The sequence below is a fragment of the Dendrobates tinctorius genome, unplaced genomic scaffold (genome assembly GCF_039654945.1).
Source record: "Dendrobates tinctorius isolate UK_male_01 unplaced genomic scaffold, ASM3965494v1 ptg000032l, whole genome shotgun sequence".
Taxonomy (NCBI): Eukaryota; Metazoa; Chordata; class Amphibia; order Anura; family Dendrobatidae; genus Dendrobates; species Dendrobates tinctorius.
In genome coordinates, this window is record NW_027361700.1 from 30,409,850 (window position 1) to 30,481,938 (window position 72,089).

The window sequence follows — 72,089 nt, forward strand, 5'->3', positions numbered from 1 at the left end:
GTGGTTTGAGGTGGTACATTTCTCTTCTGATGGCATAGAAGGTTCTGCATGCTTTCCCTTTCAGGGTCTCTGCTGCTTGCTTGAGGCTCCCGGTTTGGCTTAGCTCCAGACCGAGGTAGGTATAGCTGCTTGTCTTCTCTAGCGTGGCACCATTTAGTGTGAGGGAGGAAGTGGAGGTTTCTTTAGAACTCCTCTTTTGAAACACCATGACTTTGGTCTTCTTTTGGTTGATGGGCAGCGCCCATGTGGTGCTGAATGTTTCCAGCACGGCCAAGCTATCTTGGAGGCCTCTCTCGGTTGGGGAAAGCAGCAGGAGGTCATCTGCATACAGCAGGATCTTCACCTCTCGGTCGTGTAGGCTGAGACCTGGGGCAGAGGAGGATTCCAGGGCCGCTGCCAGTCCATTTATGTAGATGTTAAATAGAGTTGGGCTCAGGCTGCAGCCCTGTCTTACCCCACGGCACTGCCGGAAGAAGGCCGTCCTCTTTCCATTCACCTTCACGCTGCACCGATTCTCAGTGTATGAGCTCTTGATGACGTCGTAGGTTCTGCCACCTATTCCGCTCTCCAGGAGTTTCAGGAACAGACCTGGGTGCCACACTGAGTCAAAGGCCTTCTTGAAGTCCACAAAACATGCAAATATTTTCCCCTGTTTTTTTCTATGGATGTGGGTCTTGATGAGGCTTTGCAGGGTGTAGATGTGATCCGTGGTGCGATGGTTTGGCATGAACCCAGCTTGGCTTCTGCTGAGGGTGTCCCGCTGGGTGAGGAAGGTGATGATCCTTTTGTTAATAATGCTGTTAAATAGTTTTCCCAGAACGCTGTTAACACATATTCCTCTGTAGTTTGCTGGATCATATCTGTCTCCATTCTTGTAGATGGGCGTTATGAGACCTTGATTCCAGCTTTTTGGGAAGTAGCCAGCACTCAGGATGTGGGTGAATAGTTTTGCCAGTGCTGCATGTATATCTGGGGAACTGAATTTGATCATCTCTGGCAGGATGCCGTCACTGCCCGCGGCCTTCTTGCATTTCATAAATTTGATACTGTCTTTTATTTCCATCACACTGATTGGTATGTCCAGAGGATTTTGGAAGTCTTTGATTGTCTCCTCCATGTCTCTGAGTTTAGTGGTTAGGTGTTTCTGTTCTGGGGTTAGGTCTTCTTCTGGTATGTTCTTGTAGAGGCCTTTGAAGTAGCTGTGCCAGATGTTGCCATTTTGGATGTGGAGGGTGCTCTGCTTGGGCTTTGTGCCGATATGATTCCAGGTCTCCCAGAATGAGTTGTCCTGGAGGGAGTCCTCAAGCTTCTGTAGTTCTTGGCAGATATGCCTCTGTTTTTTCTCCCTGAGAGTGCGTTTGTATTGCCTCTGTAGGATGTCATGGGCCGCTCTTAGGTCCCTGTTGTTTGGATCTCTGTGCTTTTGGTTTGAGGCTACCCTTAGGGAGTTGCGTAGTGACTTACATTCTTTGTCAAACCATTTTTGGCCTTGTTTATTTGTTGGTTTCTTGGGGTTGGTTCTTCTGATGCCTGCTAGCTCTGCCATGGTGTATAGGATGTTGTTAAAGTCATTCACTGCCCAGTTGACTCCTTGCTGGTTTGATGCGTAACTACTTGTGTTGAAATTTACAAGTAGCTCTTGGATCTCGGTTCTGTTAGTCATGTTGGTGTATTCAGTGGATAACTGTTTGGGCCACTTGTAGGATGGTGGCAGGTTGTGTAAACTGGTCAGGTGTGGCTTTTCTATGGGTTGTTTGTCCGTGGATCTCATGTACAGCAGTGTCTGGTTGTGGTCTGACAGGTGGGTTTCAGGGGTGACTATGAAGGCATTTATGTTTGCTGGGTCTATGTCCGTTATTGCGTAATCCACCACACTGCTGCCCAAGTGGGAGTTTAGTGTAAATCTCCCTAGTGAGTCCCCCCTGATGCGTCCATTCACTATATACAGCCCCAAGCTCCGGCACAGGTTCAGCAAGGTTCTGCCGCTTTTATTCACCACTCTGTCATAGCTGTTTCTTGCGGTCTGTACTGAGTCATTATAGAAGGATCCATCTCCCATTACATATGTGTTTCCGTCAGGTGACATGTAGTCCTTCTCTGTACCCGTCCTGGCATTGAGGTCTCCGCAGAGGAGCACTCTGCCCATGGACTGGAATTGGGCTGCCTCTCTCTGTATGACCTCATAGATGTCCGGCTTATAGTATGGGGATTCTGATGGAGGGATGTAGGCTGCGCAGAGGTAGATGTCCTGCTGAGAGGTGAGGATGGCGCTGCTTATCATCATCCAGATATGGCTTTCTCCTCTTTTTACTGCCTTGATGTGCTCTTTGATTTCCTCCTTGTACCATATTAGTATGCCCCCTGAACAACGGCCCTGTTTGATGTTCTTGTTTTTCTGGGCAGAGAGAGAAAATTCCCTGTATCCCATGGGTGTCAGGGATTCCTCCTCTGCCCGGGCCCAAGTCTCCAGAAGGATCTGGATGTCAATGTTCTTTAGCTTTTGCTTGAAGTCTGGGTCATTTGTCTTGGACCCAAAGGCTGAGGCATTCAGTCCTTGAATGTTCCAGCTGCTGATAACTAAGGATGTCATATTTGGTCGATATACCTTATAATGAAGAAAGATTTTCATAGGACGTAACACGTTCTTGTGGTGGGTTTGGGTGGCATATTTTAAGGGTGTCCCATGAGTTGGCTGCATAGTGTGCTGAGCAATGTCCTTATTTCAGCCATGTTGCTGTTCTCTGTTGCTCTGTGTTGCCATTGTGGGGCATGTGGTCTCCTGTGCCCTGTCTGTGGACTCTCATTGGGGATCGCTGTGTGTTGCCATTGTGGGGCATGTTGTCTCCTTTGCCCTCTCTCTGGATTCTCTCCAGGCATCGCTGTGGTTTGCCATCTGTTTGGTGGGCGTCTTGCTTGTAGTCTCGGAGGTCTGTTTAGAACCATGTCCTTTAGCTCTTTTGCTAGATTGCTGACCCCTTGTTTATTGAGGTATTTGTCGTCGTATAGGTGACGGAGCGTTATTCTGGGGTGGCTTGCCAGCTGTATATTTGGTGTTCAGGCGATACTGGCAGCCAGCTCTGAGTTGATTTGCTGGATTACCTCTTGGTTTATTTCTTTCCTTGGAAGCAGGGCAGACAGGATTATTTTGGTTCTGGGGAATTTTTGCTGGGCTGCTATTTCGAGTTTTGTTAGGTCCTGAGTGACTGTCTCTTGTTGGATATCGTTTGTGCCGGTGTGTAGTATGAGGTGAAGTATGGATTACTGATCACCTTCTCTGCTTGTGGGATTGTTGAACAGCGGATTTTTGTGACTTGTGCCCCTGGGAACAGTCTCTTAGTGTCCAGGTATTTTCCATTAGAGTCTATTATTAGGACGATGTCGGGATCGGTGTTCTATTTGGGTCATTTGCTGTTTGTGCATCGTTTGGTCCTTGGGTGATGGTTGTCTTTGACTGCTGTGGTGTTGGGGCTGTATTTTTGTTGCAGGGAATGAGGGCACAGTTTTCCTCTGTAGGATTGTTGGTTGCTCTGGTTTGCTGTATGGGAGTCTGCTGTATTTTTATTGCTGAGGTTGTTTCGGTCTGGTCGGGGCTGTCGCCGGTCTGTGATATGTCAGGCATCGGGGTAGTTGCTGCATGCGTGGGTTTTGGGGTGTTCATTATACTTTGAGGTGCTAAGTCCATGTTTTGTTGCAGATTTGATGATTTTAGCAGGGATATTTCTTCTTTGAGAGTTGAGTTTTCTTCCTGCAGTTTTTTAAGTGACATTTGCATTTCACACAAGTCTATTTTCAACCTCAACAGTTCTTCCTTCAGTTGTTCATTTGCATTTTTCTCACCTTGGCTTCTTTGTAAATCCTCTTTGAATTGAGAAAACTCACTTTCTAATCTGGACAGGCAGTCTCTGAGAATATCCATGGGGGGTTGTGATGTAGATTTGGTGGGTGCATAGCTTGGGACCCTGTCTGCTGTAATCTGAGATGGAATGGTTATGCCTCTTCTCAAGGCTTGTACCTGGGTCCTAATGTGACTGAATTGTTGTAAAAATTCCTCCAGTTTTTGTTTTGTTCCTTGCACCATGATAGTTCCATTATTATAAATGTTTATGGAGAGATTAAAAGTCTCGGGGTCCTCCTCATCCTGTACTCTAATTTGTTTGCCCCTGCTAATGCCCCGTGTTTTGACATTCTTGTAATGGTTTCTGAGAGTCTGGTCCCAGGCTTCATGGTGCCCTGAGTAGAATAACACATTTGTTTTTTCTCCCTGTTCATTAACGTCTATTAGTACTGTCTCTGGAGTTTTTTTGATGTTGGCCAGTTTTATTGCCTTACTGGCTGCCTTGGATCTAGCATTCTCAGGGAAGCTTATCACTAATGTAATCAGGCAGACAGCTACTCCTGTATGCAGCACATTTAATTGTAATACAACAGTGCCACCTAGTGCACACACAAATATCACACCGTGAAAATCCTGCATTTGTAGAACAGACCAAGTCACGTTAACTATTTTATTATGGAATTATACTTAATACGTTTTCAATAAAAATTTCTCCCTTTCATGATTCATAGGTCCGTGTAATGGAACTCAAGCCTGGACTGTGGACCTCCCAAAACATGACATAGGTCCACATCACTGCAGAGTGTGCCTGTAGGGCAGCACGGTGGCTCAGTTCCTATAAGCAGTGGCGTAGCGGGGGGGGTGGTCCGCCCCAGGCGGCACGTGTGTGGGGGCGGTGCAGCAGCAGCAGCAATTCCCCTCCTCTGTGGGAGAAGCGCGGAGCCTGGACTCACTGACTGTACATTTCCACCTTTCTATGACTGTCGTACGATTTCTGGTTTGTTTCTGTCTCTGGAGATTCTCTTACATCTGTCCACGAAGTCCACCGGGCGCACAATAGTGTCCACTCTGCGCATGTGTCAGCACAGCAGCAGCTCTGCTTTCCTAGGTTTTCTGTCCCGCCCTGGCACCGTAGCAGCTGCAGAGGCTCCGCCCTATTGATGCTCCCGAGAGGAGGAAAGAATATGGCGGTGCTGCTGCCCCGGCTGGGAGTGAGAGGAAAAGGGTAGGACAATGCTGCACGGGGTGAGGTGGGATACTGGGGAGCATGGTATGGGGGCGACTTGTGGGAGAGGCTGCTGGGTGCACCGCGGCCATTACCGGAGAATGCACCACCAACATCTCTACGGGAGAAGCCACAGATAGCTGTCACATGCCACATAGACATCACACAACAGGTGTCCTAATACAATAATCATCCCCATATACGTGTCCTCGTACATCCCCTGTGGCACCCCTGAGGCTCAGTCGCCACAGAGTACTGCACCTTCTCCTAAGGTGTGGTGCCCCACCATCCAGGTAAGTTGGAGGCTCCTGAGCACGCTCCAACACTCGCATCACACACAATAGAATAGTTCAGCAAAACCACATTGCGGCTCCTTGCTTAGAGAGAGGCAGAGCACCTTTGGTGGTTCCCTGCTTGGAACCCTAGACGTGCTGGGAGGTGGGTGGAGTTCAGAATATATATATGAGCGGGATGGTTTAGGATTACAGGTCAGTCTGACGGGAGGTCAGCGAGGAAGGAAGACACGCGGGAGGAGTGGGGATCCCTGGAAGAAGGGATGGAGGAAGGAGTGCTGCAGCTGCCTCAGTGATCTGAGCCAGCTGGCACGGGAAAGGAAAGAAGGAGAAGGACAGTGAACCGAAGCCTGAGCTTCCATAGAAGGGAAAAGACAAGTACGGAACGTAGGAGTAAAAGGGAACATAGAGGACGTGGGTTAGAGGAAGAACCCTGCCTAGAAGTTCTCAGGGCAAGGCCAGGGTCCGGTCCCCGAGGTTGTATGGACACTAATGGTTCTGCAGCAGACACCGGTGGAGTAGTGGGCTGTAAATGCACTACTCCCATCTAAGACTTGAGGGCACAACAGCAACACGGATAGAGAGCCGGGATTCAGGAGTAGAGAGTCCCCGAAGCAGGCTACAGCTGTCTGCCGTGCAAGTAGAGTTCTTGGGAACATCTGTCAGGAGGAACTCCAGTGTAACACAGTACTAGGAGATCTTCACACTTAAAGGCGCTATAGAGGAGATGTTCAGAAAAGGCACATAAGTTGGCGGAGTGTTGGAAGGGAGCATTCCATCTTGCCTGGAGGTTGACTGAGTCCCTGACCCGGAGGACACGGCACAGAAGCGGGCACTACAGACTGTGAGTAAAGCTTTGGAGCTACATGCCCTGGTGTCCTCCGCTCCTTCCTGCGTCCGTCCGCCTGGCACTGCTACATCCCCTGCGCCAAACACTACAACATCTAAGTCTCCTCACATCTACACTGCCCTGGGACTACAGCCCTGCCTGTGGAGGGCTATAACATCATTGCTGCACCACACCATCTGTCCCGGAGGATCTGACTGCAGCGTCGGCTTAACACCTACCTTGCCGAACACCACAGGTGGCGTCACCAACTATTCATCTAACTACATTCCACCATTCAACATCTTCCTATTACTTGGGCGCCCAGGGCCACGGTCCGGGTCACCGCCGCTGTGACATGTCCCACTGATACCGGCCCGGTACCGAGTGCCCCACGGCCCTGGGAGGGCGCGACCCACCCCACAAACCCCACCCATCCCCCATATACGTGACATCGTACATCCCCCCATATGTGTCCTCGTACATCCCCCCATATATACGTGTCCTCGTACATCCCCCCATATACACGTGTCCTTGTACATCCCCCATATATACGTGTCCTCGTACATCCATCCATATGTGTCCTCATACATCCCCATGTGTCCTCGTACATCCCCCATATATACGTGTCCTCGTACATCCCCCATATCCATATATACGTGTCCTCGTACATCCCCCATATATACGTGTCCTCGTACATCCCCCCATATATGTGTCCTCATACATCCCCCCCATATATCAACGACCAAAGGGGCGGCAAATTTTTCGACCGCCCCGGGTGCCACAAACAGTTGCTACGCCACTGCCTATAAGGCAGCATGGTGGGGTCCTGGGTTCAAATCCCACCCAGGACAACATCTGCAAGGAGTTTGTATGTTCCGGAGGAAACCTGTGTTTGCGTGGGTTTCCTCCGTGTTCTCCGGTTTCCTCCCACATTCCAAAGACATACTGATAGGGAATGTAGATTGTGAGCCCCATCGGGGACAGTGCCAATAATGTCTGTAAAGCGAGGTGGAAGCCCTGGTGCCTGGGAGAGTACAAAGAACCTCACCCAAAAACAGAAGAATAGTATTAGGCTCTGTTTGCACAGCATGTTGAGTACAGGCTTATAGTATGCACAGGGGAAGTCCGGGTGCACAAGTCAGACTTCTCCAATGGTCCTCATTAACTAGCGGATGTCGGGTTGGTATAATAAAGCATACTTGGTTCAATTTTCCTGGAGAAGAATGAAACAAATAAATTTACCTTGTGGTTTATTAGAAGTGTTAGAATAGTGTGCCAGAGTAACATTGACTCTCTGGGCCCACTGTTCTACTACAGTGGGTACGGAAAGTATTCAGACCCCTTTAAATTTTTCAGAACAACTCTGTGACCATTCTTGACTGGCCCAGTCAGAGCCCTGACCTAAACCCAATTGAGCATCTCTGGAGAGACCTGAAAATGGCTGTCCACCACCGTTCACCATCCAACCTGACGGAACTGGAGAGGATCTGCATGGAAGAATGGCAGAGGATCCCCAAATCCAGGTGTGAAAAACTTGTTGCATCATTCCCAAGAAGACTCATGGCTGTACTAGCTCAAAAGGTGCTTCTACTCAATACTGAGCAAAGGGTCTGAATACTTATGACCATGTGATATTTCAATTTTTCTTTTTTAATAAATTTGCAAAAATTTCTACATTTCTGTTTTTTTTTCCATCAAGATGGGGTGCAGAGTGTACATTAATGAGAAAAAAAATGAACTTTTTGATTTTACCAAACGGCTGCAATGAAACAAAGAGTGAAAAAATGTAAAGGGGTCTGAATACTTTGTGTACCCACTGTATATACTGTTATTACATTATGCTCATGCACAGACAAACCTCTGCTTCTATACATTAAACTGGGAAGTGGCTAACTGAATGATGAGATGCTTGTCTGTACATAGGGAATCAGGTGTATGGTGCCAACTACCGCTTATATGTGGGGTCTCCAGCACAAGGGCCCACAGGGGGATTATCCTGCTCCCCTGTGGGCCAGTCCGTGCCACACCATGGCATGCCACATAGTCGTAGAGTGGAGCCTTTCATCGAATGCATAATGTTGTTACCAGGGCTGTGGAGTCTGTAGGCCAAAGCTCTCACTCCTCAGTTTCCTCGACTCCGACTCTGACCCCACAGCACCGGTCACTACTGAGCATGTACATAAAGTGCAGCACAGATTCATCTCATCTACGACTCCACAGCACTGGTCACTACTGAGCATGTACAGAAAGTGCAGCACAGATTCATCTCATCTACATCTCCACAGCACTGGTCACTACTGAGCATGTACATAAAGTGCAGAACAGATTCATCTCATCTACATCTCCACAGCACTGGTCACTACTGAGCATGTACATAAAGTGCAGCACAGATTCATCTCATCTACATCTCCACAGCACTGGTCACTACTGAGCATGTACATAAAGTGCAGAACAGATTCATCTCATCTACATCTCCACAGCACTGGTCACTACTGAGCATGTACATAAAGTGCAGAACAGATTCATCTCATCTACATCTCCACAGCACTGGTCACTACTGAGCATGTACATAAAGTGCAGCACAGATTCATCTCATCTACGACTCCACAGCACTGGTCACTACTGAGCATGTACATAAAGTGCAGCACAGATTCATCTCATCTACGACCCCACAGCACTGGTCACTACTGAGCATGTACATAAAGTGCAGCACAGATTCATCTCATCTACGACCCCACAGCACTGATCACTACTGAGCATGTACATAAAGTGCAGCACAGATTCATCTCATCTACGACCCCACAGCACTGGTCACTACTGAGCATGTACATAAAGTGCAGCACAGATTCATCTCATCTACGACCCCACAGCACTGGTCACTACTGAGCATGTACATAAAGTGCAGCACAGATTCATCTCATCTGCGACCCCACAGCACTGGTCACTACTGAGCATGTACATAAAGTGCAGCACAGATTCATCTCATCTACGACCCCACAGCACTGGTCACTACTGAGCATGTACATAAAGTGCAGCACAGATTCATCTCATCTACGACTCCACAGCACTGGTCACTACTGAGCATGTACATAAAGTGCAGCACAGATTCATCTCATCTACGACCCCACAGCACTGGTCACTACTGAGCATGTACATAAAGTGCAGAACAGATTCATCTCATCTACATCTCCACAGCACTGGTCACTACTGAGCATGTACATAAAGTGCAGCACAGATTCATCTCATCTACGACTCCACAGCACTGGTCACTACTGAGCATGTACATAAAGTGCAGCACAGATTCATCTCATCTACGACCCCACAGCACTGGTCACTACTGAGCATGTACAGAAAGTGCAGCACAGATTCATCTCCGCTACATCTCCACAGCACTGGTCACTACTGAGCATGTACATAAAGTGCAGCACAGATTCATCTCATCTACGACCCCACAGCACTGGTCACTACTGAGCATGTACATAAAGTGCAGCACAGATTCATCTCATCTACGACTCCACAGCACTGATCACTACTGAGCATGTACATAAAGGGCAGCACAGATTCATCTCATCTACGACCCCACAGCACTGGTCACTACTGAGCATGTACATAAAGTGCAGCACAGATTCATCTCCGCTACATCTCCACAGCACTGGTCACTCCTGAGCATGTACATAAAGTGCAGCACAGATTCATCTCCGCTACATCTCCACAGCACTGGTCACTACTGAGCATGTACATAAAGTGCAGCACAGATTGCATGTATATAAAGTGCAGCACAGATTCATCTCATCTACATCTCCACAGCACTGGTCACTACTGAGCATGTACATAAAGTGCAGCACAGATTCATCTCACCTCCGACCCCACAGCACTGATCACTACTGAGCATGTACATAAAGTGCAGCACAGATTCATCTCCGCTACATCTCCACAGCACTGGTCACTCCTGAGCATGTACATAAAGTGCAGCACAGATTCATCTCCGCTACATCTCCACAGCACTGGTCACTCCTGAGCATGTACATAAAGTGCAGCACAGATTCATCTCATCTACGACCCCACAGCACTGGTCACTACTGAGCATGTACATAAAGTGCAGCACAGATTCATCTCATCTATGACCCCACAGTACTGGTCACTCCTGAGCATGTACATAAAGTGCAGCACAGATTCATCTCCGCTACATCTCCACAGCACTGGTCACTACTGAGCATGTACATAAAGTGCAGCACAGATTGCATGTATATAAAGTGCAGCACAGATTCATCTCATCTACATCTCCACAGCACTGGTCACTACTGAGCATGTACATAAAGTGCAGCACAGATTCATCTCACCTCCGACCCCACAGCACTGATCACTACTGAGCATGTACATAAAGTGCAGCACAGATTCATCTCCGCTACATCTCCACAGCACTGGTCACTCCTGAGCATGTACATAAAGTGCAGCACAGATTCATCTCATCTACGACTCCACAGCACTGGTCACTACTGAGCATGTACAGAAAGTGCAGCACAGATTCATCTCATCTACATCTCCACAGCACTGGTCACTACTGAGCATGTACATAAAGTGCAGAACAGATTCATCTCATCTACATCTCCACAGCACTGGTCACTACTGAGCATGTACATAAAGTGCAGAACAGATTCATCTCATCTACATCTCCACAGCACTGGTCACTACTGAGCATGTACATAAAGTGCAGCACAGATTCATCTCATCTACGACTCCACAGCACTGGTCACTACTGAGCATGTACATAAAGTGCAGCACAGATTCATCTCATCTACGACCCCACAGCACTGATCACTACTGAGCATGTACATAAAGTGCAGCACAGATTCATCTCATCTACGACCCCACAGCACTGGTCACTACTGAGCATGTACATAAAGTGCAGAACAGATTCATCTCATCTACATCTCCACAGCACTGGTCACTACTGAGCATGTACATAAAGTGCAGCACAGATTCATCTCATCTACGACTCCACAGCACTGGTCACTACTGAGCATGTACATAAAGTGCAGCACAGATTCATCTCATCTACGACCCCACAGCACTGGTCACTACTGAGCATGTACATAAAGTGCAGAACAGATTCATCTCATCTACATCTCCACAGCACTGGTCACTACTGAGCATGTACATAAAGTGCAGCACAGATTCATCTCATCTACGACTCCACAGCACTGGTCACTACTGAGCATGTACATAAAGTGCAGCACAGATTCATCTCATCTACGACCCCACAGCACTGGTCACTACTGAGCATGTACAGAAAGTGCAGCACAGATTCATCTCCGCTACATCTCCACAGCACTGGTCACTACTGAGCATGTACATAAAGTGCAGCACAGATTGCATGTATATAAAGTGCAGCACAGATTCATCTCATCTACATCTCCACAGCACTGGTCACTACTGAGCATGTACATAAAGTGCAGCACAGATTCATCTCACCTCCGACCCCACAGCACTGATCACTACTGAGCATGTACATAAAGTGCAGCACAGATTCATCTCCGCTACATCTCCACAGCACTGGTCACTCCTGAGCATGTACATAAAGTGCAGCACAGATTCATCTCCGCTACATCTCCACAGCACTGGTCACTCCTGAGCATGTACATAAAGTGCAGCACAGATTCATCTCATCTACGACCCCACAGCACTGGTCACTCCTGAGCATGTACATAAAGTGCAGCACAGATTCATCTCCGCTACATCTCCACAGCACTGGTCACTCCTGAGCATGTACATAAAGTGCAGCACAGATTCATCTCCGCTACATCTCCACAGCACTGGTCACTCCTGAGCATGTACATAAAGTGCAGCACAGATTCATCTCATCTACATCTCCACAGCACTGGTCACTACTGAGCATGTACATAAAGTGCAGCACAGATTCATCTCACCTCCGACCCCACAGCACTGATCACTACTGAGCATGTACATAAAGTGCAGCACAGATTCATCTCCGCTACATCTCCACAGCACTGGTCACTCCTGAGCATGTACATAAAGTGCAGCACAGATTCATCTCCGCTACATCTCCACAGCACTGGTCACTACTGAGCATGTACAGAAAGTGCAGCACAGATTCATCTCATCTATGACCCCACAGCACTGGTCACTACTGAGCATGTACATAAAGTGCAGCACAGATTCATCTCATCTACGACCCCACAGCACTGGTCACTACTGAGCATGTACATAAAGTGCAGCACAGATTCATCTCATCTACGACCCCACAGCACTGGTCACTCCTGAGCATGTACATAAAGTGCAGCACAGATTCATCTCCGCTACATCTCCACAGCACTGGTCACTCCTGAGCATGTACATAAAGTGCAGCACAGATTCATCTCCGCTACATCTCCACAGCACTGGTCACTACTGAGCATGTACATAAAGTGCAGCACAGATTCATCTCCACTGAAAGCAGAGATCGTTAGATCAGGAACAGGACAGACACTTATAGGACATTTCAGAACTTTCCCAAATTCTTATGGAAACATATACAGCATATACCGCATTGTACTACTGTGTCCAATGTGCTATATACTTTTGGAGTCGGTCCAATTTATACCGACTCTGACTCCACCAAAATGAACACCGACTGTGAATCCTGAACTCCGACTCCCCAGCCCTGGTTGTGATCAGACCCCGTAAATGGCAGATTTCTATTGGGAATGAAGTAAGTCTGTACCACCATCATAAGGGCATTTACTGGGCACCAGTATTGGGGCTTCATCGTGAGAACACTCATAGTACGGGCTCGTGCAGATGAGTGTATTTGCTGCCTGAGTGCAAACTGAAAAAACATCGGATCACACCCGGACCAATGTTATTCTATGGCGCCTTTAACATGTCCAATTTTTTGGGGGGACACAGACAGTCCAAGGAAATAAAAAATGCTACATACCCAAGTTTGATCTCATATTTGAAACACACTCAGCCACGCAAATCAGTGAATTGACGGAAACCACTAAACTGCACTCTGATGACATCTGAATGCAGTCCAATTTTCACGGACTGACAGATTGGAGAAGATGGAGAATTTTTTTTTCCATCTTCTCATCTGAGAAAATTTGATCACACTCTGATCAGAGTGTAATTTGCATAATCGGCCCGATTCTCTCAGATGAGAGAATGTCTGTGGACCACCTTTACAAACTTTCTCTGGATACCCCTGTACTTTTAAGAAGCAGATTGGACTGATAATAAAATACAATTCTGTATCCCGTCCCTTCAGATGCAGTCAGCAGAATGCTGGAGCATTCTGCCCCATAACTGCACCACCTAGTGGACAGTGAGGAACACTACATCTAAGTATTTTCCCATCATTTTCCTTCTTCTGTGCCAATCACTAATTGATGGACATGAATTAATTCCACTTTCCTAAATATGAGGTTCTTCAGAAAATGTAATGTGTAACAGGGTCTGTAGGAATGCGTCCTGAGAAATCGGTGGCAATAAGCCAAGATTTCTATACACAAGGCTAGGACACCTTTTCTGTCCATGAAAGCAAACCTGTCTTCATCCCTGGTGTGTGTAATACAGTTCTGGACTGTACCCCAGCTGCTGCAGAACCTCATAATGCACGCTGTAGCTGCTACAGATCTGGTGGAGCAGGATCTGCACCCAGCAGCTATATTACCACCCAGACAAGTGCAGAGTAATTACCACTGAGCAGGATAATCTTACAACATCCGAGCAGCAAAAACCGTCCCCACAGGCTTCACATTGACAGCCAGATTGCAGGCACGTGCCATGAGGATTTACAGAAGCACTGCAGGCTGCAGAAAGTGAAGAAAAGCCGGGGTAACAGTGTATAAAGTCTGTGCCCGGAGAAGTTCTGAGGGGCAGATGCCAGGCTTTGTGCATGTGGCACCATCATACACGTTATCACATGAGTGGCCTGGGAACGCAGAGTCATCACAGTAATTTAATAAAGTGTAAAGAAAAAATATATTGATTAAATCTATTTTTTTAAGCATTCATTGCACCCCTCTTCCCAGGAGTCACAAGTGGGTCCGTGCTAGATACGGATACGGTGCCCACATCCCCTTATACACAGTGTGCCAGCCTGGCTCTACATCAGCAGGTTTCAATGATTTGCTTCGCTGGTCCTTGATAGCAGAAAAATACAATAGACCTGTACAGTTTGACCCTTAAAGCACATCTGTCACCAGTTTCATACATTATTAAATAGATAGAGGTCTTAGACCTGAGGAGGCTGGAGCACTTACTTTGAGAATCCATATTAGATTGGCTGTAGAATCCTTTATGAAAGTTTAACTCTATCTCCGCCCACCAAGTCTGATTGACAGCTCCTCAGGGTCCCTGTTGCTGCTGAGATCTCACACTTCTCAGTACGAGCTGCAGCTGTCAGTAAGGTCGGGTGGGCAGAAACTGAATACACTTACACTCACGAGCTATTTTATTCCACAGCTAGACTTATGAAAAAGCGTACCTGCAAATGAGGATTACACAGCTATTCTGATGTTTTAAAAAAAACTACACCAGTCTCTTCATGGCCAAAAATGTACACAGTTTGTATTGTGACACCTGTGACTGATCCGCTTTAACATTCATGAGCGGCCAGGTGGGTCAAGTATACTGTTACTTTGTAATATCTTCTTAGGTGTGCACTATCCAAAGTGTGACGTCAGCATTGCGTCTAGCCCAGACCCTTCTCTGACTCCTAGGGGGCAGGATTATCACGCCCCCGAGCAGTCAGCAGCCCTGGCAGAAGACGTGTTTGGGAGATTATTCATCCATGGAAATCTATGGAGTGGCAGCTGTCGGACATAGATGGTCAGGAGGAACATGTGTCACACTCTATAACTATTAGTGACCCAGTCATCTACAATGTATTAAAGATCACACAGGGAATAGACAGCGATGTGGAGCAGAGACTTTATTGAATACATCACAATGTAGACTGAAGCTCTAGTTTTTGACCTCAGACACCTCTTGCAGACTAGTTGAGGACACCACTTTTCCATCTACCATTTCCTCGACAACTGTCCTCACCTTCTTGATTGTTGTGGTGCTGGAACTTTTGGATTGTTCCTTGCTGACAATTTTGACATCTGAAGAAAGACAAATTTAGGGTCAGAATGGGATGATGTTTCCCAAAGGGTGACAGCAGGATAATCATCCTTTCATGATTCATCAAGGGGTTGTCCAGGTTTGGGATGTTATAGTCTATGTGACTATAGACTTCTCCAATGGCGGAGGTGAAAGCAGGCAGTCACTTGACCGAAAGGATGCGCTTTGTATACATGTAATCACGTGCTGACTAGAAGTGTGCGTTTGCTCAAATCACTTGCGTTGAGCAAGGCCACGTACTTCTAGTCGAATGTGGCAGGGATTCACTTTATGGCCTTTTCACATGTTCAGTTTTTTACCTCAGTATTCGTAAGTCAAAACCAGGGGTGGGAAAAAATCCAGAAGTGGTGACGGGTTTCTATTATACTTTTCCTCTGACTGTTCCACTCCTGGCTTTGGCTTACAGATACTGAGGTAAAAAACTCACCAAATACTGATAGTGTGAACGTGGTCCAAGTGACCACTTTGGGGTTAGGAGTAGAGATACAGAACAGATTCATCTCATCTACATCTCCACAGCACTGGTCACTACTGAGCATGTACATAAAGTGCAGCACAGATTCATCTCATCTACGACTCCACAGCACTGGTCACTCCTGAGCATGTACATAAAGTGCAGCACAGATTCATCTCCGCTACATCTCCACAGCACTGGTCACTCCTGAGCATGTACATAAAGTGCAGCACAGATTCATCTCCGCTACATCTCCACAGCACTGGTCACTCCTGAGCATGTACATAAAGTGCAGCACAGATTCATCTCCGCTACATCTCCACAGCACTGGTCACTCCTGAGCATGTACATAAAGTGCAGCACAGATTCATCTCTGCTACATCTCCACAGCACTGGTCACTCCTGAGCATGTACATAAAGTGCAGCACAGATTCATCTCCGCTACATCTCCACAGCACTGGTCACTCCTGAGCATGTACATAAAGTGCAGCACAGATTCATCTCCGCTACATCTCCACAGCACTGGTCACTACTGAGCATGTACATAAAGTGCAGCACAGATTCATCTCCACTGAAAGCAGAGATCGTTAGATCAGGAACAGGACAGACACTTATAGGACATTTCAGAACTTTCCCAAATTCTTATGGAAACATATACAGCATATACCGCATTGTACTACTGTGTCCAATGTGCTATATACTTTTGGAGTCGGTCCAATTTATACCGACTCTGACTCCACCAAAATGAACACCGACTGTGAATCCTGAACTCCGACTCCCCAGCCCTGGTTGTGATCAGACCCCGTAAATGGCAGATTTCTATTGGGAATGAAGTAAGTCTGTACCACCATCATAAGGGCATTTACTGGGCACCAGTATTGGGGCTTCATCGTGAGAACACTCATAGTACGGGCTCGTGCAGACGAGTGTATTTGCTGCCTGAGTGCAAACTGAAAAAACATCGGATCACACCCGGACCAATGTTATTCTATGGGGCCTTTAACATGTCCAATTTTTTGGGGGGACACAGACAGTCCAAGGAAATAAAAAATGCTACATACCCAAGTTTGATCTCATATTTGAAACACACTCAGCCACGCAAATCAGTGAATTGACGGAAACCACTAAACTGCACTCTGATGACATCTGAATGCAGTCCAATTTTCACGGACTGACAGATTGGAGAAGATGGAGAATTTTTTTTTCCATCTTCTCATCTGAGAAAATTTGATCACACTCTGATCAGAGTGTAATTTGCATAATCGGCCCGATTCTCTCAGATGAGAGAATGTCTGTGGACCACCTTTACAAACTTTCTCTGGATACCCCTGTACTTTTAAGAAGCAGATTGGACTGATAATAAAATACAATTCTGTATCCCGTCCCTTCAGATGCAGTCAGCAGAATGCAGGAGCATTCTGCCCCATAACTGCACCACCTAGTGGACAGTGAGGAACACTACATCTAAGTATTTTCCCATCATTTTCCTTCTTCTGTGCCAATCACTAATTGATGGACATGAATTAATTCCACTTTCCTAAATATGAGGTTCTTCAGAAAATGTAATGTGTAACAGGGTCTGTAGGAATGCGTCCTGAGAAATCGGTGGCAATAAGCCAAGATTTCTATACACAAGGCTAGGACACCTTTTCTGTCCATGAAAGCAAACCTGTCTTCATCCCTGGTGTGTGTAATACAGTTCTGGACTGTACCCCAGCTGCTGCAGAACCTCATAATGCACGCTGTAGCTGCTACAGATCTGGTGGAGCAGGATCTGCACCCAGCAGCTATATTACCACCCAGACAAGTGCAGAGTAATTACCACTGAGCAGGATAATCTTACAACATCCGAGCAGCAAAAACCGTCCCCACAGGCTTCACATTGACAGCCAGATTGCAGGCACGTGCCATGAGGATTTACAGAAGCACTGCAGGCTGCAGAAAGTGAAGAAAAGCCGGGGTAACAGTGTATAAAGTCTGTGCCCGGAGAAGTCCTGAGGGGCAGATGCCAGGCTTTGTGCATGTGGCACCATCATACACGTTATCACATGAGTGGCCTGGGAGCGCAGAGTCATCACAGTAATTTAATAAAGTGTAAAGAAAAAATATATTGATTAAATCTATTTTTTTAAGCATTCATTGCACCCCTCTTCCCAGGAGTCACAAGTGGGTCCGTGCTAGATACGGATACGGTGCCCACATCCCCTTATACACAGTGTGCCAGCCTGGCTCTACATCAGCAGGTTTCAATGATTTGCTTCGCTGGTCCTTGATAGCAGAAAAATACAATAGACCTGTACAGTTTGACCCTTAAAGCACATCTGTCACCAGTTTCATACATTATTAAATAGATAGAGGTCTTAGACCTGAGGAGGCTGGAGCACTTACTTTGAGAATCCATATTAGATTGGCTGTAGAATCCTTTATGAAAGTTTAACTCTATCTCCGCCCACCAAGTCTGATTGACAGCTCCTCAGGGTCCCTGTTGCTGCTGAGATCTCACACTTCTCAGTACGAGCTGCAGCTGTCAGTAAGGTCGGGTGGGCAGAAACTGAATACACTTACACTCACGAGCTATTTTATTCCACAGCTAGACTTATGAAAAAGCGTACCTGCAAATGAGGATTACACAGCTATTCTGATGTTTTAAAAAAAACTACACCAGTCTCTTCATGGCCAAAAATGTACACAGTTTGTATTGTGACACCTGTGACTGATCCGCTTTAACATTCATGAGCGGCCAGGTGGGTCAAGTATACTGTTACTTTGTAATATCTTCTTAGGTGTGCACTATCCAAAGTGTGACGTCAGCATTGCGTCTAGCCCAGACCCTTCTCTGACTCCTAGGGGGCAGGATTATCACGCCCCCGAGCAGTCAGCAGCCCTGGCAGAAGACGTGTTTGGGAGATTATTCATCCATGGAAATCTATGGAGTGGCAGCTGTCGGACATAGATGGTCAGGAGGAACATGTGTCACACTCTATAACTATTAGTGACCCAGTCATCTACAATGTATTAAAGATCACACAGGGAATAGACAGCGATGTGGAGCAGAGACTTTATTGAATACATCACAATGTAGACTGAAGCTCTAGTTTTTGACCTCAGACACCTCTTGCAGACTAGTTGAGGACACCACTTTTCCATCTACCATTTCCTCGACAACTGTCCTCACCTTCTTGATTGTTGTGGTGCTGGAACTTTTGGATTGTTCCTTGCTGACAATTTTGACATCTGAAGAAAGACAAATTTAGGGTCAGAATGGGATGATGTTTCCCAAAGGGTGACAGCAGGATAATCATCCTTTCATGATTCATCAAGGGGTTGTCCAGGTTTGGGATGTTATAGTCTATGTGACTATAGACTTCTCCAATGGCGGAGGTGAAAGCAGGCAGTCACTTGACCGAAAGGATGCGCTTTGTATACATGTAATCACGTGCTGACTAGAAGTGTGCGTTTGCTCAAATCACTTGCGTTGAGCAAGGCCACGTACTTCTAGTCGAATGTGGCAGGGATTCACTTTATGGCCTTTTCACATGTTCAGTTTTTTACCTCAGTATTCGTAAGTCAAAACCAGGGGTGGGAAAAAATCCAGAAGTGGTGACGGGTTTCTATTATACTTTTCCTCTGACTGTTCCACTCCTGGCTTTGGCTTACAGATACTGAGGTAAAAAACTCACCAAATACTGATAGTGTGAACGTGGTCCAAGTGACCACTTTGGGGTTAGGAGTAGAGATACAGCTAAGTTGGATTAGTTGGGCCAACTCCACCATAGGCGATCTATGACATTCATATGGCCTGTTAGGACATCTCCAGGGGTTGTCACGATCGTCTCCTTTATGATATACACATCATTCTTCATGGCGGTGAATACTTACTTTTCTGTGTTTCCAATTGTGAAGAAGCTAAAATGCTTTAAAAAGAAAAACAAAGGGATCAATAATGATTATTTTGTGGCCATGTTGTAATATACAATTATAAACAAAATGTCAGTATTATTTCCACAATTGACTCAGGTCCTTAAAGGGAATCTGTCAGCAGGTTATTGTTATGTAATCCGAGAGCACCATAATGTGGGAGCAGAGACCCTGATTACAGAGATGTGTCACTTACTGGGCTGTGTGTTGCTGTATCAGAACAACCAATGTTTTAGCAGAAGAAGATAATCACTACAGGACAATTTGGCACATGCAGGTTAGTCCAACCTCACCCCCAACACTGATATCTGATCTCTGTCACTATTCAATGTACACAGAAAGCTGTGGTGTGCGTGGGGCTATGCACAGCTTGACAACTGCGCTCTGCTAGATCTGCAGCAGAGAAAACTGTGACTGTATTATAACGCTGCACCCAGTATTCTTAGTGATACATCACTGGAATAAGGGTCTCTGTCCCTACCTCGTGCTGCTGTCAGATTACAAAGCAAAAACCTGCTGACAGATTCCCGGTAATAACAGAAAGACACCGTGCTTGTCCTGACTCCTTACCTGATGTCCTCCCTGTCTAAGAGTCTCCTGTAGGTGGCAATTTCCTGCTCCAGTCTTGTCTTGATATTCAGCAGTCTCGTGTACTCCACCGAATGATTCTCATAGTCGGATCTTACTTGCTGGAGGTCGAGTTCAATTTGGGAAATCAGATTCTGAATTTGTGCAAGTTCTGCTCCGTATCGACCTTCTGTCTCAGCCAGTGTGCCCTCCAGAGCTCGTTTCTGGAATACAGAAAAAGAGACTCAATATTATAATCAGAACATAAGACCACAAGTGCCTTGAATTGAGGGGTTTGTGCCCTTTAAAGTTTTAGCGTTAACAAGTTTGTGACTCGTACTGTGCCCCTATCTTCCAGGCTTTGGATTGTTGATGGTCATAGGACCAATCACAGACAAAAAATGGAGGCTCCTGGAGCTAGTGTCATTTAGGGCATTGTTGGGGCTTTTAGCTTCTGAAAACCTACCAATGTAATTTGTCTAAATGAGACCTTTTAAAAGGGGTATCTGGTATAGAAAACCCATTTTTATATATCCTATTAAGGAGCTAATAGAATGTGATCACCTGCTGAGACTCCGCATTTCTTGGCCAGAGTAAAGAGAGGCAAACAAGCATCTCTGGCTGCCTTCTGTTAAACAGAAAGTGCATTGATTTGAATGAACAATATGTAATGCTAAATTTCTCCTGTGGAGGCGCTGCAGGGAAATCAAATCCTTACCAAGGTTCCCCGCAGAATACAACTGATTGCTGGGGGGAGCAGTAGAAAAATAAGGTTGGTTCTGCTTGATTTCATTGACTCTTCTAACAAGTATGAATTCATCATAGTAGAGAATCTCTATAATCACTAGAATCATATAGCATGGCAACTTAATAGTAACATGGTCTACCGCCCAGGCAGAAACCTCATGGACAGTTGTAAACATATGTATGAATTGAGACCTCCAGACTCACCATGTTCAGCAGAGATTGTAGCTCAAGCTCCAAGCTCTGGAACCTACGTTTCGATTCTGTGATCTCTGTCTTAGAAGACTCAAAATTGTGTTTGCATACGTCAACTTCTTTCCTGAGGCTTTCACTCTGTTGGAAAAATAAAAATCAGGAATCGGGGAGACTGAGGTTAAGTTTACTTTGAGGCTTCTGACATGTACATCTCTTTGTGAATTGAAAATCAACATACCTGTGTTCGGTACCAGGTCTCCACCTCCTGACGGTTCTTCTCCACCACCTCTTCATACTGCTGTCTCACTTCTGCAAGGATCTTGGACAAGTCAACTGGTGGAGCAGAGTCTAGCTCTACATTGACCTTTCCTCCAATCTGTCCCTTAACAACAGATAGTTCCTAAAAAAGAAGAAGTCATATAGAAGTACAACCATCTGTTTTCAGGCGCTTAGGTAGCGCTACTCAGAATTAGAGATGAGCAAATTTGTTCGGATTTGGTTCCGAATACGATCGGATTCGAATTTTGCTTTTGCAATATTTGTCGAACACAGCCGAACGTTATTAGAGTCAATGGGAGTAAAAATTACAGAATATGTTCGGAACCGATAATAAGACAAATATTCAGCACGAATAGTGCTCGAATATGTCAAAATCAGACTCGGGGACAAAATCGAAACAAATTCGCTCATCTCTACTAAGAATGAAAGAAAATGTCACACAAGAGTAACGACAAAAAAGCTGCTAAATATTATTAGTAAAAATTAAGGAAGGTTCATGGAAAGCATATCCTGAAAATGAGCTTGGATAGTAATACCTCCTCATGGTTCCTCTTTAGAAAGATCAGCTCCTCTTTCAGGCTTTCAATCTCCAGCTCCAGATCAGATCGGTTGATAGTCAGCTCATCAAGGGCCTTACGTAGTCCAGTTATATCACCATCTACTCCAACCCGAATGGCCAGTTCTGTGTCAAATCTAAAGGGCAGGCATTAGAAGAATTATCTAAAGGGCAGGCATTAGAAGAATTGTCCATCTTCATCAAACAACGGCCCCAATATGTGATAGTGTGCCATGTCTACTGGTCTAAAAGCATCACAGAAATGCATACACTAGTGCTTAAATTTTAGAAATCAGCTTCCTTCTTGACTTTTTAGCCCCTTCTTTCCATGCACCTGCCTCTGGAAGACCCCCATCCATTCTGAAAAAGAAACCCAGCTCATCTTCCTGCAGCTCAAGACAAGGGAGACTGAAAGCACAGTGAGGAGTCAGGTTACACCTCCTATTGTACTCTATGGAGAGGGGTGGAAAGCAAAGAAACCCTTTAATGTCTCTTACTTAATTTTGAAGTCATCAGCAGCCAGTTTTGCATTATCAATCTGCAGCATCAGCCTGGCATTATCAGTGGTGGCATTTAGGATCTAGGATTAAAGGAGGTTAAAATTGATAAACTAGCTTAAATAAGCCTAAAAAGTAATAAAAAAAATATAGTGCAATCTAATGAATGAAATCATAATAAATAATGCTATGCTAGTGCTGCCTTTGGTAGAACAACATGAAATCTATGAAGACACATTACTATATACGGTAAGTAAATTCCATATTACCTGAGCGCGTAACTTGCTAATGGTCTCATAAAATCCGCTTGGGTCAAATGCGCTGATGGCAGACTTTCTCTCATAGAACTCACGGATTTGAACTTCCAGGTCGTTGTTAACTTGTTCCAAAGAGCGAACCTGATAAACAGAAAGATAATGTTAAAAATATGGATAATAAATCCGAATATTATGGACAACTTAGATGTAGGCAACACCCAACATCAGCAGGGGACTCCCACCAATCATCTTATGCTGTACTTGCCCGTTCCAGATATGTAGCCAGACGGTCGTTCAAGTTGTTCATCGTTTCCTTGCTGTTGTTACCAAAGGAACCAGCATCAAGACCCCCGCTAAACATTGGGCCCCCCATACTGGCCATAGTGACACTTGCAGAGGACATCCTAATGCTACCAGCACCTCCTGCCACACTGCGTGCTCTCTGTATACCAGCACCACTAAATCGGCCAGACTGGGAGATGCTATGGCTGGAAAAACTCATGATTTTCTATCTTTTTGAGATACTGGACTTGTAGAGAATGTGCAGGAAAATGAGATGAATCACTGGCCCCTCTGCCTTGTCTTATATACCCAGTGAGGGGGATGGGAAACTTCTCAACAACACAGACAACCTGCATGACAACATGTACACAAAAGAACATTCCTGCAGTTATACGGGTGTGACGTGATGTCAAGATTCCCAGAAATTCCTGCAAAACGAGATTTTAATCCATCAAAACGTCAGAGTATTTGTAAAAGAAAATGGTTCCGAAGAGCAATCTGTAATGCAACTTTCATCCTGCGACAGAAAATCTAACACATTTGGAGACATTTGTCCCTCTGTGCCACAATTGCAGTATGTCACAGGTCACAATGCGACACCATCGGAGACCGTTACATCCAATTTTGCAATGTGTTGCTGCTGTTTCAGTGTCACATGACCCTTGGCTACATGGTGACTAGAGTTGAGCGAAACAGGTCGGCCAGATTCATATGGTAAAGTCGGGTTTCGCCAACCGAAACCCGACCACAGCGTGTAGTCGGCCATGCGGTCGGCAAAACGAGCGGCAAAGTCGGATTTCCCAGAATGCTTGCACGTGACTTTTTTTCAGCCACTGAGCAAGGACGTACACTGTGGGCAACGAGATGACATGTGCAGCGTCCGGGGAGAGAGAGAGTTTTCGCGCACTTTAAAAAAGCGGTCCGGCACTGTAGGTGTGTTTCCTGTCCTCCACTCCCTGCCGACTTTTCTTCCCCATCGACTAGCATTGGCTTTCGTGTTTCAGTCGGACCCCCGACTTTTCACGATAATCGGCCGATTTCGTTCGACTCGACTTTTGAAAAAGTCGGGTTTCATGAAACCCGACTCGACCCTAAAAAAGGCAAAGTCGCTCATCTCTAATGGCGACAATTTTAACACAGTTCATCCGATGTTGGAACACGTAGCCCTGTAATCATTTAATAAAATCATATTTGGATATTACCGGCCTGTCTGTCACACTCAACAGCGCTTATGTCACCCCTTTTTTATTTTAATTTTTAAGCTATTTATCTGATACCTGATGGTTCCTGCTCCAGAATTGGGACAAGCTGCAGCTGATACATCCCATATCTGGCTTTGCACATCCCTCCAAGGTGAGCGTACTACCATATGCCCTGTTGGCCCTCACCTTCTTCACTTTATGGCAGGGGTCACACGTGTGAGAAACTTGTGTGAGTCTATCGCCTCAATACCCGGCACTGCCGCCGACACTCGGGACCGGAATGTGCGGCTGCATGTCTTTCTATGCAGCTAAACGCTCCGGTCTGAACTGCCGGCGGCAGTGCCGGGTATTGAGGCGAGTTTCTCGCATTGCACTCGCAAGTGTGACCCCGGACTTTTAAGGATCTCTGCACTATGGAACGCCCTGCCTGTTTCTTCTTTTCGAAGGTTCAATGCACATTAGATAGCTGCAACGTTCATTCGGCAGACAACTCCCCTAGACACAAGAGCGCTCACCTGAGGGTTTTGTTTTCAAAGCGAGAGATAACAAAACTGCTTCGGAATCCACTGACAATGGCGTATCTTCTCTGAAAAGAAAAAGGATCAGTTTTGAAATTCCAAACCATCTGATCCTTACCTACCCTCTTCTTCAGTCTTATGAAATTGTCAGGTTTGGCTTTCATTTAATGTCTATGTGCACCTTGTGAATAAGTCCAGTGTGGGGTACTAAATAAAAAAAAAACTTATATTCACGTCCCAGAACGGTGGTACTGCATCCTTCATCAGGCCCCTGGCGCCAACACCCAATGGGAGTCATCACATGACTGCTGAAGCGAATCCTTGGCCGCTAAATGTTGCAGCCTTTACGCCTGAGCAGAAGAGCCCACCGTGGGTGGAATATTAAGACTGCAATGGTTACAATTTTGTCCCATTTTCTGCAGGAACATCTTGGGTTTTTTAAGCTAATGTAGTTGAGAAATTAAAATTTAGCATTTCTATAACTAAAGACACTTAGGCTGTGTGCACACACTGCGGATTGTCCTGCGGATTTATCCGCGCGGATTTGTCAAAAACCGCAGGTAAATCCGCAGGTCAAAAGACCTGCGGTTTATCTGCAGTTTTACTGCGGTTTAGCCTGCGGGTTTCCTCTTCAGTTTGACAGCTTCCATGGAGCAGATGCCAAAACGTAGCGGAATCCGCACAAAGAATTGACATGGTGCAGTCTTGAAACCGCAGCAAATCCGTGCGGAAAAATCTGGACTGTCTGCACAGCGGTTTTCATTTTGAATTGATTTTAAGGATACTGTACACCGCAGCAGAAACTGCTGTGGATCCGCAGGACCAAAACCGCTGCGGATCCGCAGTAGAATCTGCAGTGTGCACACAGCCTTAGTGGTCCGAGGCTTGAATGAGAGACTTTGAACATGTTTTTCTTTCTCGCACGTTTTTAACGTACTTATTCATAGTCTGGCATAGTTCCATGTTACAAGTAAATGCCTTAACCCCTTCACTACCTTGGGTTTTTCAGTATTTTTAGTTTTTTGTTCCTCTTTTTCCCCGAGCCACAGCTTTTTTATTTTTCCCTCAAAATGGCCATGAGAGGGCTTGTTTTTTGCTGAACAAGTTGTACTTTTGAATAACACCATTGGTTTTACCATATAGTGTACTGGAAAATATGGAAAAAATTCAAGATGCGGAGAAATTGCAAAAAAAAAAGTGCAATTCCACAATTGTTTGTTTTTGATTGTTTTTTTACCATTTTCCTTAAGGGAATCTGTCACCACATTTTTGCTCTATGATCTGCGGCCACCGCCATCAGGGGCTTATCTACAGCATTCTGTAATGCTGTAGATAAGCCCCTGATGTAACCTGAAAGATAAGAAAAATGAGTTAGATTATACTCACCCTGGTGTCCGGTCCGGGCCGATGGATGTCGCGGTCCGATCCGGGGCCTCCCATCTTCATACGGTGATGTCCTCCTTCTTACTTCTGCCGCGGCTCCTGCGCAGGCGTACTTTATCTGTCCTGTTGAGGGCAGAGTAAAGTACTGCAGTGCGCAGGCGCCAGACCTCTCTGACCTTTCCTGGTGCCTGTGCACTGCAGTACTTTACTCTGCCCTCAACAGGGCAAAAATAGTACGCCTGCGCAGGAGCCGCGGCAAAAGTTAGAAGGAGGATGTCATCGCTAGAGGATGGGAGGCGCCCGACCGGACTGCGACACCCACCACACCCGACCCCACCCCCCGGTGAGTATAATCTAACTTGTTTTTCTTATCTTTCAGGTTACACATCGGGGGGGGGGGGGCTTATCTACAGAATTACAGAATGCTGTAGATAAGCCCCTGATGGCAGTGCCGGCAACTGATAGAGCGAAAATGGGGTGACAGATTCCCTTTAAATACTAAAACTGACCTGCCATTGTGATTTTCTGTCTGTCATTGGATGTTAAGGGATTAATGTAGCTAAATGTAAAGTAATGGATCTAGGACAGAGTCATCCTATTGCTGCATATACACACATGGTCAAAATTGTTGGTTCTCCTCGTTTAATGCAAGAAAAACCACAATGATCACAGAATGAATCTGACAAAAGTAATAATAAATAAAAAATCTATGAAAATTAACAGATGAAAGTCAGACATTGCTTTTCAACCATGCTTGCACAGAATTTAAAAAAAAAAATAAAACTTATGATATAGGCCTGGACAGAAATGATGGTACCCCTGAAAACAGTGTGACAAAAGGGCCATGTTAAAGCAAGGTGTGACCACTAATTAGCATCACAGGTGTCTACAATCTTGGAGTTAGTGAGTGGGCCTGTATAGAGAGTTACAGATACTCACTGTGCTGTTTGGTGACATGGTGTGTATCACACTCAACATGGACCAGAGGAAGCAAAGGAAAGAGTTGTCTCAGGAGATTAGAAAGAAAATTATAGACAAACATGTTAAAGGTAAAAGTTATAAGACCATCTCCAAGCAGCTTGATGTTCCTGTGACTACAGTTGCACATATTATTCACAAATTTAAGCTACATGGGGCTGTAGCCAACCTCCCTGGACGTGGTCACAGGAGGAAAATTGATGACAAATCAAAGAGATGGATAATATGAATGATAACAAAACAGCCCAGAAAAACTTCTAAACAGATTTAGGCTGTGCACCCACGTAAGCGTTTTTTTCACATTTTTTTTACCGGCAAAAAATGCTTAAAAAATGCTTACAAGAAGCATCCCATTCATTTTAATGAATTTCGCACTTTTTATGCCTATTGATGCGCTTTTTTCCGCGAAAAAAACGCATCGCAGTAAAAAACGCAGCATGCTCATTAATTTCACGGAAAATCCGCATTTCTAACTATATTCTATGAGACTGGGGATGTTCCAGAAAAAAACGCATTAAAAACGTGCAAAAATCATGCAGAAAACGCACAGAAAAAAATGCGCGTTCCCTGGGAAGGAGTCCGGTTTTTAGTCAGGAATTTTCTGCATATGTGGGTACATAGCCTAAAGGTGAACTTCAAGCACAAGGAACATCAATGTCAGATTGCACCATCCATCGTTGTATGAGCCAAAGTGAACTTCATGGGAGACGACCAAGGAGGACACCATTGTTGAAAAAAAATCATAAAAAGCCAGACTGGAATTTGCCAAACTACATGTTGACAAGCCACAACGCTTGAAAGAATGTCCTATGGACAGATGAGACAAAAATGGAACTTTTTGGCAAGGCACATCTGCTCTATGTTCACAGATGGAAAAATGAAGCATTTCAAGAAAAGAACACTGTCCCTACTGTGAAACATGGATGAGGCTCTGTTATGTTTTGGGGCTGCTTTGTTGCATCTGGCACAGGGTGTCTAGAATCTGTGCAGGGTACAATGAAATCTCAAGACTATCAAGGGATTCTAGAGAGAAATGTGCTGCCCAGTGTCAGAAAGCTTGGTCTCAGATGCAGGTCATGTGTCTTACAACAGACCCAAAACACGCAGCTAAAAACACCCCAGAATGGCTAAGAGGAAAACAATGGACTATTCTGAAGTGACCTTCTATGAGCCCTGACCTAAATCCTATTGAGCATCTTTGGTAAAAGCTGAAACATGCCGTCAGGAAAAGGCAACCTTCAAACACGAGACAACTGGAGCAATTTACTCTTGAGGAGTGGGCCAAAATACCTGTCGATATATGCAGAAGTCTCATTGACAGTTACAGGAATCGCTTGATTGCAATGTTTGCTTCAAAAGGTTGTCCAAGAAAATATTAAGTTAAGGGTACCATCATTTCTGTCCAGGCCTATTTTGTGAGTTTTATTTTTTTTTAAATTCTGTGGAAGCATGGTTGAAAAGCAATGTCTGACTTTCATTTGTTCATTTTCATAGATTTTTGATATATTATTACTTTTTTCAGATTCAAGTTATTTCTGTCACCATTGTGGGTTTTTCTGTCATTAAACGAGGGGTACCAACAATTTTGACCACGTGTGTACAGTACATTAAATGGGAGGATACTACAGAACAGGAGAAGGACTTGGGTATTCTGGTTACAAGTAAGCTGAGCAGCAGTACTCAATGTCAAGCCGCAAAAGTAAACAAGATTTTAGGTATAAAAAGAGAGAGAAAATCCAGCAATCCCAATGTATTGTTACCCCTTTATAAATCACTGATAAGGCCACATCTAGAGTATGGGATCCAGTTTAGGGGTCCAAATTTTAAAAAGGATATTCAGAAGTTAGAGTCAGTTCAATAGAAGGCAACTAGATTATTACCAGGAATGGAAGGCCTCTCATATGATGAGAGGTTGGAAAAGTTGGACTTGTTCAGCTTAGAATAAAGACAACTCAAAGGAGATCTCATTTATATGTATAAATATAGGTGTGGTCAGTACAAAGGACTGGCACATGACTTATTCCTTCTAAAGACCGTACTAAGGACCAGGGGACACTCATTACGGGTGGAAGAAAGGTGATTCCGACAGCTAAATAGGAAAGAGTTCTTTAGGCCGGGGTCACACTGGCGAGGAATACGGCCGAGTGAGAGGCGCTAAAAGCACGCATTAGACATGGACAAATGATTCTCTATGGGATCCCTCACACCTGCCGTATATTTCTCATCCGTATTCTACGGTCCGTGCCAATCGCAGCATGCTGCGATTGTCAGCGTACTACGCCCATAGTACGCCAATGCAAGTCTATGGGTGCGCAAAAAATACGGATTACACACGGACCACACATGTGACTTGAGAGAAATACGCACCCGGTGTCTTTTAGCAAAGCCGGCAATTCAGTGCGCTATACAGTAAACTCACACTGACAGGTTTAATAAAGAAATAATAGATATATACACATTGCATATATATATATATGCATTCTATGTGTCTATATCTATTCTTTGGTTTCTGTTAGAAACCCTGTCATAGGGCTCCATTCTATGTCCATTTTGCAAGCGTGCGAGAAAATCTCGCCATACGGATTACATACGGATGCTGACATGCGCAAAATACGCGACCACACCTTGATTACGGATGACATACGGAGCACTATTTAGGGGTCATTCATCCGTATTACGCATGTAAACTACGGACCGTATTTTGCGTCGGTTAGTGTGACCCCGGCCTTACAGTTAGAGTAGTCAGACTGTGGAATGCAATACCACAAGAGGTATTAAAGTGAACCTGTCACCAGGTTTGGCCGATATAAGATATGGCCACTGCCTTTTAGGGCTTATCTGCAGCATTCTATAATGCTGTAGATAAGCCCCCGATCCAACCTGTTAGAGAAGAAAAATAACTTTTATTATACTCACCCAGGGGCAGTCTAGTCTTGCTTGCTTCATCGCTCCCCGACATCGCGCTCCTGCGCAGGTGTACTTATCTGCCCTATTGAGGGCAGTGGAAAGTACTGCAGTGTGCAGGCGCCGGGAAAGGTCAGAGAGGCCCAGCACTTGCGCACTGCAGTACTTTCCACTGCCCTCAAGAGTATATGTTGGCGCTATATAAAATAAAATAATAATTATTATTATTGATACAGTATGAGGAACAGGGAAGACTGGTGCTGCTGACACAATATGAGGAGCAGAGAAGATTGGGAAGATTGCGGACCCGCAGGGCCAGAAACGCTGCAGATCCGCAGCAGAATCCGCACCGTGTGCACACAGCCTTATTGTGGTATTATTGGTTCTGTACACATATAACAATTAGTGATGAGCGAGTGTGCTCATTACTTAAGTTTTCCAAGCATGCACAGGTGTTCTACGAGTATCTTGGATGTGCTCATAAATTATGTCTGAGTCCCCGTAGCTGCATGATTTGCGGCTGCTAGACAGCCTGAATACATGTGAGGAATGCCTGTTTGTTAGGGAAACCCCACGTTTTCAGGCTGTCTAGCAGTCGCAAATTATACAGCTATGGGGACTCAGTCATAATTTTCGAGCACATCCAAGATACTCTGAGAGCAACCGAGCATGCTCGGAAAACTCGAGTAACGAGTAACTCGCTCATCACTAATAACAATCCATAACGTCTAAGATTATATGTTCATGTTAATAAAGTATTGTGATATCTGACAATCATTCTATATGACTGCAGACTTCTGAATTCTCACAGCAAACGTACTTCACACTGTCAGGATTCTCTAGTACCAGCAAGAACTAATGCAACCTGTGATTTGCATACATGCAGTCATGTGCCAACTAGAAATGATGCATGGTCTTACTTAATACAAGTGAATTGAGCGAGGCCGAACACATGGAATGTGGCCAGAAATATGCAAATCACATACTTGTGGTTACTAGTGATGCGCGAATACTAAAATGCTCGGGTGCTCGTTGCTCGGGTTGAGCAAATTGGAATACTCGGGTACTCGGATAGAACAACGAGCCCAATGTAAGTCTATGGGAGACCCGAGCATTTTTACCTGGAGCCTGGGGTTGGGCCCACAAAGTTGGATGCTTTGCTGCCATGTGCTTGATCATGCTGGTAGTGGTAAGGCTGGTAGTTTTGCTACCACTGCTGATGCTGGCATGACAGGTGTTGCAAATGGCCTGTTTGGGGTTATTGGCAGAGTCTTTAAAAAAATAACCAGACTCGGGAAGACCTAACAGTTGGACTGGCAACTTCCATCATGTTGGTGTTACGGGGAACGGTTGCCCGCCTTCTGTCTGCAGCCACCACACTGCTTCTTCCTGCCTGAAGGGGTGCTACACCTCCCTCCCCCTGTGTGCTGCTGTCCTCGCTCTGCACTAAGGTCCAGCGAGAAGATGTAGGTGTTTTTGGTGGCTCAATTGTCACGACCTCGGCATGCACCATCACCATCACATCCACTTCCCTGTCCCTTGCCACGCAACTTGCCCATTGTAAATAGACTAGAATATTATACACGTTCACTACAAATGGCAGAATTGGGAGCAAACTTGTATGTGATACGTGTGCGGGAAAACCACACTTTAAACTATCTGGACTGTAGTTAAAAAGGTTTTTTTGGTTATCAAATTGGTGTCAATAAGCACAGTAGCAGACTGCAAAAACACTAGAATATGTAGGCCTAAAATGGCCAATTTTTTTGCACAGATATATGAGGCCTGGCACGGAGATACCACAGTTCAAAATGCTTAGCTACTTACCAGTAGCAGTGTTTTTCAGGAGCCCATGACAGCACCACGAGAGAGGGTTTCCCCTCTCTTGTGGTGCTGTCATGGCGACTGAATAACTATGTGGCCTGTTATTTTTATACATGCAAAATAGTGCTGTATATAACTAGAGTAACAGACAGGAAAACACTGGAATACCAGCCTAAAATGACCAAACTTGGACCACGCAGATACAGTCATATGTAAAAGTTTGGGCACCCCTATTAATGTTAACCTTTTTTCTTTATAACAATTTTGGTTTTTGCAACAGGTATTTCAGTTTCATATATCTAATAACTGATGGACTCAGTTATATTTCTGGATTCAAATGAGGTTTATTGTACTAACAGAAAATGTGCAATCTGCATTTAAACAAAATTTGACCGGTGCAAAAGTATGGGCACCCTTATCATTTTCTTGATTTGAACACTCCTAACTACTTTTTACTGACTTCCTGCAGCACTAAATTGGTTTTGTAACCTCATTGAGATTTGAACTTCATAGCCAGGTGTATCAAATCATGAGAAAAGGTATTTAAAGTGGCCACTTGCAAGTAGTTCTCCTATTTGATTCTCCTATGAAGAGTGGCATCATGGGCTCCTCAAAACAACTCTCAAATGATCTGAAAACAAAGATTATTCAACATAGCTTTTCAGGGGAAGGATACAAAAAGCTGTCTCAGAGATTTAACCAGTCAGTTTCCACTGTGAGGAACATAGTAAGGAAATGGAAGAACACAGGTACAGTTCTTGTTAAGCCCAGAAGTGGCAGGCCAAGAAAAATATCAGAAAGGCAGAGAAGAAGAATGGTGAGAACAGTCAAGGACAATCCACAGACCACCTCCAAAGACCTGCAGCATCATCTTGCTGCAGATGGTGTCACTGTGCATCGGTCAACAATACATCGCACTTTGCACAAGGAGAAGCTGTATGGGAGAGTGATGCGAAGAAGCCGTTTGTGGAAGCACGCCACAAACAGAGTCGCCTGAGGTATGCAAAAGCACATTTGGACAAGCCAGTTACATTTTGGAAGAAGGTCCTGTGAACTGATGAAACAAAGATTGAGTTGTTTGGTCATACAAAAAGGCGTTATGCATGCGCTGTATTGTTGACCGATGCACAGTGACACCATCTGCAGCAAGATGATGCTGCAGGTCTTTGGAGGTGGTCTGTGGATTGTCCTTGACTGTTCTCACCATTCTTCTCTGCCTTTCTGATATTTTTCTTGGCCTGCCACTTCTGGGCTTAACAAGAACTGTACCTGTGTTCTTCCATTTCCTTACTATGTTCCTCACAGTGGAAACTGACTGGTTAAATCTCTGAGACAACTTTTTGTATCCTTCCCCTGAAAAGCTATGTTGAATAATCTTTGTTTTCAGATCATTTGAGAGTTGTTTTGAGGAGCCCATGATGCCACTCTTCATAGGAGAATCAAATAGGAGAACTACTTGCAAGTGGCCACCTTAAATACCTTTTCTCATGATTTGATACACCTGGCTATGAAGTTCAAAGCTCAATGAGGTTACAAAACCAATTTAGTGCTTCAGGAAGTCAGTAAAAAGTAGTTAGGAGTGTTCAAATCAAGAAAATGATAAGGGTGCCCATACTTTTGCACCGGTCAAATTTTGTTTAAATGCAGATTGCACATTTTCTGTTAGTACAATAAACCTCATTTGAATCCAGAAATATAACTGAGTCCATCAGTTATTAGATATATATGAAACTGAAATACCTGTTGCACAAACCAAAATTGTTATAAAGAAAAAAGGTTAACATTAATAGGGGTGCCCAAACTTTTACATATGACTGTATATGAGTCCTGGCACTGGGATACTAAACTGCAAATATGTGGCCTGTTTTTTTTAAAAAATGCAAAATATTGCTGTGTATAACTAGAGTGACAGACAGGAAAACACTGGAATACCAGCCTAAAATGGCCAAACTTGGGACAACGCAGATATATGAGGCCTGGCGTGGAGATACCACACTGCCAAATATGTGGCCTGTATTTTTTTTAATGCAAAATAGTGCTGTATATAACTAGAGTAACAGACAGCAAAAAAAATGTAATGCAGGCCTAAAATGCCCAAATTTTTAGCACACGGATGTATGAGGCGTGTCACAGATATACCACTGTAAAATGTGTGGCCTGTATGTATTTTTGGGGGGGTCAGCAAAATGGTGTCAAGAAATTGTGTAAGACATTCCAAAAAATTTCTACTCTACCGTTAAGAATTGAAGGTCAGTCAGTCTGAAAAATTGAGAAAACTTTGAAAGTGTCCCCAAGTGCAGTGGCAAAAACCATCAAGCGCTACAAAGAACCTGGCTCACATGAGGACCGCCCCAGGAAAGGAAGACCAAGGGTCACCTCTTCTGCGGAGGATAAGTTCATCCGAGTCACCAGCCTCAGAAATCTCAGGTTAACAGCATCTCAAATTAGAGACCAGGTCAATGCCACACAGAGTTCTAGCAGCAGACACATTTCTAAAACAACTGTTAAGAGGAGACTTTGTGCAGCAGGCCTTCATGGTAAAATAGCTACTAGGAAACCACTGCTAAGGACAGGCAACAAGCAGAAGAGACTTTTTGGGCTAAAGAACACAAGGAATGGACATTAGACCAGTGGAAATCTGTGCTTTGGTCTGATGAGTCCAAATTTGAGATCTTTGGTTTCAACCACCGTGTCTTTGTGCGACGCAGAAAAGGTGAGCGGATGGACTCTACATGCCTGGTTCCCACCGTGAAGCATGGAGGAGGAGGTGTGATGGTGTGGGGGTGCTTTGCTGGTGACACTGTTGGGGATTTATTCAAAATTGAAGGCATACTGAACCAGCATGGCTACCACAGCATCTTGCAGCGGCATACTATTCCATCCGGTTTGCGTTTAGTTGGACCATCATTTATTTTTTCAACAGGACAATGACCCCAAACACACCACAAGGCTGTGTAAGGGCTATTTGACCAAGAAGGAGAGTGATGGAGTGCTACGCCAGATGACCTGGCCTCCACAGTCACCAGACCTGAACCCAATCGAGATGGTTTGGGGTGAGCTGGACCGCAGAGTGAAGGCAAAAGGGCCAACAAGTGCTAAGCATCTCTGGGAACTCCTTCAAGACTGTTGGAAGACCATTTCCGGTGATTACCTCTTGAAGCTCATCAAGAGAATGCCAAGAGTGTGCAAAGCAGTAATCAAAGCAAAAGGTGGCTACTTTGAAGAACCTAGAATATAAGACATATTTTCAGTTTTTTCACACTTTTTTGTTAATTATATAATTCCACGTGTTAATTCATAGTTTTGATGCCTTCAGAGTGAATCTACAATTTATTGTCATGAAAATAAAGAAAACTCTTTGAATGAGAAGGTGTGTCCAAACTTTTGCTCTGTACTGTATATACTCCAGAATTAGTCCTTAGAAGGACTGTTGGTTTAGCTGGATTTGAGTTGTTTAGGATGGTAGACCCCACACTGACTAATAAATCCCCAAATCTGACCCTATTTCGACAGCAGCTCTCCATACACTCTCTCAATCCGTAGCTGAATGCGCCGAGCAGGGCGGCGTCCTGTCTCTTATACCCCTGATGATGCTGTGCGGCCAGCCAATCACTGCACGACCACAACAAAGATGGCTGCGGCGTTTCAGTGCCTGGCAGACAATCCCTGCATCGTGATTGGGTCTCTAAAGACTGCCAAAAATGCTGGGTGGAGACCCGAGTTCCCGCCGAGTAATCCCAGAAATGCTCGGTGCTCGCCGAGTACTGTGATACTCTGGCGAGTAACAAGTAGTGGCGAGCACGTTCGCGCAGCACTAGTGGTTACATAACCGTCCACTCTTGCTGACAGCACGGGAAAGTCCTGAAGGCGTGCACAGTGTGTGCGCTGTGAGAATTCAGAAATCTGAGTAACTGCAGACTTTCAACACAAATCTGGACAACCCCTAATTTTAACATTAAACAGTATAGTATGAACAGTCTTAACTGTGTGTAAAATAATCACTGTCAGGATTTGGCTCTGCTTGCCGGTTCCAGCAGTGAGCACGTGATCACTCATATGCCATTTTCATACTTCCAGGTTTTCTCAGTGAAGCAGGGGCTGTAGCATTTCACTAAGCATTGAGAGAACAGTAAAAGCAGCTCATAGGCACGTGACTATGTATGCAAATCACATTTAAGTGGTTACATGACAACTACTCAAACAGTTTGAGCGGGGGAGGAGTGGGGGGTGCCAAATTGGATTATTTTCCTGAGTGCTGAAAAACCTAGATACACCTTTGTGTAATATAACAAATTGAAATATGAGACAGGTTTCCACAAGTCAGAAATGATTGTTTGGCTACTACCGACCCACCTTCTGGCCATGGGATGTCCAAGCTCATTCACACTGCACAAAATTAATTAAATCTTGTCTTACTTGCAAATCAGAGGACAACTTAAGGAAATTTACAGGTGGTAGCTTGATTTTAAGCATAATATTGAGGTGGACCCATAGTATCTGGCCTTACCATCCATACCCATACTAGGTAGCTGTCGGCCAAACAATCATTATTCTGACAACTATCTCCCCGATTTCTCCATGCACAGGAGTGTTCGGCTTGGTCTTTGTCCTATATGAGACTCCTCTGGAAGCAGTTATCTCCTGGAGAACAAATGGGTCGGACGTTGGAATTCTGACTTGCCAATCCTTCTCTACTCCAACCTCATATGTCAAGGGAGAGTCAAGAGGGTACAATATACAGACTGTTGGCTGATCCCAACTATATTGTACAGCTGAGTTTAGTCTTATATGTATAAAGGCCTTTAAGCAAATTTATCAGCAATTGGACAATGTGAGATCAGTGGGGACAGCACAATTTGTGGTCCCTTGACTGCATTACTGTACACATTCATTGACATTCATAAGTGTTATGGCTGTGTCAGGTACTTGGCTCAGCATTATTTACCACCGATGTGACCACCACTGGTGACAAATTGTGGGTAATAATTATAAATATGGTGGCCAAATGCACAAGATGATAAGTACAATCTTGTTAGGAACGGCGGAACGTGCTAAATAAAAAATATAAATAAAGTGCGTTCACCGCTCGGGGTCCACCGTGCAGTAGGGGAAATAACCGCTGCTAAGTGGTGGCAGAAGCAATATGGCGGTATTGTGCACAGGGTTAACCGTCACCCAAGTGCACAGAGCAATCTCTGTTAAATCACAGAGATGCCTATGAACATAAACAAAAGAGCTGAGCCTGTTAAGGTCGCAAGTACTCAGAGTAGTTACACACACGGTATAAGGTCACAGGAATAGCCAAAGATGGCGGCACACAGTCCTTCTAGACCTACTGTGTGTGTAGCGTCGCAGCCGCGAACGCTTAAATGGACTGCTACTGCAGCGCGGCGTAGGACACTGCCGCTGTACGACAATGCTAGACGCAAGCGCAATGTTGGACGCTAGCAGCTGTGGACAATGAAGCAGAGGCGCGCTGGTGCTGGTACTAAACTCAATCCATCACACAAGCGTAATATCAAAGGGTAGGGGTTTCAAATGAGTCATTCACCAGAATCATGCATTCATCGTCATTCATACAGCAGTAAGTATAGTCTATACTAGCGCATGGCGGAACAGCCATGCGCGCTTTTTATAGCAGCCGGGACCTTCCGGAAGCTTCCAGATCTCCGAGATGGACCAAAGAGATCTGGAGCGGGAACTGAGCACATGACTCCCGATCTCCAATGGGAGATCATCTCATGAGCATGCTCAGAAGGTAAATGGAAGGACTAAAGGCCCCTTTACATTTAGCGATGCACCAGCGATTCGACCCGGTCAGGATCGCTGATGCATCGCTAAATGATCACTAGTGAGCTGTCACACAGGCAGACCTCACAGCGATGCAGCAGTGACGTAGCGCACGATACTCACCTGTCACACACAGCGATCCTGACGTCCTCCCGCCCGCCTCCACGTGTCGCTCGTCGGCGCCAGCAGGAAGCGCCCGACGAGAAATGGAGCTGGACTTTCTCGCGCGATCAGCGATGGACAGCGGGGGAGCCGGTCGGAGGTAAGTATCACACATAGCGATATTGCTAGCGATATCGCTATAACGTCACAAAATCGGTGACGTTATAGCAATATCGCTAGCGATATCGCTATGTGTAAAACCCCCTTTAGCCTCTGGAGAGATTTGCTGCAAGGCAATCTCCTCTGCAGTAGATAAACAGCAGGAGACTTCAGAATGTGAGGGTCTGCATCCCTGCATAGCGACCGCAGAAACCTGACTCCTAACACAATCTTATAGAAACCAAAAAATAATGTATCCTGGAACATTGGCTTTTTACAGGACATTACAAAGGAATTTGGGGTGTTGTCCTTACATTCCTGAAATGAAACAGGTCAGACCATCCAAGCAAAACAATAAAGGTTTGAATGAGTCACCAGACCGTATATAATCAAGGGTCCAAGATAAAGAAGATGATGTCCAGGTAAGTGAAGGCTTCAGATAACAGGAACTGGTTGAACCTGAACGCCTCTCAGAGACATCTGAAGCATAGACATAAATAGGATAGCAGATTGGAATAATTTAGGGTACAGGAGTTTCATAACTAGAATCTCCCAATTGGGATCCCATTCTTGTTGCCCATTCATTTACATGGAATTGTGTAAGGTCGATGTTTAAGACAACCCTCTTCGATAGATCAGTGTTTGGTTTTGAATCTTTCATAAGACTGGCCATAGGCTTGTCTATAAAGGTTATCTGTAATATTATGTCCTTTTATTTCCACGAATGATCTCTTATTGACCAGAATTCACCACATTAAAAGCAAATCCTCCAGCCTTAACCAATAAGAACACATATTACATGAACTAGCCTTTGGAAAGCTTTCCCTCCTGTATGAGCCAAAGTAGGAAACCAATAAAAAAGACCGACTTTGACAGAATTGGTCAATATATTACATGGCTGGCTATTAATTTGAATGACTGAATCCTGCTGTGATGGTAGTGATAATTGTGGTACTTGCCTAAGTCATTCTTAGCATTCATGATATCCCACATAGGGGTTCGCTCACACCACTGTATCAATCGGACGAGTGTTATCCACTTTCGTATCGGATACACTAACCCATGTTATTCAATGGGGCAATGCAGATGGCTGCTTTTTTTTCACTAACAGAATCTGTCTGTGAAAAATATTGCAGCATGCAGTGATTAGACTCCTGAAGTTAGATGAGACTTACCCATTCAAGTCATTGGGTGCGAGAAAAAAAATTGGATGCCACAATATGGCATCCGATTTGTACTGATACATTGCAATTCTAGAACATAGGAAACTGTAAATGGTCCTGTAAATGGTTAATAAGTGCAACTGTAAAAAAAATGGATTGAATAAGGATGACGCGAGAAAAAATTTGTCCCACTTTTCTGGATGAGATTCTTTATTCTGTCGTGTGACCCTAGCCTAAATAGATCTTTGATGCTCTAACCTATACAAAATATACAGTATAAAAGCACACTGTTGTGAGGTAACCTAGGAAGGCTCTCTATGCCATAAGTAAGGGTGAGAAATATGGAACAAAGGCGATGATACAGCGGGCAGGACCCAAAAGACAGCATGTGGATCAGTGAAGATCAGGACAGTAAGTAAGCAGGAAACACCAGAAGACACTAAGCCAGGAAGTCAGATATACACAGAAATTTTAGATGTGTAGTCAGTCCATGACTTGCAGCAATCAGATGGACAACCGACGGACAACCGACATTGCGGTTTAACAAGGGTCCTACTAATTGATTCACTAATCTCCTATACAAACCTCCTCTTCCTCTCACTGTCGGGGTACCTCAGGGCTCAGTCCTTGGCCCCCTTCTCTTCTCTCTACACAGCCCCAATTGGACAGACCATCAGCAGATTTGGTTTCAGTATCACCTTTATGCCGATGACACACAACTATATACGTCATTCCCCGACCTTACCCCCGCTATACTACAGAACGCCAGTGACTGTCTGTCCGCAGTCTCCAACATCATGTCCGCTCTCTATCTGAAACTCAACCTCTCCAAAACTGAACTTCTTCTGCTCCCGCCGTCTACTAACCTCCCTAAATCTGACATTTCTCTCTCCGTGGGTGGCACCACAATAACACCCCGGCAGCAGGCACGCTCTCTGGGTGTTATGTTTGACAATCAAATCTCTCCTTCACATCCCATATACAATCTCTTGCCCGCTCTTGCCACTTACACCTAAAGAACATCTCTAAAATCCGCCCTTTTCTCACAATGAAAACAACAAAACCCTCACTGTAGCACTGATCCACTCCCGCCTGGATTACTGCAACGCTCTATTAATTGGCCTCCCCGTTACTCGACTATCCCCTCTCCAGTCCATACTTAATGCAGCAGCCAGGGTCATCTATCTGGCTAATCGGTACACGGACACGTCCGCTCTTCTCCAGTCCTTACATTGGCTGCCCATTCATTATAGGATCCAATTCAAAGTACTTGTTCTCACCCACAAAGCTCTCCACCGTGCAGCACCCCCCTACATCTCCTCCCTCATTTCTGTCTATCGGCCTAACCGACCACTGCGCTCTGCAAATGACTTTCGACTAACCTCTGCACTAATCTGTACCTCCCACTCCCGACTCCAAGACTTCTGCTGCGCTGCACCAATCCTCTGGAATGCTCTACCCCAAGAAATTATGACTACCCACAATTTGCATAGTTTCAGACGCTCTCTCAAAACACATTTGTTCAGAGCGGCCTATCACGTTCCCTAATCAAAGTCATTCTATGTGTAAGTGTGCGTGTGTAGCCCATTCACTATCTCCATCCATCCCTCACTCCCTCAAGATGGCTGGACCATCATTGTAAATACACCATTGTAAATACACACCTGTACTTTGTATCTCCCTCACCTCATTGTAGATTGTAAACTCTCACGAGCAGGGTCGTCTTATTTTGCTTTAATTATTGTATTGTTAACATTGTTACTTATGACTTGTGTTTTGAAACTGTTAAACTGTAATGCGCTGCGGAATATGTTGGCGCTATATAAAGATTGTTATTATTATTTATTATGGACTGTGAACTTGACTGTAGGTGATGTATTCAGTAGTCTCTTTTATAATACTTGTACTCAGTTCCAACCATTACTTACTTAACGACTTATCACACGAGTAAGCAGAGTGCTCAGCAGTTACCATCAGTGACATAGACTTGGACTGGAGTGTGCAGGGCACATGCTTGACTCTGGCTCCATTCAAACTCCTCTTGGCAGAGGACTTGAGGCTGAGAAGGTGTGTGAGTGTAATTGGTGGAGGTTCTTTGGAGAAATGCTTCTGAGTGGGAAACCCATCCAAGACATGATTGCTATGGCAACACTATAGTTGACCCCATCAAACCACAACATACTGTGAATCAGTGAATCAGGTTGACTTGTAATACCAGACACATTCCATGGCGTGGAGTGGCGCTGTTTTGCGGAAAAAAAAAAATAATCATGCACTGAACATGTAAACTATTAAATTCATTCATGCAAATGACCATCTTGTAGATTGCCACTAACTGCACTCTGTGAGGAGCGGATGGGGAGGTGGATGACGTTATTACGGTAAACAGGACAATGATCTCCTCTCCAGAGCACAAGTGGATCCCATTACCTTTGGTATGTAATTTAAAGGGTCTCCAAAAATCTCATTATGGTCCCATCCACCATTTATTTCATCAGTGGCCTTGCTCCTGAGCACCGACTACTTCTCATCTCTACTTACTAATAAACATCCAGCCCTCACCTACTCATCCTATTAACAGAGATTTAACCCTTCATTGTCTGCGACGTGGAAGATATTTCCTGCTCTATAATCTTGTTCCCCTTTTCCTATATGTATGGACAGATCTACTTACAGGTATAATCTTACTAAGTTAGGATTCCTCTTAAAGGGAAATTCTCAACTTAGCATTCATGGCATTTTCACAAGACATACAATAACTGTCTTTTTGTTGTGGGTCCCACATCTTACGTGAAGGATGGTTTCCTAAGGCTACTTTCACACATCAGTTTTTTGCCGTCAGGCAGGATCCGGCTATTTTTAGAAAAAACGGATCCGGCATAAATTTTGGAGAACTGTAGAAACGGATCCGTTTTTTTGCTGGATCTGTCTAGCAGGTTATATCTGTTTCCTGGGGGCTGGCCAATTGGATCTGAGCATGCGCAGACTTAAAAAAACGGATCCGGTGGCTGGATCCGTCTTTTTCTGGATCCGGCGCATTCCGGCGCCCATAGACTTTCATTGTAGCAAAAAGCTGGAGACAAAAAAACGTTACAGTAGCCGTTTTTTCCAGACGCCGGAATGAGACAAGTAGCCGGATCCGGCAAAAAACGGATGAAACGCAATGCCATCCGGCGCGATCCGGCGCTAATGCAAGTCGATGGGGAAAAACTGGATCCGGCATTTTGCCGGATCCGGTTTTACAAAAAAAAGCCGGATCGTGCCTGACGGCAAAAAACTGATGTGTGAAAGAGGCCTAACTTGCCGGGCCGCCATCTGCCGATGGAGAATTAATCATTGGAGAAGCAACTGAGCAAGCGGACACCTTACAAGGTTTGTTTGAGGAACACCTGCTCTTCCTATACATGTGTCTTGTAGAGATGGGACCCAGGTATCTCATATATGACATAAATGTCTAATAGTAAAACCTTTTAAAAGGATATTGCCTATCACTAACGGAAAATAACTACTATAGGGCCATGGTGTGAGGATTTCTGGTAATGAACTGACTCATCTGATTGCTGTACCTCTTTCACAATGATTACCTGCCACCTTCATTAAAGGGAATTGTGTCAAACAATGGTGTTCAGCAGCATGAAACCCCCATCAACCACTGACAATAAGTGGCAGAAGCTCTCAGCTGATCTGCAGATTCAGGTAAAGCGCTTTCCCCAGGTTGTGCTTTTCTCTGCAGCACAGGTTGTCTCATTTCTACTGCAGGCTTTACTGCCTGTACAGTATACAGTAATTATTATTCACCATTGATCCACCTCATGTTCGGAGGAAGGCCGATACGTCAATACTTTTTTATGTGGATCCTTCTGTTTTTTCTATTTGTGCAATATATTATTTCAGCATCGAAAAGCAGTGCCAAGTTCTATTTTTCTTCTTGTACATGGGTTGGAACCCTACTTGAGCACCCTATAAAAGAGGACCACATAAGCCTAATACAGACTGAATAAAGGAGTAGAAATCTTAATTTTCTATTATAGAACACTGTCTTTCTACAGAATTTGCCTGGAATTTTGCGTGTTGACTCTCCACTCTAGGAATGAAACGGGTCAGTGCAAGACAATAAGGGTAGAAAAGGAATCTGTGACCAGCCCCCACTAAGGGTCTTATTATAGATAAAGTTAATGTCCACCAGGTGGAGGGTTTAGATAACATGAACTGGATGAACCTGAACAACTCCTATCTAAATGATCTCAGAAGCATCTGAGGGCCAGGACAGGCACAACATAATAATTTATGTATAAGTTTTAACTTCCAGTCTCTGGGCTGCAGGGTGGAGGAGATTGTTTTGTAGACTTAGGGTGCTTTCACATTGCATTTAGTACACGCTCAGTTGTCCTGTCTGGCCACCCCGCAAAACAGGATTTGTACGTATGCGCCAATGGAGCCAAAGAGTATAACGTTGCCGGCAGAGCAAAAGTTCGCTCTGCCCTGCATCATTTTTGAGCGTGTAAGCCGAGCCACCGGTGGACACTGATGCCTGTCTCTGACTCTGTCCTACCTACACCTAAGTCTGGGCGCTTAACAGGCTAGGCTGCACAACACATGCGTACGAAGGGTAGGGGTTTCCAATGAGTCATTCACCAGAGACATTCATACATGTGTCCAATACTCACTCCTCATAGTCTGATAATGCAGTCTATACTAGCGGCCATGCAACTCTTTTATAGCAGCGTCCTTCCGGGACCTTCCTGACCTTCCTGATGGTCCAATCAGAGCTGGAGAAGGACCTGAGCATGTGACCTCCGATCTCCAATGAGAGATCGTCCCACGGGCATGCTCAGTGGACCGAAAGGAGGACTTAGTCCCTGGAGTAGCTCGCTGCTGACCAGCATGCGTTGCTATAGCTGGACAAGAGGTGGCAGCAGCAACCTAACCTACAGAGCTGGTCTGAGCAGAGCGCCTGGATCAACGAATCTGCTGAGTAGCCTCCTGTGCGGCTGGAGAGGAATGGGAGACTGCCGAATGCAAGGCTCGGGATTTCTGCTGTGCAGTGGCTGGAACCCGACGCCTATCACCTATGGCCCCATTGGCGCCTACATCCAAATCCTGGTGAGGTTCGGACAAATGCTACGACAGGACCACTGAGCATGTACTAAACACAATGAGAAAGCACTCTAATACAGCATTAGCATTCCTAGAGGTGAATGATTTAGGACTAGAGTTGGTGCGAATCGACTCACACAATCTGGTCCATCGGCTATGTCAGTATTTGTGGCTGCAGAACAGGAGCTGTGAGAACCTCTTTTTACTTCACAGCATTCATGGCGCTACTTTTAATTTGCCATCCAGTCAGTCAAAAGAAGAGTCATGTACGCCATCAGGTAAGATTCTGTCCTGCAGCCACAACTTACTGATGTGGCCGATGGACCAGGTTGAGGGAATCTAAGACAGATGGATGTCAATGTTACTGATTGGGTGCAGCCAGACTCCTCAAGGATCACATCGCAATCCTCGGACTGGCCATCTACTCTCCTGACATGAGCGTGACAGCATGTATTTCTATGCAGCTGTCACTCTTATGTCACTGTCACTCTAATGACCCCAGTGTGAGGGTTGCGATGTGTCCCTCAGGCATACGGCAGTCTCTATGAATCAGTGATACCAGAGCAGAAGGGTAGGCGGGATTATAGAAGGGGAAGGAGTGAATATTCATTTTCATATGCTTGACTTGCCGACACACAACTATAAATTTGTCCAGGGCTTATAGCAAAACAGTGGGGCTACATACAGACATAATCGTTCCATATCCTAAAAGTGCTGCCCAAGCCCTACTTCTGGATACTATTAGGATGCTACACAAAAATCACCTGACAGATTCCCTTTAAAGCTAGCGTTGTACACAACAGTGTAAATGACAAGATGTTTTGGAGCAGGGTGCATCAAATTCATAAAGAGGTACATGCATCTTCTCATTGGTGTGCACCTCCTAGTGCCTCTATAGTAAAAAACGCTGCCAACTATTGACGAATTTCATGGAAGTGCAATACCATGCCCTACTTCAGCTCCATCCATTTTGGCGGAGCTGCTAAAAGCTGTCGTAAAAACTTCAAAAGCTGCAGTTTTTTCACAATGACCAAACATTTTGTGACGTCTCAAAATTATTTACACCCATTTTATGACGTAAACATGTCAATGAAACAAGGCCAAAGTTTTAGAGGAGTTTGGAGGATTTGAGTTTCCACTCAGTGGGTATGTGCACACCTTTGTCCCGCCAGTAGAGCTGCAGAGTTTCCTAGGCGAAGCTGCTTCAAGAAAACGCCTGGCGGTTCTTTTTCATTAAGAGGCTTTACAGTAACATTTTGAGACTGCTTTACACATAACGCCCAACTTTTGAAGAAGGTAAAGAGGGACAAAGGCTGTGGCGCGTGCAGTGCGCTGCGGCAAGTTTTAGGCCATGCCCCGGCCACACCCATTTCACAACTTTTCACACATGTCCACGCCCCAACCACACCCATTTAGCACTGCTGATCACACTGACTGGTACTGAGGGCACAGTGGCTGGCATTATGGGCACAGTGGCTGGTACTGAGGAAAAGAAAGAAAGAACAGAGAGAGAAAAAAACAGAGAGAGAAAGAAAGAGGGGACGAGAGAAAGAACAAAGAGAAAGAAAGAAAGAAAGCGGGGAAGAGAGAAAGAACAAAGAGAAAGAAAGAAAGCGGGGAAGAGAGAAAGAACAAAGATAAAGAAAGAAAGAAAGAAAGAACAAAGAGAAAGAAAGAAAGAAAGAAAGAAAGAGGGGAAGAGAGAAAGAACAAAGAGAAAGAAAGAAAGAGGGGAAGAGAGAAATAACAAAGAGAAAGAAAGAAAGAAAGAAAGAAAGAAAGAAAGAAAGAAAGAAAAAAAGAAAGAGGGGGAGAGGGGAAAGAACAGAAAGAGGGGAAAGAACAGAAAGAAGGGAAAGAAAGAACAGAGAAAGAAAGAAGAGAAAGAAAGAAAGAGAACAGAGAGAGAAAGAAAGAACAGAAAGAGAAAGAAAGAAAGTTTATAGAGAGAGAGAGAAAGAAAGAGGCGGAAGAACAGAGCGAAAGAGAGAACAGAGAGAGAAAGGAAGAGGGGAAAGAAAGAAAGAACGAGCAAATGAAAGAACAGAGAGAAAGAAACAGAAAGAAAGAAAGAGGGGAAAGAAAGAAAGAACAGAGAGATAGAGAGAAAGAAAGAACAGAGAGAGAAAGAGAGGAAAGAAAGAAAGAACGGAGAGAGAAAGAAAGAACAGAGAGGGAGAAAGAGAGGAAAGAAAGAAAGAAAGAAAGAAAGAAAGAAAGAAAGAAAGAAAGAAGGGAAGAGAGAACATAGAGAGAAAGAAAGATTAGAGAGAGAGAAAGAGGGGAAAGAAAGAGAACAGAGAGAGAAAGAAAAAGATTACAGAGAAAGAGGGGAAAGAACAGAGTGAAAGAAAGAAGAGAGAGAGAAATGAAGAGGGGAAAGAAAGAACAGAAAGAAAGAAAAAAAAGAGAGGAAAGAAAGAAAGAACAGTGAGAAAGATTCTATAAAGATACTGTCACTCCGCTCTCACCTGGGGGCGGGGCCTCGGGTCCGACTTCACCTCTTCCAGTGCTGCGCCCACTCCGAGGGTCTCGTCGGGTGCGCATGTGCAACTCTCACTTAGTCCCATGGTTGCGCTGCACTCCTGAGCGTAAGCGCGGTCTTCTCAGCTCTGTCTCTGGTCTCGTCCTCTCTATGTTCTGGAGGACCTGACCTGGAAGTCCAGGTGATCGTGTGCTCTATCAGGCTTCCTCCCCCTGTGGGAAGTGCCTGATTATTGTTGTGCTTGCTGGCTTGGTCGCTTCGTTCCTTGCTTGGCTGCGCGCTATACTCGGGTCCTCTGCCTTTTGCCCTGTCTCAGTGCTTTGCTCTGTCATGCCTCCTGACACCTGCTCCATACCTACGCTCTGCTCTGTGCCCTGTCTGTCCCTTACTTTGGTGTGCTTCCTTGCACGCATCCTGCTCTGCCCGCTCCCAGACGCACGACATGTGCTCTTGTACACCTGCCTTGCACGGTTCAGTATCTAGCGCACTCCCGTGTACACTCTCTATACAGCCCTATACCCTGCGTACTCCTGAGACCACGCTTTGCACTCTCCTGTCTCCAGTTCACTCTCCGTTGCATCCTGCAAACATACTCATTCCTGTCTCCTGTGAGCCGGCCACCTAGTTCCAGCAGTCATGGTATCTTACCCCCTTGGGCTTGTCCATGAAACTCTCTGTATAGGCCAGCCCTCCCAGGGAAGGTGGGTGCCACAATCCAGAGGGTCCACTCCGGAGTCATCATGGTATAACAGATACTATAGCAGCCCGGCTCCCTTTGTAGTGCCCACCTGAGCCTCCCGATGCAGGACATATCATGATCCATTCACATGGCCAGCATCCCAGATTCCAAGGCGATCCTGCTGTCTGCGCTATCAGAGGAGGAGACGGTGATGGATCTGAAGCATTCCCTGAAGTGCCTCCATGGTTCCATCACACTCTCCTCCCAAAATTACCTCATTTCCGGTCAGCTTCTAGCACATCCCTTCCAGTGGAACATCACGTGCAAATTTTTAAGTGCTCCTCAGGGCTCCGCCGTGTACTCCTGTGTCCACGGGACTCTCAAAATCGGGACTATCCCGCTGGATCCAGGATGGTTGGGAGGCATGAATGCTCCCCACCATACACCTTGTGCACGCACGGCTCCGCTTTGTATGCTTCGTACACACATGGCTCCACTCCGTACACCTCGCGCACACACAGTTCCACCTTGTACACTACACACGTGGTTCCGCTCTGTACACACAGGGCTCTGTTCACTGCACCTCATACAGATCCGGCTCTGCTCCGCACACCTCGTACACACGCGGCTCCGCTCCGTGCACCTTGTACACACCCGGCTCTGCTCCGTACACCTCATACACAAGTGGCCCTGCTCTGTACACCTAGTACACACATGGCTCCGCTCCGTCCACCTCGTACACACACAGCTTTGCTATATCCACACTGTAAACTCCTCTTGACCCCACACATAAACTTCCCTTCATCTAGCACCATGACAACCAGCACAGCAGAGTCCTGCATACACTGAGGCCCCTGATCATGTGACCCCTGACTCCTCCCCTCCTGTGACCTCATCACAGGTCCTATGCACACAGAAGAGAACAGCCTAGCGACGTCATTTCAGGCTATGAGGGGGCTGCGGTTGGTCTCTCTGAGAGGGCGAGGGTGCATGGGGGGGAGTGTAGCTTATCTCAGTGCAGTGTGGGAAAAATAGACTCCCGATCGGGACAGCGGGTGGGAGCGGGAGGGTCAAAATCGGGACTGTCCTGCTGGATTCGGGACGGTTGGGAGGCTTGGCTCTACAGCCTACATGTACAGTAGAGTCTTTTGAAGCCTGAAGCGGTTAAAAGACGTGACATAACACTGCAATTTTGACATTGCTGTGCATCTGTTTATTTTACGGGCAATTTTTCAGGTGGATTCCAGGCAGAATCTGCCTGAAAAAGATTTTGTGTGTACAAAGCCTTAGGCAAGGTGCACGTGTTGAATATTTTACCTCAGTATTTGTAAGCCAACACCAGGAGTGGGTGGTACATACAGAAGTGGAGAGGCGTTTCCATTATACTTTTCCTCTGATTGTTCCACTCCTGGTTTTGGCAAATACTGAGGTAAAAAACCGACCAAACACTTAACATGTGAACATGGCCTAAGGGTGTCTTTACACAGCTCCTTAAATTTGCCAAGGGAACTGCCAAGTTTTGGCAAAAACACTTCAGGAAAAAAACTGCAGATCATTCTCCTGAAGCATCTTCACCGGCGTCTTTTAAGTTACTCAGCATCTTTGCTGAGTACATCTAAGGTTTTAGAGGGGGGCAACTTTCACATAAAAGCTGCCCAAAGAATAAACAGATTACTTCTTTTAAAGGGAACCTGTCAGCAGTTTTGGCCGCTATAAGCCTTTCAGAGCTTATCTGCAGCATTCTATAATTCTGTAGATAAGCCCCTGGTCCGACCTCATTTTTTGGGGGCAGTTTGAAGAGGTTAAAGCGAACCTGTCAACAGTTTTGGCCGATATAACATGCGGCCACTGCCTTTCAGGGCTTATCTTCTATAATGCTGTAGATAAGCCCCCGATCCGACCTGAAAGATAAGAAAAATAAATTTTATTATACTCACCCAGGGGTGGTCCGGTCCGATGGGTGTCCCGGGTCCGGCGCCTCCCATCTTATTGCGATGCAGACCTCCTGTTGCTTCATGGTTCCTGGGCATCGTGCTCCTGCGCAGGCGTACTTATCTGCCCTGTTGAGGGCAGAGCAAAGTACTGCAGTGTGCAGGCGCTGGGCCTCTCTGATCTTTCCCAGCACCTGCAAACTGCAGTACTTGGTCTTCCCTCAACAGGGCAGATAACTACGCCTGCACAGGAGCGCAATGCAGGTGAGCGATGAAGCACACAGGAGGGCGGCATCGCAAGAAGATGGTAAGTGCCGGACCTGGACCTGCGACACCCATCGGACCGGACCACCTCCCGGGAGAGTATAATAAAACATATTTTTCTTATCTTTCAGGTCGGATCGGGGGCTTATCTACAGCATTATAGAAGATAAGCCCTGAAAGGCAGTGGCCGCATGTTATATCGGCCTAAACTGTTGACAGGTTCGCTTCAACCTCTTCAAACTGCCCCAAAAAAATGAGTTGGGCGTTTTTTTTATAAGGATTTGGAGACTTTCTGCTCAGTTTATTCTCCAAAAACTCCTACAAAATTAGTGTGACTATGCCATCTTCAGGTTTGAGTCTTCACCTGAAACAATGCATTTTCTTCATTGCATTACGACTTTCATAAAATGTCCAGAAAACGCCAGTAAAAAGATGCCCAAAGAATGTTGGAGGAAAAAAAAAAGTAAAAAAAAAAATAAAACACGTAAACGACCAAAAAAAATACGAAAATACAAGATGTTTCAGGTTCACAAATCTCCAGAGAGAAGGAGCAATTCCTGAAGCATCTTCTGCTTGAAAAACTGGAAAAGACGCAATGTGAACATACCCTTATAGGTCTCAAAAGATGGCGACACAAAGCAAACATTTGTTTTATACGTAATAAAATATTAAGAAAAACATCAATTTGGTAGTGCTGTGATCACAATGAACAGCGAAATTAAATAAACGTGTCATTTTTACCGCACTGTGAACTTTATAAAGGAAGGAACCCAAAAACCAGTGGCAGAATTGATGTTTTGGTTTTTTTCACCTCACAAATAAAGAGAACCAGTCAGGTCCCCCATGCCCTCCAACCCAGCAGCATTCACCTATGTATGAGTAAACTCCCTACCTAACCAGCCCTGTGTACGGTTATTGAGTTAAATAAATGCTTTAAAAAAAAGCATTTATAATGTCCCCTTTCTCCATGCTAATGAGGGCTTTGACAGGTTGATGGGGTGTTAGTTCCCCAGACTAGCCAGCTCTCTTTCCATGTTATCACAACCCTGTGGGTGTGCTAACATAATCTGCATGAGTGGCATCATCACCAGCTCCAACAAATCTAGAGCATGGGCGCCTGTTGTGAATTCGGTTTCTGGCCTCCCTCTGGTTATTACTGAAGGTAGTGGATCTGGTCAGATCGACAGAGGGGTTGTGAGTTCTCTTTCTGGGCTCCCTCTGGTGGTTACTGGAGGTAATGGAGCTGATCTGACTGACAGAGGCTTGCCACCTGATAATGAGGATGACGATTGGAGATCTGGGGTTTCAGATTGGGATTTAAGACAGCCGACTCCCTCTATCCCTGCTGATGATTTGCTTCCTGTTCCTCCTGAGGTCTGATTTCTCCAGCTCTGTCCCTGCATGTTCAGCTAAGTGGTTTATTTGCTATTCTGTTTGCATTTGATCTGGTTTTGTCTATCTCTTCATGGTGCGGGTCAGCCAGCTCCAGCTGGGGCTGATGCTGAATCACCGCCCATACGTTACTGCTTGTGCCAGTTTGTTTTATCCCGTTAGATTGGTCTCTTTTTGCTCTGCTTTCAGAATATACCAGAGTGCTGATATAGTGGGGGGCGAAGTTGTGTGACTTCAGTGTTTTTTACATCAGACGTGTTGGACTTTTTGCAGGGTTTTTTGCGTGATTGCAGACAGTGTCTTTCCTTTCCTGTCCTGTCTAGTCAGTGTGGGGCCCATCATGTGCTCAGTCTATTTTCCTGCCTGTGGGTTTTTGCGTGATTGCAGACAGTGTCTTTTCTGTCCTGTCCTATCTAGACAGTTTGGGCCCCATCATTTGCTCAGTCTATTTTCTGCCTATGTTTGTGTCTCATCTTGTCTCACCGACAATATATGTTTGGGGGCTATCTATTCCTTTGGGGTCTGCTCTGGGGCAGTTAAGATTTCCCCTTTCTTGCTTTAGGCTTACTTAGCTCTTCGGCTGTGCCGAGGTGTCTAGGATCATCGTAGGTACGCTCCACGGCTACTGCTAGCTGTGTGGATAGCATCAGGAGTCTGCAATCCGCTTAGGTATCAACCTCTCTGGTTTTCTGTGGCTTAGCCTGGACCTGCTCTCCTCCTCAGTGACCCTTTCATAAGAGAATCACCAGCCTAACTGTAGACTCTAGGGTACTCCAAAGAAGGAAAGAATTTAAAAAAAAAAAAAAGTATCAGGATTTTTTTTTTTTATATTTTTTCCTCTTTTTTTCTGGGGCTGCAGGAGGAGATTTTTTTTTATTTTTATAAATAGAGACTCAGCAATTATCTGATCGTGTTGAGCAGCTCGATGCTGAAGTGCAGGGAATTTCTGCCTATCTCGCTCAATCATCTGCTGTTGAACCAAAAATCCCTACTCCTGATGTGTTTTTTGGTGATCGGTCTAAATTTTTGAATTTTAAGAATAATTGTAAACTATTTTTTGCTTTGAAACCTAACTCATCGGGGAGCTCTGTGCAGCAGGTTAAAATTGTCATTTCCCTGCTGCGCGGCAATCCACAGGATTGGGCCTTTTCTTTGACACCCGGAGATCCTATTCTGGCTAATGTGGACACGTTTTTTCAAGCCTTGGGGTTGTTGTATGATGAACCTAATGCTACTGATCAAGCTGAGAAAACTTTATTGGCATTGAACCAGGGTCAGGATTCTGCAGAGTTATACTGTCAAAAATTCCGAAAGTGGGCGGTCCTTACTAAATGGAGTGATGATGCCCTAGCAGCTCTCTTTCGGAAGGGTTTGGCAGAAACCGTAAAAGATGTTATGGTGGGATTTCCTGTTCCCTCTGGTCTAGAGGATTCTATGTCATTGGCCATTCAAATTGATCGGCGTTTACGTGAACGTAAAAGTACACGAGAGGCGTTGCCGCCTTTCGAACAAGCGTCTGAACCCATGCAATGTGATAGGGTTTTGTCTAGGGAGCAAAGTCAGGAGTTTAGAAGGCGTAATAAGCTGTTTTTTCTGTGGAGTCGCCTCTCATACTATTTCTATCTGCCCTAAACGAGAAAAGTGTTTTGCTCACACATTTGCGGTGGGCAGTGTACAGCCTAAGTTCCTTTTGGCGATTACCCGGATCTCCTCCTTGTCTACATTTTCCGCTAAGGCTTTTGTAGATTCAGGAGCAGCTTTGAATCTGATGGATTTGGACTTTGCTAAACGTTGTGGTTTTCCCATGATACCCCTGCGGACTCCTATTGATGCTACTCCTTTGGCTGAGAATAAACCCCAGTTTTGGACCCAGGTGATAATGCAGGTCGCCCCGGACCACCAAGAAAATTGAAAATTTTTGGTGTTGCACAATTTGCATGATACTATTGTTCTGGGCTTTCCTTGGTTGCAAACTCATAATCCTGTTTTGGATTGGAAATCTGTGTCTGTGGTGAGTTGGCGTTGTCAATGTGTTCTTAGTGACACTCCTGTTTTCTCCACCTCTCCCCAATCTCATGATAGTCCTGACTATTTGGCTGATTTTTCTGATGCATTTAATGAGAGTAAGTCTGCGTCTTTGCCTTCTCATAGGAGTTATGACTGTGCAATTGAGTTAATGCCCAGGTGTAAATTTCCCAAGGGTCAGCTTTTCAATTTATCGGTACCTGAACATGATGCTATGCGATCTTTTATCAAGGAGTCGTTGGAGAAGGATCATATTAGACCATCCTCTTCACCTTTAGGTGCTGGGGGTTTTTTTGTGGCCAAGAAAGATGCTTCATTAAGGCCATGTATTGACTATCGTTCCCTTAACAAAATCACTGTTAAATATCAGTACCCGTTACCCCTGATTTCTGATTTATTTTCCAGAGTTAAAAGTGCCTGTTGGTTTACCAAGCTTGACCTCAGGGGGGCGTATAATCTTATTCGCATCAAGCACGGGGGTGAATGGAAGATGGCGTTTAATACTCCAAAGGGACATTTTGAGTACCTGGTGATGCCTTTTGGGCTCACTAATGCCCCTTCTGTCTTCCAATCTTTTATGAATGATATTTTCCGGGACTTTGTGGATAAGTTTTTGAACATTTATCTTGATATTTTGATCTTTTCCAGTGATTGGGATTCTCATGTGGAACATGTCCGGACTGTGTTCCGGATTTTGAGGGAAAATTCTCTGTATGTTAAGGGATCGAAGTGCTTTTTTGGTGTACAGAGGATTTCATTTTTGGGATTAATTTTGTCCCTGTCTGCTATCGAAATGGACCCGGCCAAGATACAGGCCATTTATGATTGGGTTCAGCCCACTTCTTTGAAGGTTTTGCTAATTTCTACCGTAAATTTATAAGTAATTTTTCTGGTATTGTTAAAACACTGACTGATTTGACCAAAAAGGCCGCTGATGTGGTGAATTGGTCTCCAGAGGCAGTCTCGGCATTTCAGGAGCTTAAGCGGAGATTCACTTCTGCTCCAATTCTACAGCAACCTAATGTCTCACTCCCATTTCAGGTGGAGGTAGATGCTTCTGAGATTGGTGCAGGAGCCATTTTGTCCCAAAAAGATCTGGCGACTTCTAAGATGAATCCCTGTGCCTTCTTTTCTCGAAAATTCTCCCCATCTGAACGCAACTATGACGTGAGGAATCGGGATTTGTTGGCCATGAAATGGGCATTTGAAGAGTGGAGACATTGGTTGGAGGTAGCTAGACATCAAGTTGTGGTCCTCACCGACCACACAAGAATCTGATTTATCTTGAATCAGCCAAACGCTTGAATCCTAGACAGGCTAGGTGGGCCTTGTTTTTCACGCCTTTTTAATTTTGTGGTCTCTTTTCTTCTGGGCACTAAGAATGTTAAGGCGGACGCCCTTTCTAGGAGTTTCTTTGCGGATTCTCTTGATGTGAAAGCGCCTACTACCATTCTAAATGAGGGTGTAGCTCTTTCCGCTATTTCACCTGATTTGAGACGTGCCCTGGAGGAATTACAGGAGGACAAACCTGAACGTTGCCCTATGGGAAAATTGTATGTCCCTGACCAGTGGAGGAAAAGAGTAATGACTGAAATTCATTGCTCCGCGTTGGCTGGTCATCCAGGTATTTTTGGTACCAGAGATTTGGTGAGTCGGTCTTTTTGGTGGCCTGCCTTATCTCGTGATGTCAGGAATTTTGTGCAGTTCTGTGGGACTTGTTCTCGATCCAAGCCCTGTTTTTGTTCTAGTGAGTTGTTGATGCCCCTGCCGGTGCTCAGGAGGCCATGGACCCATATCTCAATGGATTTTATTTCCCATCTTCCTGTCTCTCAGAGAATGACTGTTATCTGGGTGATTTGTGATATTTTTTAAGATGGTCCATCTTGTACCACTCCCAAAGTTGCCATCTTCTTCTGAGTTGGTGCCCTTGTTTTTACAGCAGGTGGTTCGGTTGCACGGGATTCCTGAGAACATTGTGTCTAACAGAGGAGTCCAGTTTGTTTCCAGATTTTGGAGAGCTTTTTGTTCCAAACTGGGAATACGGTTATCTTTCTCCTCTGCATTTCATCCTCAGACCAATGGGCAGACTGAGAGAACAAACCAGACTTTGGAATCCTATTTGAGATGTTTTATATCTGCTGATCAGGATGACTGGGTCTCATTTTTGCCCTTGGCCGAATTTGCGCTAAACAATAGGGCTAGTTCTGCCACTTTGATGTCGCCCTTTTTCTGCAACTTTGGGTTTCATCCTCGATTTTCTTCAGGGCAAGTGGAATCTTTGGCCTGCCCAAGTGTGGACTCTGTGGTAGAGAGAATGCAGCAGATTTGGGACCAAGTGGTGGATAAGTTGTCCTACTCTCAGGAAAAATCCCAACGGTTTTCTAACCGGCATAGGACCATTGGTCCATGGTTTAAAGTGGGTGATATGGTTTGGTTGTCTTCAAAGAATATTCCTATGAAGGTTGCGCCTCCAAAATTCAAGCCAAGATTCATTGGACCTTATAAGATTTTGGAGATCCTTAATCCCGTTTATTTCCGATTCGCTCTTCTAGTTACGTTTAAGATCCATAACGTGTTTCATAAATCTTTGTTGAACAGGTTTGTGGAGCCAGTAGTTCCTATGGCGGCGCTTCCTGACCCTGTAGTGGTTAAGGGCAATTTGGAGCATGAGGTAGAGAAAATATTGGATTCTCGTTTGGCTAGACGGAGACTCCAGTACTTGGTCAAATGGAAGGGTTATGGCCAGGAGGATAATTCTTGGGTCTCTGCTTCTAACATTAATGCAGAAAGATTGGTTCGTGCTTTTCACCGGGCCCATCCTGATCGGCCTGGTGGCGTGGATGAGGGTCCGGTGACCCCTCCTCAAGGGGGGGGTACTGTTGTGAATTCGCTAACTGGCCTCACTGGTTATTACTGAAGGTAGTGAAGCTGGTCAGATCGACAGAGGGGTTGCGAGTTCTCTTTCTGGGCTCCCTCTGGTGGTTACTGGAGGTAATGGAGCTGATCTGATTGACAGAGGCTTGCCACCTGATAATGAGGATGACGATTGGAGATCTGGGGTTTCAGATTGGGATTTAAGACAGCCGACTCCCTCTATCCCTGCTGGTGATTTGCTTCCTGTTCCTCCTGAGGTCTGATTTCTCCAGCTCTGTCCCTGCATGTTCAGCTAAGTGGTTTATTTGCTATTATGTTTGCATTTGATCTGGTTTTGTCTATCTCTTCATGGTGCGGGTCAGCCAGCTCCGGCTGGGGCTGTGCTGAATAACCACCCATACGTCACTGCTTGTGCTAGTTAGGCTTTATCCCCTGTTAGATTGGTCTCTTTTTGCTATGCTTTCAGAATATTCCAGAGTGTTGATATAGTGGGGGGCAAAGTCGTGTGACTTCAGTGTTTTTTGCATCAGACGTGTTGGACTTTTTGCAGGGTTTTTTGCGTGATTGCAGACAGTGTCTTTCCTTTCCTGTCCTGTCAGTGTGGGCCCCATCATTTGCTGAGTCTATTTCCCTGCCTGTGTTTGTGTTTTCATCTTGTCTCACCGACAATATATGTTTGGGGGCTATCTATTCCTTTGGGGCCTTCTCTGGGGCAGTTTAGATTTCCCTTCTTGCTTTAGGCTTAGTTAGCTTTCCGGCTGTGCCGAAGCATCTAGGATCTTCGTAGGTACGCACCACGGCTACTGCTAGCTGTGTGGATAGGATCAGTGGTCTGCAATCCGCTTAGGTACCAATCTCTCTGGTTTTCTGTGGCTTAGCCAGGACCTGCTCTCCTCCTCAGTGACCCATTCATAACAGGGGCCCCTCATTTTGGCAGCATCAATGCGTCTCAGTAGCCGGGTGTACGCTTCCTAGCTTCAGAGACGCATCGCACATGACCGGAAGTTCAGAAGATGGCTTCCAGTCATGTGCAGTGCACCTCTGAAGCAGGGAAGCATACACCCGGCTTCAGAGACGCATTGATGCTGCCGAAATGAGCGCCACGCATGCACTAGATTTACATGAGCTGGCGGTGAGGCTGCTTGTGCAAATTATGCTATTGTAACAAGGGGGAAACGGGGTGGTAGTTATGGCCAGGTCACTTAAAGGCACAGTCCACAAGAGTTTAGTGAGCTAATGGTCAACGAGCACCCCGACCCCCTTGTACATAAAACAGGACAGGACGGATGTAGCTCACACCATTTACCTTTGCTTTCCCCCAGCCATGGCAGTCCAGGTAATTAAAGTCCAGGATAAAGCTGCGGTCCAACAGGGAATAAACTTTAATACAACTGTGATGAGCACAAGTGATACAACACTGGCTTCCTGCTCTTTCCCTGACACTTTCCACGGCCGCACCCACTACAGCCACAGTAGAAGAAATCGAGCAGTAGTCCACCTGCTGGGATCTAGACGCTTTAGTCCCTTCAGTGGGGGCCCTTCCGAAGTCCTCGGGCCATGTTGCGGTTGTTAAGTCTATAGTCCGACACAGCAGAGTTCCTACCCTCCTTGGGTCTGGCAATGCCCCGCATTAGTGTCCTTCAGCCAGTGCAACAGAGTCTCTCCCCTCCTGGGGTCTGGCAATGCCCCTGCTGTTCCTATGCATCTGCCCAGGGACAATGTGTGGGGCTACTGAACTCCAGCAGCAGCTTCCTGAGCTGCTAGCCCAGCCCACCTTTAACTATTCACTGTCCCTAACATAACTACAGTCAGACATACGACAATTAAAGGAGACCTACACCATAAAGCAATGTAACACAGAAATATAAAGTAATTCAATACAATTAGATGTAATTTACATGTAATACAGTAACATTCACAAAAAGTGCAAGGGGCTAACACAAGGGAGAGAGAGAGTGTCTAGCCACCTCCTTACACTATAACACCCGATAACATGGAAAGAGGGCAGACTAGTCTGGGGCAACTAACAACCCATGGACTAATCAAAGCCCTCATTAGCATCAGAAATGGGGACATTATATATGCTTTTTTTAAGCATTTATTTAACTGAATAAGGTTATACTGTGCTGGTTAGGCAGGGAGTTTACTTATACATAGGTGAGGTTGGAAGACATGTGGAACCTGACAGGCTCCCTTTAATTATTTCCTCTATCATACTACCACTGGTTTCATGGTACAATAAATGGTGCCTTAAAAAACTACAACTCGCCCTGCAAAAAATAAAAAATACAGACAAATAGCTATGCTGATGAAAAAAGTACAAAACCTTTTGACTCTTGTAAAAAAACACTAGCATTGGTGGCAATGGACAGAAGACTACGGTCCAAGTCCAGAAATTTGGCATAAAAATGAATGAAGGTGAATGGAAGTGTCACAATTTTTTTGCGACACTCAAAGATACATATTTTGTGATTCTTTGCTTTGTAAAAGCAGCTGACAACTTTTCTAAAGTTGGCGGAACTTTGTGATGAAGGGCACAGCCAACAAATTCATCATAATTTACGACACAGCAGCTCTCCAGAAGAACCTTCATCAACACTGACTTGCAAAAAGAAAAGTTTTAAGGAACTAGGGTCAGTCTTCAAAACCATATTTTCATTGTCCCAAAACCTTTCAAATGAAAATAAAGAGGCTTCAGAATAGGTCCTGATTAAAAATGTCTTATTATTTTTGTACATAACTCCTACGAAAACCCATGCCTCCCTACGGTAAGAGAAAATAAACGGTCCCTGTATTCAACCCCTGGCAAAAATTATGGAATCACTGGCCTTGGAGAATGTTCATTCAGATGTTTAATTTTGTAGAAAAAAAAGCAGATCACAGGCATGGCACAAAACTAAAGTCAATTTAAATGGCAACTTTCTGGATTTAAGAAACACCAAAAGAAATCAAGAACAAAAAATGTGGTAGTCAGTAATGGTTACTTTTTTAGACCATGCAGAGGGAAAAAATTATGGAATCATGAAAAAAGAAAAAAAAAAAAAAAAAACACTCCCAACACATCACTAGTATTTTGTTGCACCACCTTGGCTTTTATAACATCTTGCAGTCTCTGAGGCATGGACTTAATGAGTGTCAAACAGTACTCTTCATCAATCTGGCTCCAACTTTCTCTGATTGCTGTTGCCAGATCAGCTTTGCAGGTTGGAGCCTTGTCATGGACCATTTTCTTCAACTTCCACCAAAGATTTTCAATTGGATTAAGATCCAAACTATTTGCAGGCCAAGACATTGACCTTATGTCTTTGTTCAAGGAATGTTTGCACAGTTTTCGCTCTATGGCAGGATGCATTATCATCTTGAAAAATGATTTAAAGAGAATATGTCACCTATTGTTTCAAGTATAAGCTGCAGCCACCGCCATCAGGGGCTTATCTACAGCATTCTGTAATGCTTGTAGATAAGTCCTCGATGTAACCTGAAAGAGAAGAACAACGAGTTATATTATACTCACCCAGGGGCGATCTGGGTTCCGGTCCGGAGGGTGTTGCGGTCCGATCCGGCGCCTCCCATCTTATAGCGAAGACGTCCTCATCTTTCCTTCCCATCGTGGCTCCGGCGCACTGCTCTGCCCTGTTGAGGGCAGAGCAGAGTACTGCAGTGCGCAGGTGCCGGGAAAGGTCAGAGATTCCCTTTAAGAGTTTGATAATCTTCTCCTTTGTTTCACTTGACATCTCTCGTGTTGGAGCCATGATTCATGTCAGTCCACTTGGTGCAACAACTCTCCAAGGTGTGATCACTCCTTTTTAGATGCAGACTAACGAGCAGATATATACCACCAAAGGAGAAAAAAATGGAGCAAAAAGATCCAAAAATACAAATTTTATTTCAATAAATACAAAACCATCATATTAACATAATATAATGCACATAAGAGATACAGAGCACATATAAAGAGGTAAATACCTCACCTGGATAGACAAACAAGCATTGTTGTGGATAAGATAAATTGTATAGGGTCACAACATATAGGTCAAACATAGCATGGACTCTACAATGCAGGTCCTAATTAAGCACCATGTGAGGGGATATAGTAACATAAGTCCTTAATAAGCAAAAAACCCTTGCTCACTTAATATCCATCCCCCTAGTGCGCCAAATGGGAAGGAGTATAACTCCCATGTGGTATAAATAGACGTCACAGAATTAACAACATATATGGTGTACATATACCTGTCATCATGCTGCCACCTAGTTGTACACCCGTAACGCACCCCGACGCGCGTTTCACCGCCTCTGCAGTTTCATCAGGAGATAACGAGCAGATATAATCTGATGCAGGTGTTCGTTTTGGGGAGGAAAATTTACAGGGTGATTCCATAATTTTTTCCCACAGAATTGAGCGATTCCATAATTTTTCCCCTCTGCACAGTCTAAAAAAGTAACCATTACTGACTACCACATTTTTTGTTCTTGATTTCTTTTAGTGTTTCTTAAAGCCATAAAGTTGCCATTTGAATTGACTTTAGTTTTGTACCATGTCTGTGATCTGCTTTTTATCTACAAAATTAAACAACTGAATGAACATCCTCCAAGGGTCCATTAACGATTTGGTTGTCTTCTCCTGGACCTTTGGGACCCATAATTGTGTCACAGTCTGGTACCAATCGAGGATCCCCCCCCCACAGACTGACCCTGTACACCGCATAAGGCCTCATTCACTAACCATTGCTCCCACAAGCCCCAGACCCCAGTGCTTCAAGTAAACTGAACCAAGTACACCATAAGGTTTTAAGCCACATTCACACGTTCAGTATTTGGTCAGTATTTTACATCAGTATCTGTGTGGCAAAACCAGGAGTGGGTGATAATACAGAAGTGGTGACGGGTTTCTATTATACTTTTCCACTGATTGTTGCACTCCTGGTTTTGACTTAGATACTGAGGTAAAACACTGACCGAATACTGAAGATGTGAACGTGGCCTTAGTGGTCAAGTTCAGCTCAATAGAACTGTGAGGGGGGCCAGGACACTTGCAACCATGACATAGACCAGGTACGCCATCCAAATCTCCTGCTAGACACCTGAGTTTAGGTCCCTCTCACCCGGCCACCATTGCAGATCACCGGGTCTGTGCCTGGTATAGGGTGCTTTCACATTACCTCAGGCATCAGATCAATGGCCCCATTGGAGCTTATGTCCAAACTGCCCACAAAACAGGATTTGGACGTATGCGCCGACGGGGCCATAGACTGCAATGCTGCCGGCAGAGCGAACGTGTGCTCTGACATGCATCATTTTGGGGTGTATACACCATCTGGAGGCTGACACCCAAATTAAGTCCACTATGTTTGGGTATCTGCCTCCCGAAAATGATGCACGGCAGAAGGCACGGTCGCACCATCAGCACCATTATTGTCTATGGCCCCGTTGGCGCATATGTACAATGCAGGGGGTCCAAACGCATGTCCGATCGGGCCACCGAGCACAATGTGAAAACACCGGAGACACTTTCCCTAAGCCAGTGCTGCTGTGATCAAATGACAATTACAGGCACTGAGCACAGGCTCAAGTCCCCTAAAAAAAGGAAAAGATAAAAATAATTTGAAAGTTTAAATCACTATATATGTATGACGAGGGTATAGAAATAAAGTAAAAAACCTGAACATTTAGTAGTCACGCCTCTATTAAAATATAAGAATAATTTAATCTGCACACTAAATTTGAAAAAGAAAAAAAACTGAAGACATTTTTCATTTTTCTATTGCAGCATTTTCCCCAAATGAATGCAACACAAAGGGATCAGATCTTCATCCCTGCAACCAAAATGATATAAAAAAACTCCAGAGCAAGAAAACAACAAAGAGCAATCTGTCACACAGCTCCACAGGCAGGAAAAGAAGTGCAGACCATGGAGAATAACCTTCTCCTACAAAGCCCTCAAAAGTTATGACTGAAGAACTGGGGAGACAAGAAAACAAGTGCAAAAGTCCTCAAGGCCTGAAAGGTTAAGTAGCCAGGTTGCTATGGGCAACGCTTACATAAACATCAGGTACGGTAACTACTCGGAGGCACAGAACTGCCGCCCGACAGTAAAATGGCCGCTCAGGCGTCAGCCACGCCCAGCAATGCTTACGTCACTGATACGGGCGGAGCACGATAGGCGCAGCCGTCATCCCCAGACTATAGGCGCTGCCGCTGTTTACTAGAGCACGTGTTACACGGCGGACGCCACATAGTGGATGGCCGCTTGCTGCACATAGCTTTCCGTGAGTATTCGCCGTTTTTATACGGACTGTTAAAAAAAAAGTGTGGTCCTCCGCTCTTGCGGTTTCCCGTTCACTTGATACACTGTGACTGACACGTGTCCCAGTCTCTGCATATATCTCCCCATAGCGGTGAATCGGGACCGTAAGGAGGATATGAGCTGTTATAAGAACGAGTTAGCCGGCATCTTCGTGACAATGTCGGCCTTCAGCGGCGCGACAAGATGGCGGACCGCTCTCGCTTCCTTAGTATTTTATCAGCTGAGCTCGTCCTTTGCGTCATGACGTAATGTGTGGCCACGCCCATGGCTCCCTGACAGCTATAGTTATGTCACGTGACTTTGGCCGCCTTGTGGCGAGGCGGAGTAATGCCGGCTTAAATACAAAATGGCTGGTCCCTCAGAGTGCGAGGAGCTCGGTGCACCCTGCACAGTGTCAGGCCTATAGTATAATATTACTGTACTTGGCACACGCTGCTTAACCCCTTAAGGAGGGGTTAATGCTTCGTTTTTTCTGTTTTTTATTTCTTCCCCTTATACCTAACGTCATTTTTCTGACCGCGTAGCTGTGTCAGGTCTTGTTTTTTGCCAGCTCAGTTGTATTTTTTGAATGACCCTGGTTTTTGGTGGCCACTAACATTTTTATATCTTTTTAGGAAAGATTTGATGCTTTGCTTGCCTTCCATGCTTATTTTTGGCATCTGCCACTTGGGCTACAGGTCTGCGGTCACACTCACTGCAGACTTGTGTCCTTGTCGGGCTGTGAGGATTCCCCGGGAGCGGGTGCTTACCGTATGTGCCCACAAGGCTGCTATACACATACGCCCGGCCACATTCCGACAAGACGTACCTGGTCTCTCCCAATACGATTATACTGAGCGAGGTGGCGAATGTCGAGTCTCCGGGAGCGGGTGCTTACCGTATGTGCCCACAAGGCTGCTACACACATACGCCCGGCCACATTCCGACTAGACTTACCTGGTCTCTCCCAATACGATTATAGTGAGCGTGGTGGCGAATGTCTAGTCTCCGGGAGCGGGTGCTTACTGTATGTGCCCACAAGGCTGCTACACACATACGCCCGGCCACATTCCGACTAGACTTACCTGGTCTCTCCCAATACGATTATACTGAGCGAGGTGGCGAATGTCTAGTCTCCGGGAGCGGGTGCTTACTGTATGTGCCCACAAGGCTGCTACACACATACGCCCGGCCACATTCCGACTAGACTTACCTGGTCTCTCCCAATACGATTATAGTGAGCGTGGTGGCGAATGTCGAGTCTCCGGGAGCGGGTGCTTACTGTATGTGCCCACAAGGCTGCTACACACATACGCCCGGCCACATTCCGACTAGACTTACCTGGTCTCTCCCAATACGATTATAGTGAGCGTGGTGGCGAATGTCGAGTCTCCGGGAGCGGGTGCTTACCGTATGTGCCCACAAGGCTGCTACACACATACGCCCGGCCACATTCCGACTAGACGTACCTGGTCTCTCCCAATACGATTATACTGAGCGAGGTGGCGAATGTCGAGTCTCCGGGAGCGGGTGCTTGCTGTATGTGCCCACAAGGCTGCTACACACATACGCCCGGCCACATTCCGACTAGACTTACCTGGTCTCTCCCAATACGATTATACTGAGCGAGGTGGCGAATGTCGAGTCTCCGGGAGCGGGTGCTTACCGTATGTGCCCACAAGGCTGCTACACACATACGCCCGGCCACATTCCGACTAGACTTACCTGGTCTCTCCCAATACGATTATACTGAGCGAGGTGGCGAATGTCTAGTCTCCGGGAGCGGGTGCTTACCGTATGTGCCCACAAGGCTGCTACACACATACGCCCGGCCACATTCCGACTAGACTTACCTGGTCTCTCCCAATACGATTATACTGAGCGTGGTGGCAAATGTCTAGTCGCCACATGACCGCATGTATGAAAATCCCCTATCTGTGGTCACGTGCTTGACTCTCAACACTGTAGCATCATGGCGGCTCAGGATTCACAAACCTGCAGTCACATTGATTGCAGCCTTGTGCCTCAAGGCCAAGCAGCCCCTTTACCTGGGCTGCTTGACTGTCATGTGTCTTGCTGGCAGTAATGGCACCACAGGGAACGGATATTGTCTGTTTTTTTAAAAGGCACTGTAGTGATTGCGCAGTAATGGACATCCCCTTTAACTTCAAAAAGTCATTACAAACTAGATCACTTCATGAAAGGTGACAGGAGTCACAACTGGTTAATGTATATCTTATGTAATGCTTGAAACTAGCGCATCTGTCTGAAAGTAAGGGTGCATGCCCAAAATCAGGAATAGCAATGTTTTGGACACTGTGCATTTGTGCTGCGTTCAAAATGCTGCATTGTACAGTACAAGCACAGTGGATGGGATTTCGACATTTTCGCTTTTTCCTTTGACTACTTGTATTATATCGTTTTATCATATATTATATTATTTGAAGTCTAATATAATTCTTCATAAGAGCCTCTTTTTATGTTTGCTAAGATTGTTTTCCAGGTGAGGTCTTATTTTACATTTGTTACTGTAACTTGTTAGTACTTGTATTGTTCTATGCATATTGTGTCTGTCTTTATATAACCACACTAATTTGTATATTTCATTTTTTTTATTTTTCTTCTAGCGATGTTTGAAAAAGACCCAGTTAGGGTCGAAACGTCACTCTCTACTTAACATGTTTATTTTCCTAACATTATTATTCTGATGGTGGTACAATCCCTTCACTTAAGAATTCAACTAATCACCTTGCAGTTTTTTGAGTGCGGCTGTTTTCTTCTTTATACTCTTTGGAGTATACAGTTCAGCCAGCACCTCTCGCCTTCTACGAGCTGTGTGCGCCATTTTATCTCCTTGGTAAGCTCACCCGTGGTGCGTGTTTCGTCTTTGTGTTTCAGTCTTTGGGTGGTGTGAATATTGTCCAACCGACCTGTTCACTTGTATGCATGTCACATGTGTTTTTAAGATAAATATCTGATGCAATAAATCCTGATCATGGGAACGTAGACTAACACTTGTAATCCTCCTGCTTTCCTTCCAGGCTGGTATTGCCAAAGATGACAGACTGAAGGCCCGAGTGAGCAGTCTGCTTTTCCAGCTGATGTTTGAAAGCAGGAGAAAATGGGCAAGCGTAAGGACCTGAGCGACTTTGACAAGGGCCAAATTGTAATGGCCAGACGACTGGGTATCAGTATCTCCAAGACGGCAGAACTTGTGGGATGTTCCCGGTTTGCAGTGGTTAGTACCTACCAAAAATGGATGAAGGAAGGACAACCAGTGAACAGACGGAAAGGTCATGGGCGGCCAAGGCTCATTGATGTGCATGGGGAGCGAATGCTAGCTGACCTTGTGCAGTCCAACAGCGGGGCTACCGTTGCACAAATTGCTGAAAAAATGAACGCTGGCTTTGATAAAAAGGTTTCGGAGCACACAGTACATCGCAGCTTGCTGCGTATGGGACTGTGAGGCAGTATGTGCAGGTGACGGGTCGGGAACGGTTTTAAATTTAACGATTTCTTTTTGGGAACTCTATAGTTCTGTATGGAGTAATCGTTAGTGCTTTGCAGTGTGGAAGGTGTGTGACTCCTCAGTGTAGGGAGATGTACTGCAGACTGTGACAAGGCCTGGTTTTATTGTATCCAAGTCTTATTTAAATGCTAAAGTTTTTTTATAACTTATAAAAGGGAGAGATTGGTCCTAAACAGTGGTGGCAATGCATTTATTAATTAAAGGCCTTGTTGAACGTTTCAAAAATAAAATTGATAGATTTCCATGTTTTTATAGCACAAGTGTTCTGTCTTCTTCTATTTTTTTTTTTTATTTTTTAATCTGATTAATTTGTTTGTGTTGTCATTTGTTTGGAGTTTCTTTTTTTGTTCTGCCAAATTGAAAGTCGCAATTGATGAATCTGCTGGAAATCTCCATTTCTGCCTACAATGACAAGTATATATGCAAAATGCACATATTAACAGGCTGAGTGCTTTAAGGGCCTTTTACACATAACGATATCGCTAAAGCGTTACCGATTTTGTGACGCAGCAGCGATATCGCTACATGTGACACTCGCCTCCGACCGGCTCCCCTGCTGGTTATCGTGTGAGAACGTCCTGGGCCGTTTTCTCGTCACCGGCTTCCTGCTGGCGCCGACGAAAGAGCCATGGACGCGGGTGAAAGAAGTCATCATCGCCGCATCTGACAGGTAAGTATCGATCTCAGACCGCTGCTGCATCGCTGGTGAGATCTGCCTGTTTGGCAGCTCACTAGCGACCATTTAGCGATGCACCAGCGATCCTGACCGGGTCATATCATGGTCGGGATCGCTGGTGCATCGCTAAATGTAACGGGGCCTTTAGTTTTAATGCAAACAGTATTTTATCAGCAGGAGATTATCACTATAGGACTAAATCTCCTGTGTCAGACTTTAACCCCTTCACCCCCAAGGGTGGTTTGCACGTTCATGACCGGGCCAATTTTTACAATTCTGACCACTGTGCCTTTATGAGGTCATAACTCTCGAACGCTTCCATGGATCCCGGTGATTCTGACATTGTTTTCTCGTGACATATTGTACTTCATGTTAGTGGTAAAATTTCATTCAAATAACTTGCGTTTATTTGTGAGAAAAACGGAAATTTGGCGAAAATTTTGAAAATTTCGCAATTTTCCAACTTTGAATTTTTATGCCCTTAAATCACAGAGATACGGCACACAAAAAACTTGATAACTAACATTTCCCACATGTTTACTTTACATCAGCACAATTTTGGAACCAAAATTTTTTTTTGTTAGGAAGTTATAAGGGTTAAAAGTTGACCAGCGATTTCTCATTTTTACACCACCATTTTATTTTTAGGACCACATCACATTTGAAGCCACTTTGAGGGGTCTATATGATAGAAAATACACAAAAGTGACACCATTCTAAAAACTGCACCCCTTAAGGTGCTCAAAACCACATTCAAGAAGTTTATTAACCCTTTAGGTGCGTCACAGGAATTTTTTTGAATATTTAAAAAAAAATGAACATCTAACTTTTTTTCATAAAAAAAATACTTCAGGTTCAATTTTTTTTATTTTACCAAGGGTAACAGGAGAAATTGAACTGCAAAAGTTATTGTGCAATTTGTCCTGAGTACGCAGATACCTGATATGTGGGGGGGAACGACTGTTTCGGCGCATGGCAGAGCTCAGAATGGAAGGAGCGCCGTTTGACTTTTTCAATGCAAAATTGGCTGGAATTCAGATTGGACGCCATGTCACGTTTGGAGAGTCCCTGATGTACCTAAACAGTGGAAACCCCCTACAAGTGACCCCGTTTTGGAAACTAGACCCCCCAAGGAACTTATCTAGATATGTGGTGAGAACTTTGAACCCACAAGGGCTTTACAGAAGTTTATAACGTACAGCGGTACAATTAAAAAATCATATTTTTTCCACAAAAATGATCTTTTCACCCCAATTTTTATTTTCCCAAGGGTAACAGGACCCTAAAAGTTATTGTGCAATTTGTCCTGAGTACGCTGATACCCCACATGTGGGGGTAAACCACTATTTGGGCGCATGGCAGAGCTCGGAAGGGAAGCAGCGCCATTTGACGTTTTTGGCTGGAATTGAGATCGGACACCATGTCGCGTTTGGAAAACCCCTGATGTACCAAAACAGTGGAAACCCCCCACAAATGACACCATTTTGGAAACTAGACACCCTAAGGAACTTATCTAGATGTGTGGTGAGAACTTTGAACCCCCATGGGCTTCACAGAAGTTTATAACATAAAGCCATACAATTAAAAAATCATATTTTTTCCACAAAAATGATCTTTTCACCCTCAATTCTTATTTTTCCAAGGGTAACAGGACCCTAAAAGTTATTGTGCAATTTGTCCTGAGTACGCTGATACCCCACATGTGGGGGTAAACCACTATTTGGGGGCATGGCAGAGCTCGGAAGGGAAGCAGCGCCATTTGACGTTTTTGGCTGGAATTGAGATCGGACACCATGTCGCGTTTGGAAAACTCCTGATGTACCAAAACAGTGGAACCCCCCACAAATGACACCATTTTGGAAACTAGACCCCCTAAGGAACTTATCTAGATGTGTGGTGAGCACTTTGACCCCCCCAGTGCTTCACAGAAGTTTACAACGCCCGGGCGTGAAAATAAAAAATTCATATTTTTTCCACAAACATGATCTTTTAGTCACCATTTTTTTATTTTCCCAAGGGTACCAGGAGAAATTGGACCCCAAAAGTTGTTGTCCAATTTGTCCTGAGTATGCTGATACCCCATATGTGGGAGAAAACTACTGTATGGGCACACGTCGGGGCTCGGAAGGGAAGTAGTGACGTTTTGGAATGCAGACTTTGATGGAATGGTCTGCGGGTGTCATGTTGCCTTTGGAGAGCCCCTAATGTACCTAAACAGTGGAAACCCCCACAAATGACACCATTTTGTAAACTAGACCCCCCAAGGAACTTATCTAGATGTGTGGTGAGCACTTTGACCCCCCCAGTGCTTCACAGAAGTTTACAACGCCCGGGCGTGAAAATAAAAAATTCGTATTTTTTCCACAAACATGATCTTTTAGTCACCATTTTTTTATTTTCCCAAGGGTACCAGGAGAAATTGGACCCCAAAAGTTGTTGTCCAATTTGTCCTGAGTATGCTGATACCCCATATGTGGGAGAAAACTACTGTATGGGCACACGTCGGGGCTCGGAAGGGAAGTAGTGACGTTTTGGAATGCAGACTTTGATGGAATGGTCTGCGGGTGTCATGTTGCCTTTGGAGAGCCCCTAATGTACCTAAACAGTGGAAACCCCCCACAAATGACACCATTTTGTAAACTAGACCCCCCAAGGAACTTATCTAGATGTGTGGTGAGCACTTTGACCCCCCCAGTGCTTCACAGAAGTTTACAACGCCCGGGCGTGAAAATAAAAAATTCGTATTTTTTCCACAAACATGATCTTTTAGTCACCATTTTTTTTATTTTCCCAAGGGTACCAGGAGAAATTGGACCCCAAAAGTTGTTGTCCAATTTGTCCTGAGTACGCTGACACCCCATATGTGGAAGAAAACTACTGTATGGACACACGTCGGGGCTCGGAAGGGAAGCAGTGACGTTTTGGAATGCAGACTTTGATGGAATGGTCTGCGGGTGTCATGTGCGTTTGGAGAGCCCCTGATGTACCTAAACTATTGAAACTCCCCACAAGTGACCCCATTTTGGACACTAGACCCCCCACGGAACTTATCTAGATGTGTGGTGAGCACTTTGAACCCCCAAGTGCTTCACAGAAGTTTATAACACTCGGACGTGAAAATAAAAAAATCATTTTTTTCCACAAAAATGATATTTTTGCCCCCAATTTTTTATTTTCCTAAGGGTAACAGGAGAAATTGGACCCCAAAAATTGTTTTGCAATTTGTCCTGAGTAGGCTGATACCCTACATGAGGGGGTAAAACACTGTTTGGGCGCATAGCAGAGCTTGGAAGGGAAGGAGCACCATTTGACTTTTTCAACTCAGAATTGGCTGGAATTGAGATCAGACGCCATGTTGCATTTGGAGAGCCTCTGATGTGCCCAAACAGTGGAAACCCCCAATTCTAACTCCAACCCGAACCCCAACACGCCCCTAACCCTAGCCCTAACCCTAGCCCTAACCCTAGCCCTAGCCCTAACCCTAGCCCTAACCCTAGCCCTAACCCTAGCCCTAACCCTAACCTAACCCTACCCCAACACACCCCTAGCCCTAACCCTAGCCCTAACCCTAATGGAAAAATGGAAATAAATACATTTTTTTTATTTTATTATTTTTCCCTAACTAAGGGGGTGATAACGGGGGGTTTGATTTACTATTTATGGCGGTTTTTATGTTTGGCGGCTGTCGCACGCTAAAAGACGCTTTTTATTGTAAAAATAGTTTTTGCATCACCACATATTGAGAGCTATAATTTTTCCGTATTTTGACCCACCGAGTCATGTGAGGTCTTATTTTTTGCGGGACGAGTTGACGTTTTTATTGGTACCATTTTCGGGCACGTGACATTTTTTGATTGCTTTTTATTCCGATTTTTGGGACGCAGAATGAACAAAAACCAGCGTTTCATGAATTTCTTTTGGGGGGGGGTGCGTTTACACCGTTCCGCGTGCGGTAAAATTGATAAAGCGGTTTTATTCTTCGGGTCAGTACGGTTACAGCGATACCTCATTTAGGTCGTTTTTTTATGTTTTTGTCGGTTTTATGCAATGAAAACTATTTTATATAAAAAATAATTATTTTTGCATCGCTTTATTCTGCGAGTTATAACTTTTTTATTTTTTCACTGATGATGCTGTGTGGCGGCTTGTTTTTTGCGGGACAAGATGACGTTTTCAGCGGTACCATGGATATTTATATGCGTCTTTTTGATCGCGCGTTATTGCACTTTTTGTTTGGCGGTATGATAATAAATCATTATTTTTTGCTTCGTTTTTTATTTTTATTTTTTAAGGGGTTCGCTAAAGGGGTTAACTAATGGGACAGTTTTATAGGGCAGGTCGTTACGGACGCGGCGATACCTAATATGTGTACATTTATTGTTTTTTTTTATTATTATTTTAAAAAAATGAATTTATTGGGGAATATATATTTTTTTTTTTACTAATTTATTTGGCGATTTTTTTTAAATTTATTTTTACACTTTTTTTTAATTTTTTTTTACTTTATTACATAGTCCCAGGTGGGACATCACTGTCCTGTGACAGATCGCTGATCTGTCACATCACAGATCACTGTGACAGATCAGCAATCTGTCACAGGCAGTGCACAAGGCTTCCTCATGCCTGCGCTTTGCAGGCACTGAGGAAGCCAGCTTCCCCAGGCCCCCGAAGGCCCCCGTCGCCATCTTGGATTCGGGGGCCTGGAGGATAGGAGTCCCCCGCAGCAGCGCTGCACATTGCGCTGCCGTGGGGGGCTCAGGGAAGCACGGAGGGAGCCCCCTCCCTGCCGATGCTTCCCTTTAACTCCCGGTACACCGCGATCGCGTTTGATCGCGGTGTGCAAGGGGTTAACGTGTCGGGGGCGGTCCGTGACCGCCCCTGACACATTGTGCCGGGTGTCAGCTGTGATAATCAGCTGACACCCGGCCGCGATCAGCGGCGCTCACCACGTGGGCGCCGCTGATCGCGGTAGACGTACTATCCCGTCCCCGGTCATACGGGCCCGGGTACCGTGGACGGGATAGTACGTCTCATGTCAGGAAGGGGTTAATCTGTGTAACCCTGCCCCCACTACTGATCAAAGCCTTTTGACAGTTCAGTGTACACAGTAAGCTTCTGGTTGGGTGTAGGTGGGTTACACACAGCCAGAAAGCAGGGCTGTGGAGTCGGTAAAAAATGGCCAGACTCCTAAAAATGTACAGTAGTTCAATGCAGTATGTACTGTACATTTTTTCATAAGAATTTGGGAAGGTTATGAAATCAACTATAAATGTCTGTTAAATTCCAGATCTAAGGATCTCTCTTTAGTTGAGAGAAATCATTGCTGCACTGTATGTACATGCCCAGTGATGTGGAGTCTCAGTCAGGGACATTGTGTCGTCGGAGGTTTAGCTTTCCGACTCCACATCCATCCCAAAAGTCTTAGCTCTGCTACATTGACATCAGACAAATAAGGATTCTGTTAAAATTACACTAATCTTTTCATCCCTAACAAACTAACTATCTCCATCCTGGGCATCGCTGAAACTTGGCTCACCCCCCTCAGATCATAGAATCATAGAATCGTAGAGTTGGAAGGGACCTCCTGGGCCATCTGGTCCAACCCCCTGCTCAAAGCAGGATTCGCTAAATCATCCCAGTCAGATGTCTGTCCAGCCTCTGTTTGAAGACTTCCATTGAAGGAGAACTCACCACTTCTCGTGGCAGCCTGTTCCACTCATTGATCACTCTAACTGTCAAAAAGTTTTTTCTAATATCTAATCTGTGTC

The 72,089-nt window shown here is 45.1% G+C and overlaps 1 protein-coding gene and 1 long non-coding RNA gene across 2 annotated transcripts; one reads left to right on the forward strand and one right to left on the reverse strand.

Moving 5' to 3' along the window:
• Positions 1–18,809: 18,809 nt before the first annotated feature.
• Positions 18,810–23,306, reverse strand: LOC141086549 (keratin, type I cytoskeletal 47 kDa-like). The gene is made up of 9 exons (XM_073572692.1): positions 23,044–23,306; positions 22,791–22,919; positions 22,522–22,604; positions 22,005–22,161; positions 21,428–21,589; positions 21,202–21,327; positions 20,254–20,474; positions 19,645–19,679; positions 18,810–18,999 (listed from the first exon to the last, which is right to left on the reverse strand). Exons 1-9 carry the CDS (start codon positions 23,278–23,280, stop codon positions 18,857–18,859), a joined length of 1,293 nt encoding a protein of 430 aa, XP_073428793.1. The 5' UTR covers positions 23,281–23,306; the 3' UTR covers positions 18,810–18,856.
• A 38,653-nt stretch (positions 23,307–61,959) lies between these two features.
• Positions 61,960–65,899, forward strand: LOC141086550 (uncharacterized). The gene is made up of 3 exons (XR_012231605.1): positions 61,960–62,099; positions 64,744–64,973; positions 65,158–65,899. It is a non-coding gene; the product is annotated as an uncharacterized lncRNA (long non-coding RNA).
• Positions 65,900–72,089: the final 6,190 nt, after the last annotated feature.

What these genes read in the sequence shown, in the direction of transcription:
- LOC141086549 (XM_073572692.1), bottom strand. Translation starts at nt 23,280, where the DNA reads ATGAGTTTTTCCAGCCATAGCATCTCCCAGTCTGGCCGATTTAGTGGT. An exon ending in TGGCTACATATCTGGAACGG is followed by an intron (nt 22,920 to 23,043) that starts GCAAGTACAGCA and finishes TCTGTTTATCAG; the next exon opens with GTTCGCTCTTTGGAACAAGT. An exon ending in TAAAGAGGAACCATGAGGAG is followed by an intron (nt 21,590 to 22,004) that starts GTATTACTATCC and finishes CTTCTTTTTTAG; the next exon opens with GAACTATCTGTTGTTAAGGG.